This window comes from Electrona antarctica (assembly GCF_951216825.1).
Source record: "Electrona antarctica genome assembly, chromosome: 6".
Classification (NCBI taxonomy): domain Eukaryota; kingdom Metazoa; phylum Chordata; class Actinopteri; order Myctophiformes; family Myctophidae; genus Electrona; species Electrona antarctica.
The window spans coordinates 24,150,186-24,222,274 of NC_136811.1; the positions used below are offsets into that span (position 1 = coordinate 24,150,186).

A 72,089-nucleotide genomic window follows, 5' to 3' on the forward strand; every position below is an offset into this window, starting at 1 on the left:
GGTGAGAGTTTGGCAGTGTGCCACGGGTTCGACTCCCGATCCCGACGGGCTTTACTGCATGTCACCCATAGAGTATATAAAAGGATAGAGACTGAACTGGCGCGAAGCTCCGCCCCCCCAGCTATTCATGTCAGTGGAAGTTGCTCAGTGGCGTTTTGAAGCACCCGGAAGACTGCCGGAAGTACCGTCTCCCGGTCATGAATCCACGTGTCCGCCTGTAGTCCCTCCTCCTACCACTAGGGCCGAGTGCTTCAACGTTGAATAGCCTCACTGGCCCCTTGATGTCACCTCCCCCATCTCTCTCCCCATTTCCTGTCAGCCTACTGTCGGTCACTCTATATAAAATAAAGGCAAAAGCCACAAAAAAAATCTTCCTGCGGCCCACTTTTGTAAATACCATATCAGATTCAATAAAATTGTCTTGTCCGGTTTGTGCGGCAATTTAAAGTCATAGTGAGAAAGTCTTTAGTCCCGGACTGTGTTAGTGTCAGAAGGCATTTCCAAAAGACCACAAACGGTCCAGGCTTGGCAATAGAACCACAGCAGATTCAATGGAGTGGTAAAGCATACAGGTTTATATTCAAAATTCCCCCTATCCACCATCATCCATGCATGCAACCTCACTAACAAACCTCCACCCCACCCCCACTCTTCTGACCTCCATCCCCAACTCTTCCGGCTGATTACTCGTAATGTAATTTTAATTAAAAACGGTGGTGTCAAAGGGTTTAGCCTGCCTGAGAAGCGGGTGCAGATTGTGGCGCAGTGGCAGACCCCTTCATTTGGTTGAAAGGAAATGCATCCTGACACCACTCGGGTGGCACCAACAAGAGCAGAGCCAAGATAAACAAAAAGACAAAATCATTTATGGAGAAGGGGATTTACCCAATGGCAATGTGATTTCAAATATAATTTATTTGATCTAATTAATATGTTTTTCACCTTAGATTTTCTACATTTGTCTACATTTCTACATTTTCTACATTTGTCAGAAGACCTAAGAGAATCTGGCATGAAAGAATTATGTCTAAAATTAAACATAAATAGCTACCTTTGTGACCAATTATTGTTAGATGCAATTACAGAGGACATGGGGTAATGCCTCAATAGAGAAAATGTGTAATGTGAAAAGGATGGAAATGGAAGAGATTATTGTTATTATTATTGTTAATATAATATATTATTATATTGCTTGCTCTGGGTGGATCTTTGTTGGTTGTAAAGTGTCTTGAGACAACTTGTTGTGATTTGACACTTTAATAAAATTGAATTGAATTGAATTGAATTGTATTTGGCCACCACTAAAGACAGCAGGAGCAGTATGTTTTCTTATGTTGATCTTAAATCAGTCCGAAATCTGCGTCACCATAACACACTCACACACACACATGCACGCAGTACAAAAAGGAAACACTATAACACACTCACACACACACATGCACGCAGTACAAAAAGAAAACACTATAACACACTCACACACACACATGCACGCAGTACAAAAAGAAAAGTAAAAAGCTACACAATTACTCTTCATTCTCCTGTCAAAATGCTTGTCATGCTCCTGTCATCATCATGCATTTTGATAGAAGAATTGCTGCTGCCAAATTTGATGGCAGCGGTGACCTGTGGAAGGCGCCCCACAGCAGGGCTCAACAGTTGAGGTCCGCCGGTAGGTTTGTAATCCCATCACCCGAGCCGTTGGATTATTTGCTTTCCATCGACCCTGAAATGGCTCCCCACCACTCCGGCTTTACCACACTCTAAGATCTCATCTCCACAACCCATCTGCTGTAGTCACCGCCGCACGACGTCTTGGAAACCACAGACTGTAAGAATGGAGTCGTGGGGATTGAGGCAAATAAGTCAAACTAAACTAAAGCTGCAAGCTTTGGCATCCTCTTCAACAAAACCACTGTCAGCATCTATTTCTGCAATTAGCGTAATAATAAATGTATGTGATACAGTGATTAGCCAAAATATGCTTTTGTAAACATAATATGCATGTAATTGTAAATTAAGATGAATGATTCGAAGGTCAAATCGGAAATCATTTTGTCGTTTCATTTTGCCAATAATTCTAACATAATTATTATCTGGTCAGCTTTTGCTCATTTCCCTCATTTCACCATTACACAAGGGTTAATAAACCAGAACATTGTACAACCTATATCCCTATTCATCAGGCTCAGAGGGCCAATAAAATATCAGAGGCCATTACATATCATTTGATCAAAGCACACAAAACCATAGTTATCAATAATCTTGTGTTATCCTTTTATCATACCCTTTGACTGTACTACCTGGCTCATGGCTGTACTGTTAACAATCGTGTTAATAATGTATTCAATCAATCAATGTTTCTGCGGAAAGCAAACACATGAAAACAACAACAACCCAATGGCTGGCTTTCCAGAGGCGTCTATAGTGTCAGTGACCCTTTAACACTCTCTGACAGTGGCCTTGTTGTGTTCTCGTCAGTGGACAGTTGGAGTGACCATGGGTTGGCCCCAGGCACTGAGGCATGGTGTAAGAGGGTTTAACTTTGCTAACCTCCCTTCTGCCAGGTTCATGAAGCCCTGCTGCTCGGGTAATATTGGATCGGTGGGTGAGAACCCATGCCGCTGCCATATCAGTCAGCATGCCAACCTGGTCTTGTAATAAAGAAGCATCCACAAGAGGTACACAGTAAAATCTGGAGTGTTAATTGAGTCTCAAAATAGACCCATAAGCGCAATTCATTTTACACTGTATTAGGGTGCATGTTAGTCTGGTTTACAGAACCTAAAGGTTACATATTATCAATTTTATGGAGAAGAATTCATGCAATTCTGCATCTTAGTGAAGCCAGTACATTTTTCTACTGGGCTTGTCATTTTAAATGAATTCTATTATTATGAAGTATGTGTTTGAAACCATGTTTTGAGTTATAGCTGCTGCGCAGGTTGGCTCTGTCATGACAAATGGGAACAATGATCTGGAAATCTGATTTCTTTAAACTAAAGTCTCCCTCGCATGCCTACTGTCAATACAAGAGGAGTGTGCTTGTTTGGAAGCCGTGTACATGATCAAGTCTCTGTCTGATGCGAGCACAACAATTTGTGTGGAATTTACATTCACGTGTATTCGTGTGCAGGTGATAAACTGTGGTCTCACCGTCTCTCGTCAGTTGTGAGAACCTTTTCCTGCTTGTGGTAAGCACCAATTGTTTTTCTTACTGCCTTTTGCGATGAAAAGGACTTGCTAAACCTTGAGACTGTGGTGCTCCACAGCGGAGACTCGGAACGCCGTCATGTTGAGGGCCAGAGAGCTGTGAGAGTTAGCAGACAGATGTTGCATTTATTTTCTTCCTTGCCTGCTGGTAGCGGTGTGTGTGTGTGTGTGTGTGTGTGTGTGTGTGTGTGTGTGTGTGTGTGTGTGTGTGTGTGTGTGTGCGTGCGTGCGTGTGTGTGTGTGCGTGCGTGCGTGTTTGTGTGTGCATTGACAGGGCAAGTGGCATTGGGGAGTGTACATGAATCTCATGCTTGTACCTGCCGGTGTTACTGAGCAGGTGTATATGTAACTACTTCACATGGGATCCAGACAGCATGCTTGTCTACCTCATAGCTGATTGTGGTCACTGGTCAAAGTTGCAGGCTGCGACCTAGTACACGCTTAAAGTACAGTGTGGTTAGATCTTATTTAAACCCAGACAAGACTGAGCTTCTCTTCTTCCCAGCTACAGTAAGTCCTGCCCTATGCGGGAGCTAACTATTTCTGTGTAGACAACGCCCTGGTAACGTCTGTCCCAACAGCCAGGAACCTTGGTGTTGTCCTGGTCACAGTGGTCAGTCAGCTCTCATTCAAAACACACATCACAGCTGTCACTCGATCCTGTAGGTTTACACTCTAGTCTATAACATACGACGAATTAGACAGTTCCTCACCCAGGAGTCAGCCCAGCTCCTAATCCAGACAACAGTCTTATCAAAACTTGACTATTGTAACTCCCTCCTTACTGGCCTGGCATGTGCACTTAAGCCTCTCCAACTGATCCACAATGCCGCAGCTCGCTTGGTCTTCAACCAGCCAACATTCTCACACGTCTCCCCCCTTCTCCGCTCCCTCCATTGGCTCCCGGTTGCTGCCCGCCTCTGAAAACCCACCTTTTCAGACTCCATCATGGCCCGTAGAACTTGCCCTAGCCCCTTAGATAGCACTTTATGTAGACTTAGAGAGCATCTTATAGCATGTTACGTAGACAGCCCTAGAATTGCATTTCATGTAGTCTGACTGTATAGTTCATATGTATAGTTTCATTTATAGATATTCCACTGTTACGTTCTTAGCTTACGCAACTACTTGTTATGTAGGCCTATGTGATATGTAAATCGCTCTGGATTAAGAGTGTCTGCTAAATTCCTAAATTGTAAATTGTAGTGTAACCTTTTTGTTTTATTATTCTGGCGGAAACGTACCTTTTATGTTATCACTATCACATTTCCAGGTGACCGTATGTGTATCTTTAAAGTGCACCAGACACCAGTTGTGGTTACCGTATGTGTAATGATGTCTTCCCTTTGTATTTAGGGTTTCTTCTTGGAGGCTGAAACTTGACAGTCAAACGTGCCAATGAAAAAAACAGTGATCATCCCCTCCCCTAACCTCTCCCCCTTTATCATACAACACAACAACAGCTGTGGGTGTGGCTTCAGTTCAGGTGGATTGATTGATTGATTTAAAAATGTATTAACAGTTTGCAGAATTACAGTACATTTCAAGCACAAACTCAATACAAAGGCTGTTAACTGTGAGTGGACGACCCAATTAAGCATTACACTTGTTTCCAATAGGGTCCACCATGTTCAAATCATCAAAAACATTTAGAGACGTTGTCGTATCTGGTGGAACCACATTTCATTAATATCGCTTAATAATGTTAAACTAGACATAGACTAAATTCACATCTACATTTGTAGGCATGGGGCTCTGGCCCCATGGCTGTGACTTGTAGGCTACTCTCTCTGCAATAAATCTGGACTACGAAACCTCCATTTGCCTGTCTGCCTCCGACTTTATTCTGAGTACTTTTGCCTAAGTATTTAAGTCAAGTTTGTTCATGGGCTTTATAGAGAGGAAAACCACTCTCTGTTTAGGTTCAGATACTTCAACGTACAAATAGACACTTCTATATAGACAAAGGACAAAACAGGAATTCATCATAAAGGAGGTAAAAAGGGAAAAGAAACATATACAGTGAGGGAAAAAAAGGGGTGGGCGGTGGGGGGGATTCACGTTCAGCTCCGTTAATTTGTTTGTTTTCCTTGGAGGAGCTGCGTTGGGTCCCCAAGTCGGCTCCGTGGCCGTACCTTGAGTTGGCTGTGTGGCCGTGACCATCTCTTGTGTTGTCCTTGTGTTGGGTCCCCAAGTCGGCTCCGTGGCCGTACCTTGAGTTGGCTGTGTGGCCGTGACCGTCTCTTGTGTTGACCTTGCGTTGGGTCCCCAAGTCGGCTCAGTGGCCATACCTTGAGTTGGCTGTGTGGCCGCGACCGTCTCTTGTGTTGTCCTTGCGTCCGTGTTTGAGGGATTCCGATTTTACAGGGGCCAGTTTTGAATTGCAGCCGTCCGTAGGTGCCCTTTGAGAGCGGTTTTGAAGGAGTCAAGGGATTCGAATGTCTTAATGACTGTTGGTAGGGCGTTCCACATTTTGGTGGCATAGGAGCGAAAATAATTTAGTCCCTTGTTTGTGCCGAATCTGGGTTGTACATGGTTCGTTGCACTCCCTCTGGTGTTGTGGGTGTGGACTTCGTTAACATTAAGGATCACCACTAGTGGTGGATATTGCTTGCAATCTCACGATAGATAGGCCTATGTATCGCGATACAGAGGCCACGACCGATTCACCTATCGCCCGGATGTTTGATCGATATATTGACATCGATTAATTGAATGCACCACTAATCACCACCCACCACCACCCACCACCAGGCAAACGAACTGAACTGGTGGGCGTGTCCACATAAAAACTACATTTTAACAAATACTGTACACTTTTTACACTCCTTTATAATAATAATACCATGATGATCATGTTTTAGGGTGGGAAAAAAATCACTGCAATCTTTACGCCAGTTGAAGTAAATAGGTCAATTGGCTTAATACAAATGGCTTGTGAAAGTAGGCTACGCTATGATTGAGGTTTGGCGCTCCGGTATGCTCCGGTTCGGTATCTCTCTGGGTGTGTTTTGCCTGGGATATGTAGTTTTCTATGAGTCCTCAGTTACGTCAGCGGAAGTGTTTTGAATGCAGCTCTGAGGATTCACGGTCACATTGGTTTTGGTTCCGTTTGTTTTTTAATGTTTTGCTTGTTATAATGGAGGCACCTAAAGCAGGTAATGATATCTATTCACTCTATATTAAATGCTTGGTATGTATTACACTGAACGCTTCCTTGACAACGTCATTAAAGCAACAACGTCACTGAAAATAGCCCTTGCGCTAACTGACAAACAGCTTTAGCGCACGGAGCAAGTGTGTAGATTCCCAGCCAGGCTAAGCTAACTACGGTAGCGTTATCTATTTAGCTGATAACGGACGAGTTTGACTTGCGCCCGTTAGGTTCCATCGTGTCAATAATATTGATAGTTGAATGGTCGGTCATGACTCTATGGGTCATCCAAGCTGATGATGATGTAGCCCCAGTATTAGCCCCTCTTGGAACCCTCGAAAAAGGTTTCTGACATTTGGATGTTTACCTTTTACAAACATCCAAATGTCAGAAACCTTTTACGAGGGTTCCGAGAGGGGCTACCCCAGTATGTCCCCTCAGCAGAGGGCACATATGGGGCTAATGTGATGATGATGATGATGGCGGCGGTCTGTTTTCTTGTTTTCAGAAGAGATGCACCTAAGACATGTGGAGACAGATGTCCTGATTCCCAAAATGATGAGGGAGAAAGCCAAGGAACTATGTGTTATAAACGTTGAAGGTGTGTGTGAGTCTGAGAGACTTTATGTTGTCAGTAAAATAGTTTCGCCATGGCAGCTTAGTGAAGTATTGCGGATAGAGCTGGGTTATATATTATGAACACACACACACACACCAGTTGTGTAATGGTGTTTTTTTCCCCAGTAGCCAGTACCACGATTTTATTTGCTTTGATTAGGCTGTTGTAGACATGTAGCTGAGTGGAAGGGCAATGAATAAATATCAATTGAAAGCAGAATCACATAATAGGCTATCCAAAAAATATTTTGTCAATATCGCTCAAACAACCGTGTGTGTGTGTGTGTGTGTGTGTGTGTGTGTGTGTGTGTGTGTGTGTGTGTGTGTGTGTGTGTGTGTGTGTGTGTGTGTGTGTGTGTGTGTGTGTGTGTGTGTGTGTGTGTGTGTGTGTGTGTGTGTGTGTGTGTGTGTGTGTGTGTCGCACGACATTTCGTGTTTTTGTACTTGGTTGACAAATTCCCTGGATTTAAAATGAGCCAAATCCGGGAAAACCATGAAACCCTATACTAGTACATCTATACGTCTGTAATCCACATAACTCGAGAACTGTTCGCCGCACTGACTTAAAATTTGACACAACGGACATGCCTGACAAAGAATATAATATGTAATATGTCCATATACGGGCATATAAGGGACACATACATAATAACTGGGTGGGGCATGCATTTGACACAAACAAACAAAAAATGAATAAACAGAACATTAAAAAATAAATACAAAACTTTACACTGATTGACCCAAACTTGACCAACTACAGGAGACGGCCACACAGCAGGGTCCGACATTATCGTTTGCCCTACTGGGAAAATACTTCTCCAATCTGGGCAAATACCAAATACTATTCCAATCGGTTTAATTTCTACTTAACCTGGGGCTACCGTTGTCAGGCAGCGGTGCATATCTGTCTGTGTCCATTTTATGCCCACAAGAACAGTGCCCGTAGGGGGGTGATCAAGTGTGATCAATTGGCTAATAAAGGGCGAGGTCGTGCATCATTGTGGTGGTGTGTCAAATGCATGCCCCTTTTACACAATATTCTAATTCATTGAGATGGAGCTGTATATATGGAACATGTATCTGGTTGTGGAAATGAGGCGATCCTATGTAACTATGACATGCATGTTGGCATTGATGTGACGATCACAAAATACATCACTACATGAAAGAGAGACTGTTAACCTCTAAATTTGATGCCACTGAAGAGCAGACTGATGTGAGCATGCGTGTGAGAGTTACAGCGGTAAGCTGCAGGCATGCAAAGCGCCATCTGCTGCAACTATGATACACAGGGCTTATGAAACATTGAAGTTGTAGCAGTAACGAGACAATTTCACCAGTATCACCAGTATCACAGGAAAATATATAATTGACAAATTATGATATGTTGTGCTTTTTATGTCAGATGGCATGGAGCGTATAGTTGCAACAGTTTTAAAAAAACAAAGATTTCCGCTGTTCTCGGTTCTTTGTTTAATTAAATAAGTAATTGATAGAATAATCGCTAAGAAAATAATCGATAGTTGCAGCCCTTACCAATGTTAAAATTGTATTTAGGCCAGCATGCCATTTATGAAATAAAACTTTCAAAAGTTGGCAGTGAAAACAAACCCATGGGTCCCTGTGAGGTTAAGGTTTTGGGCTAGGGTGTCGGACTAATGCCTGTCGGACTCTTAGTACGTCGGAAACAAACGCATGCACCCCCTAATGATATGTGCCCAGAAAGACCATGCTTTGCAGCCTCTATTACCGGTAGTACCCAGGGACAGAGTTGTGGGAATTGGTGATTAGATTAGTCACACTGCTTTGCTTCAACAAATTGCTTTTGCTGAGGTTTTTGACATCTGCATCCTGATGAAAGTGTCTGTGTGATAACCATACAGATGATGATGATAAAGGTAATTATGATGGTTGGTTGGTTGTTTACAGAGGATTTGTGAGGGCGTTGCGGTGTTTGGATGGAGAAGGCTGAGGGGGACCTGGTGGATAATTAAGGCCTTGAGAAAAGGCTTGCTAACTGGGTGAAGACTCCAAAGCCTTCAACACCTCTTTTACACTCGGAACCTAGCACCTTTCATCTTCAGTGCACCGCTAACCAGGACAGTGCTTAGTGATACATGCTTTCAGTGAAGCTGTTAGCCTTTCCTTATATTAAACATAATGGAGAATTACCACATTTAGCCCACTCTTTTTTGCCTTGGTTGACACAGTGACACCAGAATAACATGCCATGGTCTGAGCCATCTCAGCAATGTCGCGAATACTGCATCTTAGCAATTGCGTAAAAAATCTCTGACTAGAACCCATTAACCAGATGAGATGATTTGGGAAACTTTATGGATCTCGCAGTTAGTATAAGTGGCACATAGAGTTGTGAGATGTTTTTTGGAAAACAATCATTTAATGTAAAAATCATCAATTCATGTTCAATCGATTCACAATTTCACAAATAATTAATGCTGGTGAAAGTTAGGAGTTCTTACTGTATGTGTGATATGAAATGTAAGCTTACCATAATTACAACAAACATTATTTCTTCAGTCATTTTTAAGGGGTTTAGTGGAAACTCCATTCACTTTCAGTTAAGAACCGCAGAGGGGAGGTGTGTATCCAGCTGACGCTCGTTAATGTTATTTGGCAAATTGGCAAGGCAATTAAGTTACGTTTCTGCATCAAATAGAACTACACCTAATCTAAAGATACCACCAAAGACAATTGTTTTTACAAGCGACCCTCTTTGGTATGATATATATTTTTTTTTGAGCTGTTGGAAATAACTAGGTTACACTTGGTAGATAAAGTCCAGATGAAAACAATAATATATTTATCTGTAGACTTGAAGGATATATATAAATAGATCATTTAAAGGTTGAGGTGAGCTTGCTTGTGGTAATTACTTTGTTTCTACTTATTCTATTCTCTGTGTCCCTCTCCTCTTCCCTCATGCCAGCCTTCAACCATTGCTGTAAGGACAACGGTTTCTTCATGGTGTTTAAGTGTCGGGAAGAGAATGCTGCTTTGAAGGAGTGCATAACAACATAGTGGGTGTTTTACAGTTTTCCCTGCAACACTTAAACACGTATCATTGCTGTCCGGCAGAAACTAGAGTTCTCAACAGGCCCGAAAATTAAGTCCCGGCCCTACCTGGGCCCTCATCAAACCCTGTACACTCAAGACACTGCCCCCGCTGCCACCCTTAGATCTCCATACACGGAGCTCACCTGTTCTGACATTCCATATGTTGATCTGACCTCATCATATTTAAACTTTTTATGTTTATTTGTAAATTCATACCAATAGTATTGTGAGACCCCTTTTCGTTATTTTGAAAACTGTTTGAAAGTGAAAGTGGTTGGACATGTATTATTGCTTTCCAGCAGAAACCTTGTTTTTTTTGGAAGTGAAAGTCTGTCTGTGGCTTTCATAAATATTTAACTCATTTACTGCCCAGAGTTTCTCTAGAACAGTCTGCAGCAGCCCTTGCCAGCGTTTTTGCTAATCTTTCAAGACCCACAGAATATTTTGTTCTATGGCTATGTAAACACTAAATATCTCAAAAGAAAGAAGAGTCTACTTTCATCGGGGGGAAAAAGTGTGTTACCACAATGTTCCGTTCTTTAGTTATTGGCAGTTGAATATAGCTTGTTTTCAGCAAAAACGCTGTTTGGGAACAGAATGCGGAGAAAAAATTACTTTTATAAATCCTATAATACTATATTAAAACGTCTTGAATTTGTTTTGATCACGTTTTTTCCTCTGATCCGGAAGTAGTAGCTTAACTCACATTTGCGGAAGAATCTCTTATCGTAAACACTGAAAACACCAAATGACGTACAGTATATATACCATACTTCAATAGCTACACTGCCATTGACATATGGTATATGTCAATGGCACTCAATATTAAGCAATGAAAAGTATTAAAGTTAGGGTAAGTGATTTTCTATAGTTAAAATAAGTGTTAAAAAGCTGAATATAATATATTGTGCGGGTACTGTATGTCCACCATAGAGCGTCGCAGTCCCACCCCCGACAAGAGGCCCGGAAGAGAATTCCCCATACATTTTTCCCATAGATGTTTCAAAAGGTATTTATTTTAAGCCTCGGACAAAGCCAACTCTTGTTGTCACAAATCATGACAATAAGCACAATGTTTTGGGCCGATCAAATAATTAGAAGAAAAAAAGGGCAGGGTACAACACTTTTGTTTTTCTTCTGTCTAATTATTTGATCGGCATAAAACATTGTGTTTATTGTCATGATTTGTCACAACAAGAGTTGGCTTTGAACGAGGCTTAAATGTCTTTAAATAAATACATTTTGAAACGTCTGGGAAAATGTAATGGGGAATTCTCTTCCGGGCCTCTCGTCGTCATGAAAGGGGGTGGGACTGCAACGCTCTATTGTCACAGGGCAGCTGCTGTTGTCTTCATCCGACTTTTTACCAGAACATGTATTTTCTGTTTATTAAAGAGCTGGAGAGACAGGGAAACTCCTGTTACTGAACAAACACTCTATAGCAATGATAACTATCAGAATATAGTGATTTAACCTTTTTTAAATATATTTTGGCTTTCACCTTTTTTTTCCCTTTTTTTTTTGATAGAGGAATAGATGAAAGTAGGCTGACAGGAAATGGGGAGAGAGGTGGGGAGGGGGGTGACACACAGTAAAGGCCATCGGGATTGGGAGTCAAACCTGCAGCACACTTCCAGACTCGATTACCAGCCAAGGTGCCCAGACAGCTACGCCAGCTACCCAGGCCGTGATTTAACCTTTTAACGAAAAACTTTTTGTTTAAACCAAAAAATATCGCTTACCCAGCCCTACCTTTTTAACAAGAGCTAAAATAAGAATTATATTGGATACATTTGGAACACATTTCCTGAAAAGTCACAGTTTTGGACATAAGGCTTCTACTCAACAGCAACAAATCATTAGTATGACTTGCTTTAGTCATACTTCCTGCAGATATATGAATGTATAAAAATAAATCATTGAGAAGGTTTTTCTTACAGTATTAATGTCTTTGAATCTGACTTGTTTTATTTGTTACACTGTGGTCTGTGTCTGCCTTTTGTGCATTCCATCTTTTTGATACTTAGTCTTTACTGTTATAGTGTTGATTATTTTACAATCTTTCTCACTACCTCTACTAGTGGTGCTATTACTACTACTGCTAATAAAAGCACTGTTAATAATTTAGTTGATTTACTCTTTCACTAGCTACAGAGACCCTGCCTTCTTCGAGGAGTGCAAGCAAGAATACATCCAAGAGAAGTTGGAGTTTCTAAGGACAGGAGTTCCAACCAAGAACAGGAAACAGAAACTCCCAACCAGCATGTAAACAAAACAGAAATAAAAGCTATAAAGGAACAACATCCCTTATTTTAAATGAATGCCTGGTGGTAGGCTGTATCAGAACCAACGCCAAAACTAGTCCTGTTTGCCCTGGATATGGCTGATCTGTTAGTTTGGTGCGTTTAAAACCACCATGGTATCTGCTTTGGACTGGATTGTGTGGACTGGTATTTCCCAATTTTGGTGGTCTAGGTCTATGACGCTGGCATTAGAACGATATAACGTTTCTGTCAATTCAGTAATAGTAGCGATATACCCAGTCAACTACCACCAGATTCAATCTTGTAAGATCTACCCAAGCATTAAGGGTCAATGGACCAGATAGGAGCTTTTGTGTCATTGGCTATTTGCTGACCTTATAATGGTGTGTATATTGTACATACATTTTGGCTGATTGGATTGTTTAAACAAAAGTGTGTAAACTGAGTTTGATGGAACTTTCTTGTTCATAAAATGCATTTAGCTGGGAAATCAAAAATAGCCTGTGTTTTAAGTAACCTTTGGCCACAATTTAGGTCAGCCAGTCACTGAAAATTGTGAATAACACACTTTATAGTATAAGGTTTTAGGTGGAAGATGACAGCCTAGTACACATACTGTACCAAATGCAATTCTTTTTTATATGATTTTGAGAGGAATTCAATTTTTCGAAATCCATTGAATAAACATTTTACCTGAAAAGTGCATTCATCAGATATGTAAAAAGTCTGAAATTGCTGTAACTGAATTCTCATTAAACATAATATAATTAATCTGTTTTTGTTACATGTGAACAGTATATATTAACCAATGAATATACAGGGATTGAAAAAACTTATGGGGGACGACGACTTTGTTAAAAGTTCTAATGCCCATATAATGAAATGCATAAGGGTGTGGTATGGGACCGGGTCTCCTGTTTAACCTATGCAAAATGAATAATTAACAGCACTACGTTATTCTATATTCACATTAATCATCTTTGCAAGTCCAAATTCTATGCTTGCCATACTCTTCTTGCACTATTATACTTGAACTGCACGGTCTGCACCTTCATAAATCTGTTCGTATCGTTGCTGTCCGGAAGAAACCACGTAACTCTTGATTTTATTTTTGGCATAAATCAGTGCTATTGCAACTGTGTGTTTGTTAAAATAATTATTGAACCAATGAAAAGTGCTCTAAGTGCGTTGACAAAAACCTCCTAACTCCACTTGAACTGAATTTTATTTTCATTTCCTGAAAAATGAACATTTTGGAGTTAGGTGGTTTCTTCCAGACAGCAGAGATATATGGAACATAGGCTACTGTGAAGTCCACTTCATTTTGCTACTACAGGGAAAACATGATGATGCTCTTATTTGTTTGCTCTTTAAACTAAACTAAACAAAATACATACATACATGGATGCACCTGGGACGTATCCTCAGTGATGTATCCTAAGGTCATCGGGGTTTCGGGTCTCGCAACATCACACCCCTCGCTCAGGTGACCCAGCCGGGGTGATCAAGTCCCGACTTACGTCCCAGTAGCTACCCTCGATCAGTCCCATTAGGGAAAAACCAGGGCCACTCAATCCGTTCTTCCTGAACTACTCTGCCGGGACTGGGAGGTACCATCCTGGCGCGTGGAAGGACTAGGCTCTGTGGGTTGACTCCTGTCCGGGCCCCTCCTACGTCTCACCATGTCCACTCCTGCTCTCACCAGGTCAGGCCCTGTGCGTTGCACCAGACTCCCAGCACCAGGCACTTTATTCAGGAATAGTGGATTCTCGAGCAAACAATCTGAACTACATATTTTTGTAAGTGAGATTGCCACATTGAGCTTGTATACTGTTTTTGCTATTTGTCGTAAGACAACGTATGTAGGGCTTACTTGGTTAATCAGAGAGCTGGTTTCAACTACAGACTAGGTGGATATGTTACGTTAGATGAGTGATTTGATCATTTCACCAAATTGAATTGCAAGTATATTAGGCATATTATGAGCCATGGAACAATACCATACAGTCACATTCATTCTTTCATTTAATTTAAGTCATATTTACAAACAGTCTGAAGTGCAGTAATTCTAAAATATAATCCATATCTACTGTACATTGCATTTTGGTTTGCAAATCGTTCACAGAATTATGAAACTGCTGCTGTAAAATAACATTTCTTAGAAATTAAGAAACAATAGATCACAATTGCTATGGAACAGACTGAAAGAAAAATGGAAGAAAGAGAAAGAAATCTAATGACTATGGATGGCCCTTTGTGCACCAATTTGACAAGTCATAAATCACATTACACTGCAGGTTATAATTCACTTATCGTATGTAATTTCCCCGCCACAGCAAATAATTCTTTAACACATAAAAAAGTCTTAAGAGGGTAGAGGGAAGGCCAAAACCAATGGTTTGGAGTGCAAAACTCAGCCTGACAATACTTAAAGCCCGCCATATACATTTATACAGATATGCACAGTCTTGTACTGTATACTTCATTCTGTGTGCCCCTGATTCACACCTTATGAAAGCTTCACAAGGTTTCCACACGCTGTTCTGATTACGAAGACTGAATGATAATCCCATTGTCATGAGCACCTTATTTTTAACCTGTTTCAACTGCCCTCATCACACAGCTGAACTCCTACTCACAGATAAAACATTTCAGCACAGTACAGATAGTTGCTATTATTCAGAACCTGCACCCACAATAAAGGTGTCAATGCAGGGGAGTGTATGGTACCTAGTCAGTAAATCCTCAAAATAAATGTACATACCGGGTACCCCTAAATACTCTGACTCCTGGCACAAGCCAAAGAGATTGCTGTTGCACATTATAGGAAACAATTGACTCAGAGACTACTTTGAAATCACTCTTACAAGTCATTCAACACTTCCAACAGACTGCAGATACCAAGGTTGACAATCTCAGTGAAACAAAGATTGTTGGTTCAGCCGTCAACCACACTGTCAGTCGCAGAGGTACCCACATCATAGAAACTCCAACCAAGAGCCCTAGGTTCCCCTGGTTTAGGGCCAGGTTAGGGTTAGGTTTGGGTACTCTCCCAGCCTGCCATCTCTGTGTCCCTTTGTGGTTAAAGAAAAGATGCTACACATATTCATTTGACAAAAGGGCCGAGTATGTGTTAATAGGCAGGTTTAAAGAGAGGCTTGCTTGAGTTGTAGAATTGTATCATGATTGAAATAGTAAACAGTTGAGCCTTTTCTTTTTTATATTTGGTGCTAGTGAGGCTAGAGTTTCATTCCAAAAGCTGTACATCTTTTTTTTTTTAAACTATTAACTGCTATTTAGAACTGTTCTCAAACATATAAATGCATTGCAATGCATTAACACTTATCAAAGCAATGGTATTCCAAGATAGCTAATGACTTAGTATTTCATACTTTCACTGCAATGCCAGCAATCGACTCGGCAGAGAAATTGAAACAAATGTACTATTCCAATTGCTGGACGTACTTTATTGGAATGAAACTCTTCAGTTTATTCTACTGGTTTAACTGTACTGTTGTCTGTAGCCATCATAGTACAAAAAACAAACACATTGAGTCTGCATACCTAGACATAGCCTTCACACTATCATGAAACAACCACCAGCACTATATATACCTTTTATACGTTACAACAATCACATGTAAAGAGACTTTACATTGCAGGGGGTACAGCTTTATAAAATCTAGTACTATGCATCCAGCTGTGGAATTGGATCAGTGTGGCCACAGTGAATGTAAAAGTAGGCCCTCGAAGCCCTATAGGATTATGAGCTGATGATGCAGGCAAGCAGAAGATGCTTTTTATTCCGCACACGTCAATTGGCACACACAGACACGCTCTGCTTGCATACATGCTTTTGCACACTCATGCATTTATGTACTTGCATACATATCTCTCTCTCACTCACTCACTCACTCACACACTCACACTCACACTCACACACACACACACACACACACACAGGCCGGATGGTAACCGCAACAAACACACACACGGCTCAGGGGTAGAGTGGCCGGATGGTAACCGTAAGGTCGCCAGTTTGAACCCGGGCTCCCCCAGAGTTAGTGTCGAAGTGTCCTTGAGCAAGACTGAACCCCTAATTGCTCCTGATGTGCTGGTTGGTGCCTTGCATGGTTTCCGCCGCCATCGGTGTGTGAATGGGTGAATGTAATGCACAATCTAAAGTACATTACACACACACACACACACACACACACACACACACACACACACACACACACACACACACACACACACACACACACACACACACACACACACACACACACACACACACACACACACACACACACACACACACACACACACACACACACACACACACACACACACACACACACACACACACACACACACACACACACCCATCTGCTAAAGGCCTCTCAACAACTTTCCCTCTATTAAGTTCAGATATGTTCTCCACCAAGTGTCAGATATGTTCTACAGAGGGGCCACATTAATAATGAGTGTCCAAGGGCTATACTTAGAAAAGTCTCCCATCTGGCCCTGTGGTTAGTTCCCATGGTCAGTAGGTCCAGTTCAGTCCAGAAGAGTGGTCTTATCAACTTAAGGCAGGTTGGGTGGTAGCTATGTGGCAGGGTTGGAGACTCCATTCATTTGTTTACCCAGACATTCACATATTTGTTAATCAAAGTCTTCTTCAGTAGGGCTTGGCCCACTTGGTATTGGGGGGGCTCTTGGGGCTACAGTTCCCGACTGGTGAGGAGGAGGAGTTGGAGGTGGCAGAGGCAGCTAAGTTAGGGGGGCTACTGGGATGTCCCTCCCAGAACATGGCATCACTGGGCTTGGGGGGGCTGGGGAAGGACCAAGAGCTATCATCCAGGGAGGCCTGGTTGATCGGAGGGGGAGGTAGGAGGTTCCCACCCATGGCCCCAGCGGGGCAGTGTTGGGTGGACCAGGGGCCGTTGTTCCAACAGTCTTCCCTCAGTCCATCTAGCAGTGGGGGTCCTGATGGGGCCCCGACAGGGGGGCAGGGGCGACCGGAGCTGGAGGGGACTGGGGGGGCACTAGGGGGGCGAGACATGCGGAGTGCTGGATGGTTGTTGTTCTTCTCCACATCGTCCAGGCACTGGACAGGAACTGTGGAAGCAGCTAGAGAGAGAGGAAGTTGGAAATAAGGGACGATGGAAGGACAGATAAAAAGGGGGATGGAGGGAGAGATCAGGGGACAGAGAAAAACACCAAGGTCTGTAATGTAATATCAATTATTTTGTTATGATTCTAACATATAATTCACGGAATGTCTGAAACACTGTCGCTGCTCCTCTCTGGCTGCACCAATCTCTCAGAATTTTCACACAGGCATTGATCATTACATTATAGAGGTCTTAACAAGGCCCTTTTTTCAATTTAACAGATTTAACGATGTTAATTACATTTATTAGTGAATTAATGAATGAGAAAACTCACACAACTCACTCACAACACTTGGAGGGGACAGGGAGGTTCATAATAATTATTAAAATAATGTAATAAATAATTACATCAGTCGGCCTCATGGTGGTGCTATAACAGCCCACTTTACATTTGACCTTATAACTCTTGAACAGTAGTCTGTAAAATATTTCTTTCTTCAAAACACACTTTTTGCTCTTCCACCAACAGATTTTGTCCAAATCTCACAAAAATTTGTACACATTATCTCTGGACCTATCCGATTAAGGCGGAGTCAGGTTAGATTAAAACACCACAGGCAGAATTTTGATAGTCCGTATCGTTCGGCCGTAATCGGCTTAAGTTAGTGGAACGGAATGTCCAATCCACCCCAAATTTTAATCACATGTCAAGGGTGAAATTCCATTTTCATCCATAGGGAGCGCCACAAATGTGAAAAATGTAAAAGTTCGTTGCAAAAACATGATTTGGGGGGAATAAATCCCATCCTAATTACTTACACATGACCACAGGGGTGACTTGACATTGTAATTGGCTAGCTAAATCAGTGGGAGGGGCCTATATTTCTGAAAGCATCTGTGCCTTCGCCAACCCCACTTTGCAATTTCCCCAGAATTGCACCTTTCCTGTACTACTTGCCCGACGGGCTGTACATAATTTGGTGTTCATATATTCGAACGGGTAAGGACTAGTTAGAAATTATACTATTTTTTGGATAATTTTGAATAATGGATGAATAATGGATTTCTTTTTTTAAATCAAGAAACACAAAGACATTCTATTTTTTAATATATAGTTTACTAAATTGATTATTGTGATTAAACACTTAAAGCAGCACTATGTAGATATCAGTGCATGGCCAATTTGGACACAAATGACATGGCAGCGAATGTCTTTGACTTTTACCCAAGATTCTCTGCAAGCATGTCCGGTAAGGAAGTGCTGTAATTGATTCTTTATGACATGGCATTTATGGAGGGATGATTGTAATTGTTTAAGTTGATTGTTATTGCTTAAACATGCAACTTTTATGGGCTGAGCACCTGTGCTCAGCTACTTCCCTGGGTAAAGGGAAGTAGCTATTATAGTTGATAAAAAAAATAAAAAATAAAATAAAAAATAAAATAAAGTTCCATAGTGCTGCTTTAAGCCCTGTTGTATTATTGTTTTATATCTGTCATGCAGTGTTACAAAGACATAGGGAACATAGTCAATATAGTATAAGCAAATTTGTAGATCTGCTATTTTCACTATTTTTGTAAATCAATGATTTTATTCAAATTGATTAAATCTATTAGTTTTATTAATGATTGCACCCCTATATCAACCAATATTTGTCAGATGTTAGAAAGTTTGTAACATTCATTGAAAATGAAAGGAAGCAATGTTGTATAACTGCCACTAATATAAAATACCTTTATGGATATGTGGCTGGAATGGTTTCTGCAAAGAGAGGATATGTGATATAATTGTTAAATGTTAATTTGACCGTGAGTGTGAAAATGGATCTATGCAGAAAAGACAGAAAGAAAAAAGATTGAATAGTCTTGCTATCTAATCTATTAAATAATTCAAATACTTTTCACAGAAGTTCATTTGATAAAGGAATCTGATTTCTCCTGATCGTATCCTACAGATATGGAAATTATGTATCCGCATTCCACAAGGTGCAATAGTGCAGAGTATGTGAGCAATGTTGCTTGCAATATGAAGGTTTACTCTTATTAGGGTCATTGCGACCAACTCACACTCAATCAACATTTTACAAAATGGTTACATTTTCTAAATATTTCATTACAATTTTAAACATTAAAATGTTCACATTAAACTCCTTACAAAACAAGCAGTGTGGTAGAATAAACTAAAATACAGTAGTTTGAGATCTCTGGATGGTGTAAATGTCAAGGCCACCAAATATAAAGGATACCAAGCAACAATTGTGAAATTGATGGTCCACGCAGTTAACTTATCAAGCTATATACAAGTCAAAGTCACTATCGTAATCATGAACACACCACGGCTTTGCCATCAAATCATCATCTTGAGCGGATAATAAAGTTTAAATGAGAGTTCCTCCTTCGCCTTTCTTCCCTCCAGTCATCCATCCATTCAAACCTCCCTCCCTGTTCTTCTCATCCCTGAGAGGGTCTCATGAGGCCCGGATTTGAATAAAAGTGATTCCAAAGGAGGGACCTTAGAAGAATACAGATGCACAATATCTTTGAATAAATACATAACCATCCCTCTTCCCCTCTCTCTCTCCCTCTCGCTCTCCCCCCTACGTTTCAGGATTACCTCTTTATTTGGTGGAATAAATAAGCCTATATTTATTTTCTTGACATATTTCCTTTTAATTTGCCCATCCCCATCTCTTCTTCTGTCACACAAAGGGAGCAGTCAGACAACAAAGGGAATGTCTTCTCAGAGGGACAGACCTGGAGGGAGCAAACCAGTTCATAATACCCTTAGCACGTCTATAGTCTTCTCACAAGCATAAGCTGCGGGAAAAATATATTAGTGGTGCTGGTAGAGTATAATACAGAGAAGCACACAGACAACTAATTTCAGGGGAAAACTGTTTGTTAGATGTCAAATTCCAGTGATTACACATAATTTAACAAGCACATTCTGAGGGACGCTAGCCCCTCCTATGCCCAGCTTTGTGTTTGTGTGTACCCCATTAACGATTATTTGATTGTCTGAGGGCTTAAAAAGTGAGGATAAACAGAAAAGTCGGATTGGATTTTCTTATAGGACAATAAAACCTACCTAATTTTTCTATCAGAATCCAATTTTTTTGACTAGGGATTTGTTAAACTGCAAACAGCTTTTAGGCCCTTTTTAAACTATCTATGACACATGGTCACCAGCGTCTACTCTAAATTGCATGGCACAAGTGCATTTGGGTGTGTCAGTCCAACTCCGCTTTTCTCTAGTTAAACTGTGCATAACCTGGGCGCAATGCACAGTGCTAGACGCAACGGGTTGTATTTAGTATCTTAATTAATTACAGGAGGCTTTTGAGCATAACATGAATAAACCAATCACGATGTCATCTCTCATTGTCTTTAAGAGCCAGGTGGGTCTGCACCACATTTCTTTTTTTTCTTTTTTCTTTTTAAATTTTTATCCCTCAATTTTGTAACCCATTTTTTCACCCCTGTGCCAATTATCTAATGTGATCCTGGGCTCTCTACACACCCTCCGCCAACCTAGTCCCCATGTATGGGGGACATGGGGAGAGCAACTGAGTGTCCAAGTTGCTCCTTTACACGTGACAGGGGGGAGTTTCCCTGGTTGGACGTAGCGCGTGGAAGGAACACGTTTTTCCAACCAGTTCCTTTCCCCTCCATCGGGCGCCCCGGCTGGCCAGGGGGAGGCAGTTTGTTTAGAGACCAGGATTACTGCATGTTTTTGTGAGGGTACCTACCCTAGGGGACACGGGGAGAACATGCACCACATTTCTATGCAAATTGCAGACTTGGCAGGTTGGAGGAGAAGCAAGCGTTTTTCTGCTGAGGCAACAGATCTGCTCGTGCACTTGTCCACATCTTCTGGCATCACCAGAATTCCCGCAGCAATGCTGAAAGCCATATCATGATGCCAGAGAAATAAAGACTTTGGTGTGCGAATCGCACACACCAAAAACATGCAAACCAGAGATGGACCACAATTAGTGGCTAGTGGCATTTTTCGGCATGAGTTCAGAATCATGCCTTCCTACGTCCTGTAATGTGTCCTCATTTGTACGTCCAAGAGACATCTTGACATAATCCACATTTCATAATCGACAAAAATCGATTAGTCTGATCAACCGCTTAACCCTGTTGTTTTGAACAACTAAACCCTGTATTATACTTTGTTGTACAATGGTGGAATACAAAATTAGTGAAAATAGACGATCTACAATCTATATATTGCTGCCGGGAGGAAACCACCTAACTGCATTTTTGAGGTTTTATATTTTGTTGCATAAATCAGTGCAACCAAATGTGTTGGTTAAAAAATATTGAACCAATGAAAAGTAGTAAAAAGCACGTCAGACAAAACCTTTTAACTCCATTGGACCCTCAAACTGTCTGCTAAAGCAACTAACTCCACTCCATTTGTTTGGCCCAAAGAATTGTGTTTATTGTCATGATTTGTCAGGAGCCGAGTTGGCTTTGTCCGAGGCTTAAAGGTCTTTAAATACTTTCTGAAACGTCTATAGAAAAATGAATGGGAAATTCTCTTCCGGTGCCTTCCTCGTTCTGAAAGGGGGCGGGACTGTGACGCTGTATTTGGAGCCCCAAAGTGGATATTGATGACCAGAAATTAAGTGTACTTATTGAAATAAACAGTAGGCCTATCTCTTTCTGGTATCGCCGATCTCCTCACCTCCATGGTGCTGAAAGAGGTTTAATAATGCATTAATTATTTCTGAACCTCAGTGATGAATATCTCAGTAATGTCATCTGCCGTATTGAACCAGTGATGTGTTGAACCTGACGCCCTGTAAATGTGGATGGTACAGACTGTACCCTTCCCGGCGCCTATAGTATGTATACGAAACCTCTGTTGGTCGGAAACTAGTAATAACACTTGGGCGCAATGACAAGGTTTGTACTGTGTGAGATGTAAGTACACATTTAAACAGAGGAGAGAAACTGTGTGTGTGTGTATGTGTGCGCATATGTCCAGGAGGCCTCACCTTGTCTGTTGTCATTGAGCAGTGGTTTTAGTTTCCTGATCACGCCTGTTTGGTACTTCAGCTCAGAGTGGAGACGTGTAATCTCAGAGCACAGAGCTTCATATATCTGCTGCATGTTGCTCTCCCTGCAAATTCCCGCAAAATCCCTGCAAGTCCATTCGCATAATTCATGATTCATTTTAACAGATGCTGTAGTAAAATGTTGGCATAAACTTTAAGAATGAGAATAAATGTGTGGAGAATTCCAAATGTTACAAATCAAATGATGAATCTTGTTTATTGAGTAGCGCTTTGATTATCATTATTTTTTAATGAACGTTGTATTTACCACTATAATAAAACTGAACAATATGCAGTAATTAAGTGCAATTCACAAAATGCTGGTATCCTAGTAATGTTTAATCCACCAGCACTGAAAAACTGGCCTTTCCACTCCTTTGTTACATTAGAAATCTCAGCCACACTTTACCTCAATGTCAGAGAGTGGTTTAAAAACAAACAAAAAAGGATGAAGGAGAGATAATATCTTTCACATATTTGTATTGGGCAATATTGGCTGTATACTGAATTTAGTTGGTATATAACCCCCTCTAGTGTCCAAAGGAGTCAACTACACTATGTGATGTCAACGTGATGGGACATGTTGTGAGCTTGTAGATCAGCTATTTCCACTATTTGTTTATTTTAAAGTAGATCTACTAAGTTATTAAATATGTCAGTAATTTCTTTAAGTTACAAGTTGTTTGTCATATCTGCCCTGTGTAACTACAAAGACTAAAAGCCAAACAGAAATGTAATTTTTATTCACATGTTCCAGTGTTCAATGACACACAATTAAATCGTTAATCGCAATAATTTGTGTAACAATTAAATGTCATAATCATGACAGGCCTAACTTCTACTACTGGTAATACATTTTAATTGTAACACACTTTATATTTGTCACAAATCTCAAAGTATATCCTACTTAATACAAAATGAAAAAACAAAACAAAACAAAACTAGATAAAGTGCCCCTCTGGGCACACGTCTCCACCAGGGCAGGTCAGGTTGTGGCCTCCTGGTGGTGCTATAATAGGCCAATGTGAAAAGGGTGCCATTTCTTCTTATGCCATGGATGGCAATTGGATGATTTGAGGCATTTTGTTCCAAAAATGTGTTTTGCAAAAATCGTCCTCAATCAGCGGAGAACATTTAGCGACGGACCAGATGCTACATACATGTAGCAGCCTAAAATAAATGATCCTCTCATTTCTTATAAAATAAAAGTGAGAATGAAATTAAACTGCACGTTATATGGATTATTACAATGCTACTGCAATTACAGTGCAGTAGTACATCGTTTAGTTAGTCATTAGTCATTACATGGAATGTAAATTAATTAGAAGAACACCTAGTATTGGCAGCAACCCGAATTCTGTAATATTATAGTACTGTACCTGGTGTCGTGGTTCCGATCCAAATCTTCTCCGTTGAGACCTTGGGGTTCCTAAAACAAAACAAAGTGTCAAAAAGAAGTACAGTCTAGTGAGGTTTAACACAATCAGCGCCGGGATTTCTTTCAAAATAGAAGCTCGGGGGGGCAGCTTTTACTCTGAAAGCCGGGGGCTTCCGTTCCATAGAAAAAACGGGAGGCATAATGTTGCTTGCTTACCTCGCTATGATTATGATCGAGTCTCTCTAGAAGCGTTAATATTCCGGCCGAGAGGCATGTTGAAGTCAGAAATGCTCCCTAGATTACGCGTGGCGAGCCTTTCTTTCTGAGCGCTAAACAGGGGAGTGAACGGGAGCGCTCATGCATGAAAATCAAGGAGTACATTGCAGAAGGATAGGCCAACCCTATTTTTCGTTTGATATCAATGAAAAAGCGCTAGGACGTGTGTACACGTTGTCATAATCCACCGGTTGGATTAGCTATGACGTTTCCACACGTACAGTATGGTCTGAATGTGTTAAAGTGCAGAAAGTGCTTTTCTTTTGTTAGTAATCAATCATTGCTATATTGTTCAGTTAGGTCTTTGGTAAACAGAAATTTGCATTTTCAGGTCCTTTTTATCCAATCAGGAGAGAGAACTCAACTCATACAGGATCCTGGATAAACAAGTGAAATTGAAAGTAGGAACTGGAACTCCTAATATTGAAGCTACTCTCTCTTGGTTGGGTCAAATCAGCAACTCACCTGAAAATGTATTTTCTCTTTATTAATGAGCTGCAGAGACCCCCAGATTACTGTAGTACTGTAGACCAGCTGACATTCATAAAATGTTTGCGGACCAGTATGGTGGTGGTGGTGGTGGTGGGGGGGGGGGGGGGGGGGGGGGGGGTCGTTTCATGAGTAAATGAGATGCTGAGCACATTCTCAGACACCAGGTTCACAGCTCACAGGCAGTAAACTCACAGCAAAGAGAGCGGAAGGGAGCAGAGTGGGAGAAGGAGAACAGCAGAATTGTCAAATAAATCGCCCGTCATTCATATTTATTCCCTGACCTTAAAATATAGAACAAAGTGTGTCCCGTATATCAGTTCATTATGGGACACGTCTTTTAGTTTACAGATACGGGACGATTCCGTATTTTACGGGACGGGTGGTAACCCTGCTGCTTGGAAAATGCTGGTGATGCAAGGTTATAGATTCACAACTGACTTCTCGTGTACCAGTGGTACATGTCCCGCAGAACGGCAAACCTCTGATCTATAGAAATGATTACCATCTCAATATGCTATAGAACTAAACAAAACTATGAGCATGTAGATCTACTATTTTTAAAAATCGTGAAAATGTGGCACAAATCTTTGAATATATATTCTTTCAGAGTTTTCAGATGGGGTTCGGCGGCCAAATAGAGATAATTCTCGGGTCCTTCACATGAGAAAGGTTGAGAACCACTGACAAGAAACATGAGTTTTTCAGAAAACTGATAGGATTTAGAAGACATTTTTAGAATCGTCCTCAGGTCTAAATGGGTTAAACACTTGCTCTACTTTTACTGTGTACACTGTACAGGTGCTGTTTTGTTCTCTTACCCCAAGTCTTTCCATCAGTCTGCCATTTTGCAGTGTTAACCTATCCAGTTCCTCCTTCAACGTGCGGATCTTTAGTTCAGAGTTGACCCTGTCTACCTCCAAGTAGTCTGGGGGGCTGTTGAGACTCTTCATCACTAGACATACATGGACAAAAGTAAAACATGTGATGAAAAGACGATAAATATAAACCTTTTCTGAATTGTATATTGTAAGTAATAATAAAAGGCTTTCACTTCAGAGCATTAACACTTAAATCCATCCATCTTTACCTTGTCTATGTGTTCGTGGGGAAATGAGTTAGCAGATGATTATTGGTCAATATTTCTAAAATACACATTATCCTACGACTAAAGGAATTGCAATATAATGCTAGATGCTCTTTCATTTACATGGTGTGTAGATTCAGGTGCCTGGTAGCACAGCCACCTGAACCACAGCCAGTTAAGGTGCCCACACCATGCTTCTACTGAGCACAAGAACCTGGGTTCGGACTTCGAATCCGATCCTTTCCTGTTTCCCATGACTCTCCTCTCTTTCTGTGGTTAGTTTCCTGTCTCTCTACACTGACCTATCTGAAATAAAGCATAAAATGCCCCAAATAAATCTTAAGATTTAAGTGCAGTGCAACTATCAGAGGCTCATTATTCCTGCACCTTGGCTGCTGTGGCTATCTGATCACCAAGAGCGATCAGATATTTCAGTATGGTTTTCCATTTCTGCAGTATTATTATAAGTCTTAATGAACCACTTCACACATTTTTGGTCATCGTCTTCATAACTGGTCCTCACTAATACTCATTATAAGATAGCACAATTTCCGTCTACTCACTCTGCATCGCATTGGTGGGCTATAGACTATAGACTAATTAGAAACTAGTATAGCAATTCACATTTTTCTTTAATTTAAAAAGTATGACATTTTGTTTGAAATCACCAAACCTGCCTCTGAGTAGCATCATCGTTAAGCAGGTTTCTGAATTACGCCAGGGCTCCACCGGGCGCGTTGCGTCTCCGTCGCGTGCGTCAAAAAACGCACCGGTTCAATTTTAATGTACGCGTCACGCGTCACGCAACGCGGGCAGTGGAGCCACCCTTCATTGATTCAAAAGGGAACATTCCCTGACGGTGACGGAGACGCGACGCTGACGCGACGCTGACGCGCCCGGTGGAGCCCTGGTGTTACTGTCCACAGCCCTTCTCTGAGACACAGAGAGAATAGACAGAAATGTTGCCATCTTATAATGAGCATTAGTGAGGACCAATTATATGAAGACAGGTTGACAATGAGTGAAGTGGTCCTTTAAATGCACATATTAAATTTAATAAAATAAAAATAAAAGCAGTAATGCTTGTTAGAGCAAACAATAATTACACACGAGAAAATAAATGCGATGGAGTCCTGTGTGCTGTACCTCTACCTTGACTGGTCTCCATCTCTGTCCTCAGCTGAAGCACCTCCAACTCTTTGGCCTGTAGCTGCTCTGTCAGCACCTTCTCACTCTCATTCTTCTCTTTTTTCTGACAAAGACAGAAGGAAGACAGAGAAGGAGAAAGTTGGACATTAATATCCAGTATTAATATACGTGTTAATAAATACAGTAGTACTATTCACAAGTGAGCATTTGCTATGTATCAGTGGTAGACTATCTTCAGACCTACTTATATTTAAAAGTAACTTTTGTATATATCATATAATTATATAATAATTATATAATTTATACCTAGGGGTGAAAGTAGGCCAGTACTAAAAGATCCAGGGCCCTATTTGTGTCAGTGCTAAACCCCTTTGCCTGTTTTACTATTTTGAAAAAACATTTTTGAATAGTTCAAATAGCCGATCTGCAAGCTCACAACATGTTGATGTAGTTCGGCTAGTATTTTAATACGTTTTTCAAAATAGTAAAAAAGAAAAAAAGACGTTTAGGGATAAGGGGTTTAGCACTGATGAAAATAGGGCCCTCAGTGCATAACTCGAAGAGGGGACAGCATCTGCCTGCCAAACTCACAAACAACCAATCATGATGCCATGTCCAACAAGAAAACACATCTGCTAATGTTAGGTCAATATTAAGGATCAAACAAGATACAGTATGCAACTGCACAGTGCATGGAAGAGTTTGATTCAGTGTTCCTGTACTTCATGATCAAATCACAGAGTTTACTGATTTACTCTTTTTCCTTGTATTTACTTATTTACACTGGACAAGTGATAATGGTATTACACCAAAATTCCAAACATTTTGTTAGTGGCTGACACATTACAAGAATAGTTCAAATAGTTTTTCATAACTTGTTTTAGGAACAAAAGCTAGAAAAGTGTTTCTAAATTCTACACCGTACAGACGCAAATATGTATCATGATTCATGAAGCTGGTGGCAGGAGGAGAACACTATGAAACCTTGAAGGTTATTTGTGTTAGGACCGGCAAGAATTTCAAACCACTTTCACCCCTGTTTATACATTATTAGTATATTTTATACTTTTTCTCTCATCTGCTGTATATTTTCTTCTTTGTATGGGAGCAATACAATGTTAAATTCCATATGAAAACATCAACGGCCCATAAACTATAAAGTAGGATAGAGATATGACAAATGTCATTTATCTAAATGTAACATTGAAGAAAGTGGACAAATTAAATGTAGTATTGTAATGTTTTTGTTTTTAGGTTTGGACTCTCTAAATGCGACTGACCTTGGTTTTGGATTTATAAGTAATGTCTTGCTTGCTTGCTTAGGCTGAGAAATGACAATGGGTGAAGTATAACTATATCAATAAACGTACCAGTTTGTTGAGTTCAATCTGTAGGTCCTCCTTTTCTATATAGATACCTCTGTAAGCACTGAAGGCCTTGTTTACATACTGGGGACCCTCTGATGGAGGAGCCTCTGGCCTAAAGAGCTAGAACAGATCATAGGGAAAAAAGGGAAAATGAATAAGGCGAGAGAAAGAGAGAAGACGGTAGTAGAGGAGACACATTAGTCTTCTTCATAACTTCAGTGGTAGGAAACTGATCTCGATCTCTTACAGATCATTTCTAACTATACATTGTCCTCTATGTAATGTCTATCTAATGATGCTCTATTTATATATATATATTTTTTTATCATCATTTATTTTTTATTTTTTCTCTTTTCTGACATAGACACAAGGACAAGACAACAGACTTACATACAAGACAGTGTACGTATAAAATACTACCAACAATGTATGTAAAAACAACAACAATGAAAACAAAGAAAATAAAAACACTTAAATCCATCCATCTTTACCTTTATTTATATTTCACTCATCTATTTGACCTTACTAGTCTCCTACCATCTCTTTCTAAGTACATGCCTTGCTCTGTAGCCGTTATATCTATATAAACAGTTTTATGACACTTCAGATTTCTCAATCTTGTCTCTTTCTCTCTTAACCGGTTGGTTCCCAATAGGAACCGGTTAATTATGAATTGCATGGGCAAAACTATCCCTATATTAAATTCTTTATAGGATCAATAAATTAATATATAAGATAACCCTTCCACAGTAGTAGCTTTTTCATATTTTCCTATATAATGCCTCATTTGCATATTTGAAATTTGTAATACAATAAATCATAAGCTTTGTGTAAGTAATCAACTGGGGAAGTTTCATGGTGATAATCTAATATAGGTATGGTTTTGCACACTAAATTCATAATTAACGTTCCAATTTTGGAGCTCTGGCTCATGATGGAAAAGGGATCTCAGTGTTTACCTTATCCTCCAACTGTTTGACTCTCTTCCTCAGTAGAGCATTCTCCCGTTCTGTGTCTCTTAGCCTCTTCTTGATGTCCTCGTAGGCCGTGACCAAGGCAAAGTGTGATGCCACAGACTCATCGCCTGCACATACCGATACAGGGCTCTCACCACTTGCGCCATAAGCTGTCTCGTGTTTCAGGATGCAGATGTCATCATCCACCGCCAGGGGCTCCATGCCTAGTGCACAGACTAACACATCAGCTTACATAGCATCACCCCACTGGACAGTTAAAAGAAAGCCTTAATTTATACCACTGCAAAAAGATAACCAACCTTATCTGCCAATGTTTTTGGCAGATAAGGATGTTGGGTGGCATCTTCCTGCCCTCCCATGAAATGCAGAGTAGAAGACCAGCCTCTCTGTTGCGGAAAAATAAATAATGTTTTTTTTACCTACTCTCCAATACAAAGGCAGCTTGTGTTATTAGAAAGCCTACTTTCCTTAGTGGACGCACTCTAAGCCACGTGTATAAAATGCACTTTTTGTCCAGAAAGGGATTTTTTTCCCCACAGGATAAAATACTTTGTTACTACAACACAAGCCGCCTTTGTATTGGTGAGTAGGTAAAACGTTCATATTTCCGCAACAAAGGAGAGGCTGGTCTGCATTTCATGCGAGTCCATAAAGTGGGACAGCTACATTGCCACCAAGAGTTCAAACTAAAGCACCAAAACATGTACAAAGGCATCATTGTTAGGTTCTCTCAGGGGGCTACAAGAACAGGATGAGCAATTGATTGGTGGACTCATACAGATAGCGACCACTATGACTATTCACTTTCCTTCTCTCATGATAATTTTTTTTTCATTGTCAAATACACTGACCTACACTTACAATGGCAGGCCCAATTGCCTTGTAGGCCAGGGTATTGGCATTAAATTAAATGAAATGTGTGTCAACAAACTGATGTCAGCCGTGTATGCAGCATAAACTGTTTTAAGTCCGCAGACTCTCTAAATGCAGAATCATTCTGAGTGGGTGTTTGAACTTTGAACCTCGACAGAAGTACTGTCTGTCACGAAATCGAAAGTGAAACATGTTGCATGGAACGAGTCGCTTTCGTTCTGTCTTGATCGCAAATGAAGGAGCGAGCAATTCTCAATTCTATAGATATTAATATCCAGTGAAGTGGTTACGTGAAGCATGACAACAAGCTCGTACAATTCAAAGGACGAACCGTGGAAAAAATAAACAAGTTATCTGTAGAACCAACGATGTAAACAAACAACGAACACTGCTCTGTTTGAAAGCTAATATTATGGCATTCACGGCACCTTGGACAGTCCAACGTAAAACGTATCCATCTACGTCCAAGGCTGCAGAACATTGAACGTATTGCAATATGAATAACCAACAAGGTATACGTATTACGAACATCCGTATCTGCCTGGTGACAAGGGTCGATGTGACATGATAACATTTAGCTAATGCTAACGGCTGCTATTGGCCATTTAACGCTAGGTCTACGCTACTGCGACCTATCATTGTACATCGACAGCCACTAACCTTGTTAGATGCTGCCTTTAATTATATCACGTCCTGTTTGCGTCGGACATGTGGGTAATCTTGATTCAGAGAGTCTAGAAACAAAATAGTTGTGTTGTTGTTGTGTCAAAGGAAAACAAAGAAACGTAGCAGCCAGCCAGGGTCTCTGAGCTGACAGGTGAGAATAGAGAAAACAAAAACTTCCGGGAGTCACTTGACTTTCAAACACGTTTCAAAATAAAAGCATAGGAGCCTTCTTAGCTACAGTACATGGCTCTGTGGTGGTCGTAGGAAAAACATAATTACAACAATCAAAGTTTAAAATGAATGTACGGTATTATTTTTAATTAAGTGGATGAAGGCTACAGACAACATGAAGTGAAATGCATTATGTTGATTTTGTGATTTTGGTTCAATTAGATTAGGTTAATTTCCAGAGAGAATGGGTTTGGTTTCTATTTGTGTAGCATTATTCTGTGTCTGTCTGTCTGTCTGTCTGTCTGTCTGTCTGGCTATTATAGTGAATGAGATCTATGTGTATATAGTATAATAATAGAAAATAACAATGACAAGAGAAACAATCAAACTGAGGTACTGTATGCATGAAATGCATACGGTATTGAATAAATGGCTCAGTAGTTGCTTGATGGATCAAACCTTAAAAATAACTCCAATATAGAATCAAATCTGTATAACAATGCTGTAGGCCTATAAAAACAACAGATTACTTGAGGTCATGAGATACCACCTCCCCCTACGGATACCACAGGGGGGCCGCCAAATCTTTGAGTGATTGTCTTGCTTTTTTAATTTTTACCAGCTGCCCTCCCACTCTGGGAGTTTTGGTGTAGAGCACATCAAAGCCTTCTACAAAAACCTAGGTATTTGTAAAGATGATTTTAAACTGGAAATGGTAACAACTGAGGTAGGTAAAAGACTGAGTGCCCTTCAACCCCACAAGGCTACTGGCCATGAAAATATTCCCTCCAAATTTCTCAGAGACTCAGCCATTTCTATAGCTCCAATCATCACCCACATAATAAACCTCTCCATCAAACAGGGACAGGTCCCCCAAGATTTCAAACTGGCCAAAGTAACCCCTGTGCACAAGAAAGGGAGCAAATTAGACCCCAGCAACTACCGCCCTATTTCTATTCTTAGCTCCATCTCGAAAGTGATGGAAAAAATAGTCTATGAACAGGTTGAAAAGGAACTTGCCACAAAAAGTACGAATTCCAATCTGGCTTCAGATCATCCCACTCCACTGACACCTCCTCTATTTGAGCGACCACATCAAACACGGGGTGGATGCTAGCAAATACTGCAGCATAGTCATGTTGGACCTCCAAAAGGCTTTTGACACAGTGAACCACTGGTTAACAAGCTAAAATCAATTGGTTTTGATAGCACATCAGTGAGCTGGATGCAATCCTACCTGGAGGGGAGAGAACAGATGGTGGAGGTGAACGGAACACCCCCCCCTACTACCTGGCCTCACTCCCCGAACCCACCTCACCCCTGCCCACTTTGACAGGCTTAGGGTTGACGACAGAGTACAGCATCTTGTAATGGGTCTGGTCCACAAGATTCGATACACCACCAAGATACCCATGTCCAAATAGTTCCTTAATGTCAACGAAGTCCACACCCACAACACAGAGTTCAACAAACCATGGGCTACCCAGATTCGGCACAAACAAGGGACTAAATTAATTTCGCCCCTATGCCACCACAATGTGGAACGCCCTACCAACAGTCATGCAAATCCCTTGACTCCTTCAAAACTGCTCTCAAAGGGCGCCTACGGACGGCTGCAATTCGAAACTGGCCCCCGTAAAATCCGAATCCACCCACCCCTTTTTCCCCTCACTGTATATGTTTTTTGCCCTTTTTACCTCTTCTATGATGATTTCCTGTTTTGGCTATATAGAAGTGTATATTTGTACGTCTCTAAATGTTATGATGAATTGAACATGGTGGACCCTATTGTAAACAATTAAGTGTAATGCTTATGCTATGGTGTCATCCACAGTTAACAGTCTTGTATTTAGTTGTGCTTGAAATGTACTGTAATTCAGTCCAAACTGTTAATAAATTCCTCAATCAATCAATCAATCAATCAAAAGTGGTTCGGTGTAGAGGGGAAAAGAGCCAAAGGTCAAGTTTATAATGTATTGACGATTTAAGTGGTTAAATGTCTGGAGAAAAAAAACACACATTTAACATGAGTCCAATTATGTAGTAGGGGTCCCTGCTTAATCTTCTCTCTCTCAGCTAAGGGGTCCTTGGCCCGGAAAACGTTGAAGACCCCTGTTTTAGAGACTCACTCAGATGATTTGAGTGATGATCCAAATCCAATGTAAACAATATTAGTGTTAATGGAGGTGAAGGTTGTATGTTCCTTTTATTTTCACTAGATGGCAACACTACACAACTGGAGCAATATCAAACTATAAATTGAAACTGATGATCTTTGTGGGGTTTTCTGACTGGGGAGACCCCAGTAGAGCTGGACAGTTGGACTCTGTTACTGAACTAACACCTTAAAAAACCCCTTTAAGTATAACCAGTTATAACCATTTCATATTTACAGACAGACAGACAGACAGACAGATATATCTAGATAAATACTATCTGCTACTTCTCTACTGAGTCAACGCTTACGTTGACGATAATGTCTCGTCATCATTGATGAGCAGCAGTATCTAGGCTTATCTCTTGTTGTTGATTATGTTGTTGTTGTTGTTGTTTTAAAAACATTAGGCCTACTTAAGAGTGTAAGGGGATTGATTTTCTACTACAGTCAGTCATACAGTAGAAAGTAGAAACATTACTGTCAAGGGAATTTATTGAACGACAGTCATACAGAATTAAAAAAATACCTGCTGACAGCACGCATCATTGACACGAATTGGACCATACACTGGTGGTAAGGACGCGCTGTGATCAAAATTGAATTGAATTGATTGGCGAGTAGTTGCTGTGGGCGTGGAAAAGGTAAGCATGATTGTCATTGACTGCTAGCATGTCATTGATTGCTAACATGAGCATCTCGTTTCCTCTAATCTTGTTATAATTTGCCTACAATCAAACAAAAAACGTTATATTTCCCAATCAACCGTGCACCAGCCAGGTTAGTGGCTTTACCCAAATCATTCTGGTGTCTAATGTGTGGTGTGTGTGTGTGTGTGTATCACAGTGTGTGTGTGTGTGTGTGTGTGAGAGAGAGAGCGAGAGAGAGAGAGAGAGTGTGTGTGTGTGTGTGTGTGTGTGTACGTACGTGTGCGTGTGTGCGTCAATTTAACAAAGGTGCAGAGGATCAGAAATCAGCAGAGAGAGAGCGACTGTATGCCAAATGTAAATGGACTCGAGCCCAGACTTTTTTTCTTCTTCCTGGAAATAAAAACGTCTGGGTTTTCGAGGCTAGATAATAGCGGCTGAGAATGATGAAAAGAGCATATCCCCTCAGGTCAAAAGGCAAGGTGCACGTTGGGATCCTGGCGACAGACAGGCCTGGGCCACATCCACGTGTCACAGCCGCCACCACCTCCAACACCATGAAGGGCTCGAACCTTTTTCAGGAGAAAACAACGTGGGTTCAGTGTGAGTTAACGACCTGCTTGAAATGGAGGCTGGTAAGTTTACTGATCACAATGATAGTTAGGTTTTTTTTACACAATGGATCAAGCACGCTGGGCCAGTCGGGCTACTAGGTTGTGTGATCTCAGAAAATAGCAGATCTGCAAACTGTGCACATGCAAGGCCTGACAATCATCAACATGTGAGTGAGATCTGGTATTTTCTGCATAACATAAAGCAAAGTAGCCTACACAGTTTATAGTCCACCATAATTGTGACCTCACATTACATCATCAGGGATCTCCCTGATGTATTGATCCCTGATGTCATCAATATTAAGCCCATAGATCCCTGATGTCATCAATATTGGCCAGCAACTCTACATCTGACCTCAAACCTCAAACCCTTAGATCTCCATATATGGAGCTGACCTGTTCTGACATTCCATATGTTGATCGTTCCCCATCCAGTCTTCCTCTTCGATGTCTCCCTAGCTTTTGACTAGTGATAACTCTCCATTTAAATTAGACGGGTCACAGTCACAGGCCTGCCCCAAAGTTATTAGTGCAGCTGCGCCCGGCAAAAACTAGAGTTCTCAACAGGCCGAAAATTAAGTGCGTGTTCCGATGTGTATGTGTCTCTCTCACACAGACACACACAGGTATAGACAATTAACTCATAAACTCAAAAAGTTAGGAAACGTAACTTTGGTCCATTATTTCTCCGCTTTAATAATACCAATTGGTATTGTATTTTACAGTCATGCAATCATATATGAATAGCAGCAAAATGGGTCAAAAATAATGTATGCCTTGCATCTAAATATGAAACTGTGCCTCACAAATTACAGTTAATAACCAAATGACGTTTTCTTTTAATTGTCACATTAACATTCCTGTTTTCTTTACCACTTCATGTAAGGTGGAATGTTCTCGTGTGAAGCTGGACTTAAAACAGCCCTGGTTTTGCCACATGAACCCAGATCCAGCCTATCAATCCTGCAGCGTAGCCCAGGACCACATCCCTGAGCATGTGGAGTTTGTCTACTCCCCAATGCCTGTTGGAACCCTGGTACTGGCTGAATCAAGCAGCTGGCCAAAGTATGTATGATATTGAGCGTTATTTAACTTATATATGTCCCAATTGTTCAGACCAGCTTAATTTTGATAATAAGCATAAGCCATTACAATAAAATGTTACAGTATATCTCTGCTGTTGGGCAGAAACCAGCTATCATAATCTCAAATGTTCATTTTCCAGGATTTTTTTTTTTAGCACACAGTTTGAGGGTCCAATGGAGTTAGCTGGTTTTGCCAGAAGAACCTTTTAATACTTTTCATTGGTTCACTATTTGTTTAACTAACACACAGGTAAAGGGTGTTCAATACATTAGAATAGAAAAATGGAGTTAGCTGGTTTCTGCCAGACAGCGACAATATGTTGATCGGGTATAGGGAGACCTGCTCACTGTTGAACATACAATTACATCCAGTACGTTTTTTTTAATGGCTATTCTAACCTATGATGATTGGTGCCCAATGCTCAATTGCAGAAAGTGAATAAAGATTGAGAAATGTCAGTCATTCGACTGTCAGAGTCAATACTAGCCCATTTAGACCTGAAGCTGATTCTATAAATGCTTTCTGAATCAGTAGTTCTCACACTTTCACATTTTTTCAAAAATAGCAGAGCTTGTATATCAGCTAACTTTGAATAGCCAACGCTGCATGCTTTCCCGGTTTTATTGGGGAATGAGGAGAGCAATATTGATACCACTGCCAGTTGTAACCAGGTACTCATTAATCAACATTATTATCTCACTAACATCTATTATATGTCAAATACATAAGTAGAAATACAGTCACTAGAAAAATGCCACCTACAGAAAATACTATATATTTGTCAATCTGGATCAGTATGTATGTATCAGTACATGCCCATGTTCCTGGCAGTCTAATGTCGCTCTCTGTGGAAACCTTACAGTGTGTCAAAAATTGTTACTCATGACACAAACAGCAGTTTAATCACACAAAATAAATCCTGGTGTGTAAGGAACTTGTCAATTGTCAATTGTCCAGGATTAAATAATTTCTTAAGTATAACCATGAAATATGTTCCTGCATACAGGTGGCCTGCCATTGTGAGCCCAGACCCAGACTCAGGACGATGTGTGACTTTGCGCAATGACGGCAGAGTGAAGACATACCATGTTGAGTTCCTAGGAAAACCTCACACCAGATGCTGGTCCTCATTTAGACAAGTGGAGCCTTACCACCCCTTCAACTTTAAGGTATTGTTAAAACTCTGTTATTGGTTGGCTTTATGTTTGTTTATACCTCAGATTCCGTTAATTTTTTCCATTGCTTGGTATTAACTGAAGTGAGATTTCCAGAAGATCTGGCATAATCATCGGCTATGTATGAAAGTTTGTGCAGCATCCACACAAAGTGGATGCGTACACTTTTTTCTGTGTTTCTCAACACTCAATGGCATCTCAAGGTCAATGCTTTGGGTATCCTCCTTTTAGGATCACCTAAGGGTAGTCTGGGTCATGTGAAGACGGAATTGGACGTGATTGAGAACAAGCTGATGTTCCCATTAAAAATATTGAAAACATGGTAAAAACAAGTTAAAACATTAAATATAAGCCATGCTGTCAGAAGCAGGCTTTAGTTCAATGAGGTGTACCTGAGAAAGGCACTAGTCAAGTGAGTGCCCACACAGAGTGATGCAAAGCCCGCTTTGGTGTGAGCATCCAATTTGCATACCGATAGGATTGGAATCGGTTATGATCCGTCCTCATTATTTATGTGAAAGTCTGTGTTAGCATTGAACGCAAGAGGTGTGCCTGACTAAGTGTGAACATAATGTGTTGGGAGTGAGAATGCTTTTCTCTGTACATCTGTTTTTTCCAGATTAGTTATTGTATATTTATTATTGTGGTTAAAACATTGAGAGCTTCTGCTCTGCTATCTGCAGAGCAGAAAGCCCTAAATGCATGCACAGCTGTCTGTCTGTCTGTCTGTCTGTCTGTCTGTCTGTCTGTCTGTCTGTCTCTCTTTCTCTCTCTTTCTCTCTCTCTCTCTCTCTCTCTTTTGGGGGGCTGGGTACCTCAAAATTACACCTAAAATAAAACACCCCCAATATTTTGCTGTAAAGCTGGCAACTGCATTAGTGCACTATTATTGGCTTTACTCTTTCGTTATTGCTCATCTCTCTTACTGTGATTTTACAGAGCACATTGTGAAATATTTTGCTGAAAAAACTGCATTAGTGCACTACTGGCTACTAGTGGCTGCATCCATTCAGCGACTAGTCTGTCTGCCTGCCTGCCTCTCTCTTTTGGGGGGGCTGGGTACCCCAAAATTACAGCAAAATTAAAACACCCCAATTTTTTCCGGCCGTGTGGCTTTGCCGCGCGACCGAAACGCACCGCGCAACCCAGGGGGGCCCTGAAACTTTGTCTAGCCCGGGGGCCCTTGAAAGGGTAAATCCAGCCCTGCCTCTGAGTGCGACTAGTCTTTGTTTGATGATCTCTGACTGGGACCAGAAGGAAAACAACTAGCATAAACACAGCAGTTTTTACAAAATCTCATTGCTTATACATCTTTCTTTGAGATTTACATCAGACAATAAAAAATCCGATCTTTTCTCCCTGATTCCGATCTCTTGAAAACCATGTGATCGGAGGCGATTTCTGATCACCCGATCCGATCGGGACAACCCTAGTATGGATTATTATGAGCTGTCTGGCATCCATACAGCAGTGCTCTCTCCACTGGGCCTACAGCGCATGGCTGATGTCATGCAAACAGTTGTCAGTGGCATCATCACCAACATCCAGGGAGACTGCGATCCCCAGAAGATTTTTTCTGAGAAATGTATTTGGCCATTCATCCATGGTGATTTGCACCAGCAAGGAATGGGTGCATTGAACCGAAGAGAAATTTTAATTTCACGTAAATATAACATACAAAATTCTTATCTGAGCTTGAATAGAATACCCAAACATTTTGCTATGAAATTGGAGTCACAACACCGAATGTAAGAACAGAAAAACATGTTATTTATAATCACATAATCGCTCTGCAGAGGAACGCACCTTCTCACGTCACGTTTTCTTTGCATATAGAAAAAAATAATTATTATTTCTAAATAATTGCGTGTGCGCGTGTGCGCGTGTGCGCGTGTGCGTGTGTGTGTGTGTGTGTGTGTGTGTGTGTGTGTGTGTGTGTGTGTGTGTGTGTGTGTGTGCGTGTGCGCGTGCGTGTGTGCGTGCGTGCGTGCGTGCGCGCGACCCCTGGTCTAAACTGTTGATGATCCTTCCTACTGGCCCACTGTGAAGGAGGTGCAGTTGGCCAAGGGATCAGCAAGGTCCTATGCTCTGGCGTTTGAGGAGGCTACCATGCTCGTTCACATGGACTGTAAGGACAGACTCCAGACGTGTCACTTCCTACCAGATGAATGTAAGTCCTTCAATAGCTTGTGATCTGTTCTATACACAACACAAGTAATGTAACTTTTTGAACGTGTGACACTCATCCATTTTTCATCAGTGATTGAGAAAGGTGATGTCATTAATACGCTGAAAATATGATAAACAAGTGAAAACATTAAATATAAGGCAGCCACACTTTCAGAAGTGGGATTGTGTCCAATCCAATAAGTGAGATGCTATAATATTCTCTTCATACATTTAGAAAAAATTGAGTTCTACAAGCTCACACCTCATCGCATTGGAGCTTGTACTGTTATTTCAGCAATTTAAAACAAAATTAAAGTATTTTATGTTTCTTGTTTACAGAGCCTAAAAGAGAAAGCAGAAATGCAATTTAGATTTGTGTTTCAATGCCAAAATCTATTAAATGTCAATTATTTTAACAGTTAATATCAGTTAATTGTCATGTGACAGCCCTAGTCATAATAACTGTATGTGTGCAGTGTTATCTGAAGATCAGACGCTGATGACAGAGATAGAACACCTGATGAAGCAGTTTAAGCGAGGGCCCTCCAGCCATGCATGCAGATGTGGGGTGAGTTTCCTCTGAGCCTGACCATATTCACATGGCCATTTTGCAGAATGGCCACCACCATGTGAATATGGTCAATCCACTCGACTGTTAGGTTACGAATCGTAACCTAACAGTAACTTACGATACAGCAAACATTGCTACGGACCCACATTGTGACTCTATGCCTCATTTATTTAGAAGTTTAGAGTTGTGTCTTATTTATATAATTGCGAAGGCATGAATATCAAAGATATAATAGTTATGTTGCAAAAAACGGCTCTGGTGGATTTCTACCCTTAATAACAATTCTTCAAAGTTGTCATTGCTGTACAGTATATAAATAATAATTTAACCAATGACCATAGAAAGGACCAAATGTGTTGACCTAGCCTGGAAAACAGACAAATCTGTCACAGGGGGGGAAAATCCCTGGGTAGATTGGTGTGGCACTCCTCAGTTTGAATTACATTTAGCTTACCCCTCGTGGGTGATCAATCAGAGCCCACTATTCAAAGTGAGACCTTTTTGCTGTGATGATGGAGTCTATTTGTAATCACTCCTTGGAAATACATCTTCCACGCCAACGTTCCCAACTAATATCTATGCAGTGAAGTCTGGCCATGCCAGGCTAATCTCTCTCTCTCTCTCTCTCTCTCTCATACAGTTAATTAACCTGACCTTTCAACTAAACTACATCATGCACTGAATGTCCTATAACTTAGATATGAGAATGTGTATAGACCATATTATGACATCGCCTTATACAGTGCACAGTACAATCCAATGTCTGGTCACAATGCAGGGGGCACAGCTGAAGAGTGATGGTGATAGCGACCTAGAGGAAGTTGGAGATATGATGAACGTTGAGAGCTTCATATTTGTGAGCTCACCAACCAAGCAGGGCCTCAAGCAGATGCTCAGCTCCCACTCTAAAGATGTCACGATCATTGACGGCGTCAGATTTGAGAGCTTTGAGGGGGAGAACCTGATGAATGTCAGCTCCTAGACTAGTGCAGGAAGAGGAAGCAGTACAGCTAACTGACGTCTGTCTGCAAATCATAGCATAAAGCTAATGTGATAGTATTTTTGTGAAAAGTATTTTGTTTTCTTGTCAGAATTAAAGTTCGTGTGACGGAACCCTAATAGTGTTTAGAGAAGTTGGAATGGTTCTTGTGGAAATATACCAGTGAAAGATTATAATATATAATATATATTTTGTTTTTGAAATAGTTATACCGTATGACTTATACATTACAATTATATAATTTACAAGAATATAATTTACAATTTTTTCATAGTTTGTCAGGTTCAAATTGTCACATTGACATTTAAATAAAATAAAATAAAATGCATGCTTTTTGCGTAATGTTCTCTCTTTTTTTAAAGGATAATGATGTTTGTGTTTGCGTCATGCTTTTAATTGTTGAGTAGCAAATCCTATTTAATCCAGCTGGGCCAAATTTGCAATCGGAGGAGAGTATTACAAATAGAACAGTTGCTTAATGACATGCATGCCACAGTCTTCATGTGTGTAGGCCATTAACAGAGTGATAAAATCCCTGGACTGTCTGTCCCACTCCAGCCCACTGTTGAGGTTAGCTCAGGACATGTCTGTGTATTTCTATTTGATTACACAGCTGCTACTGCTAGTATAGTATACCATTCACTGAGTAATGATGCTCATAGCACTTCCTGAGCGTTGGGGGCACGTAAATGTGCTTAAGCTTTGACCTGATTGTGTCAAAAGGGTCACAACTACTGTAGCTTTATAAAATGACCCTCATACTAATGTTAAAAGCCCACTTTGTTCAGCTATGGCCTTTTTTTTTTATCACGTGAACCCATCTAAATACAATGATTAGCTTCAATGACTTATTTTTTCATAATAGAACCTGAAGAGGACTTGTAACCAATTGCCATTTACATTTGAACAAAATTAAATAGGCCTGGAAAGCCCTGTTAGAGTGAAATGGAGAGAATCGACTAGTTAAGTGGTTCTCAAAGTGGGGTCCAAGGGCTCTCAGGGTTCTAAATTGACCCTTACATGTCAGATTTAAAAAGTTTGAACTGGACTAGTTAAAAAGCCTGTGTTGGTGTGGCCCCACCTGTTTGCCCAGTGGAACGTGGAAAATACCGGTAGGTCATTGTTTATACTGACTGTGTACAAACAAGATCTGACATGTCTGACTATCAATGTAGCCAATTAACAAGCTCCCGATTAGAATGTCAGTGGCATGATTAAAGCCAGAAGTTTGGAAAGCATTGACAGGGTAAATAGACTGATATAATGTATGCAAATCAGGTCATTATTATGCATGTGTTAGTTCAGCGCCTAAATGAAGTGCTTGTTTGGAGCATCCGAGATGTGTATGCAAGCATGAGTTCTATGACAACATATTACAGAAATAATAGTTACTTGAAAAATTAATTAGTTTTACACGGGGACCCATTTGGCTGGCAGCTATAGTATTTGCTTGGATGCAGAGACAGTTTGAATCAAATTATTTATTAACCTTTCAAGACCGAAGCGCACCAAGATACACAGGCCCCCTGAATAATTATATTTGTAGTAAAAGCAAAACACCCCATTGGAGAAGAGGGGATAATACGCACGCACGCACGCACGCACACACACACACACACACACACACAAACTTGCATCCTGTAATCAGGCCAGTTCCTGTTGTAGTAGAAGCTGTTTAGCAGATGTTGAATTAGTAATGACAGAAGTTGTAGATCGCCTATGCTGATTGTCATGTTACGTTCTTAAGTGGAACATGAATTATTCATCTGATATAGCCCATCGTTGCTGTTGCGCAGAAACCTTGTATGTCCAAGACCATTACTTGTCACGTTGTGAGCTTGTAGATGCTCTTTGTGCATGACACTGTCATAAGACAAAGTGTAAATTTCATTTATGAAAAAAAAATCACACCCGTGTGAACTGAGTGGTGTAAGGTCTTATATAGACTGATCAACTGTGGTCTGACGTAATGTCATCACACCCGTGTGAACTGGGTGACCGTAGCAACCATGCTCATTTTTTGGTACGAACAGGCAGACAGACAGACAGACAGACAGACAGACACGTAAACTAACAAAGCCAGTCGTAGGAGTGGTTTACACCACTCAATAAAAGGTGAAATATAGCCTGACAGCGACGTCATGTAATTAGATGGTGAAGTGAACACACTATTGACCACATGACGCATATCGTCTGGTGTGAACATTCTGCAAATAGATTTGGTATAGCGGGGAAAAGGAGCAGACCAAGTATAGATTCCTGCGGGATGCCTGTAAACTAAGTATATAGGGTTTAAGTGGTTAATCAGTTGGCTGTTCTTTAACCATTTTTGACAAAGACTGGTGAGGAGTTGAAACTGGTGGCACAGATCTCTCTGCTGGTTCTGAATGTTTGCACTGCAGTTTGGATCGATATAATGTAGGTGGTCAACATGTTATTTATTTTATTTTGTTGTATCATTGGTTACTTCTTGAACTAAATGTAGCCAAGTTAAATGTTTGTATATTCTACCAGAAGGGGGCAGTGTTATCCCCTCTCAGATGGCACTGAATCATCCTTTAAAAGGTATTATGAATCCCTGCACATCACTCAATACAAAAGAGTGGAGAGGGTACACTTGTTAAATGTATTTTGTATGATGTGTGAAAATATCTTTAGATTGGTAAGAAATCTGCAGAATATACCCAGCTTTAGGAGAAGCCATTACCGACAGCTTTGTGTCCTACCCGAATCGAGCCCGACCTTAATTATTAATACATGCGTCCGACCCGGGCCGACACAGACACCCCCCCCCCCCTTCATTTTTCTTTGAGGAAGGCACTTTAATTATTACACTGACTGTACAAGCATGTTATTGTTATAATGTACAGCTTGCCTTGCCTGACCGTTAAGTTTAGACATTATGCCACACTGTCTTGTAATGAAAGGGGAACATTTTATATCTACTACTACACTGATTTATAAATAGTATAACAGCGCATCACGCGCGCACAACACACACACACGACACACACACAAACACTTGTGCAGTCTTACCAGCATTGATGATTGATTTGACATTGGCATTTAATCCACACAGCGGGCAGTTTAGGCTACTTTGGGACTGTTGGTGCAAAGTTGCAAACTCTTAATAAAGTAGGCTATTCAATCAAACAATCAGCACTATTCAATATTATTGGTAGCCAATTTGCCGTGGTCCGCGGGCATGGATCGAGTTATTTACTCATACTCAACTGTTCACTGTTTAACCGCTATTAATCCAACCATCGCGGTTTACATGTTTTGATTGTTTTCATGGAGGAAGTGGATCGCATCCACCGTGGGTGAGTTTAACCTTAGGCTAATGCCGTCCTCCTCTCTTCAATGGTTCTTCCAGCTATGCCCCATATGTGACCTCAGTCCCTACGCTCATTCTGTAGTTCCTACAGAATTAGCGTATGGACTCAGGTCACATGGGCTACGTTCGCCGCTGTTGCTGCTTGCAACAACAAGCGTTGCTGCTGCTTTCAGTGCGTTGTCACGCTGCACCACGCATCCTGGTTAACCAGGAAATACACAGAGACAGACTAGTCGGATCGTTTTTATTATTATTTACACTTTATTTTCTATACATCAACAACATGGCTGGCCCGAACCGAATCCTGACCATCAATTATCCTAATGCGTCCGAGCGGGTTGCGGTCGGGTATCCCAGCTCTAATGTATAATATTGCTGTCCGGAGGAAACCTAATTTTTTAGGTTTTTGATTTTTTTTCTCCATAAATCAGTGCTATTGAACACCCTTACGTCTGTGTGTTGTGTGTTGAGAAACCTATGATCTGAATAGTCATTCTTATACAGTAGGATATTCTCTCATTGGACTTCTAGCTGCCAGTGAAAGTGGCGTCTATTCCGTACATCAAAATAATTAAAATAGCTGATCAGAAATAGCTGATCTACAAGATCACAGAGGTCCTCATTCACAAAGGAGAAATACGCCACAGTGTAACGGATGCGTGAACATGATGCGTATAGATATCGGAAAATCCGTCCGATCAAGCTACGGTTAAGTCCCGTGTTATTCAGGGAACCAGGTGTAATCACTTCATTTGTGCGGATCGGCGAGTGTATCCTTTCCGCATTTTTTCCAAGCGATTCGCCTGGTGTCGCCTGGTTTGATGGAACATCCACGACCATATAAGGCAACAGGAAATATCGAAATACGTCATCATAGACTGCACGGAGGATTCCCAAGTTTTAAATTCCGCGATGAGCTTGTAGAGCAGTTAATTTTGACAGGCGGGTCTCTGCACGGACAGATCTTCAAGCAAACAGCGCAAGTTATATGTATATAATTATAAACGAAACTTGCTTGGCACGCATTGTTAAATGTTAAATGTCAGAACGTTAATAAGTTAACTGATGTTACAGTTACTTTCACATAATGAGAAAGAAGTTAATTTGTACTGTTCACCACACGACCAAATGCTATATTAAAACTCGGCAATGATAAAAGGCCCTATTGATTAGTCTACTGCCCTGCCCTGTCGGATTTGGAAAGCAAATATATGGACATGCATGGACACGGGACATAATTATTTTCTTTCTTTTTTTTCTTGTGGGATTTGGACTAAAGGCTATATTTCATCCGATCCAACTACGTTGTATGTTTCCTCAGCTGCAGGTAAGAGTTGGCTATTCTGTGTAGCGTCCGCATGTGATCAATATACATTATTATAAATTAATACCACGACGCAAATGGAGGCAGATAGGTGCTTGCAGCAAAGGCATTTAGGCCTACGTGAAACTTGAATTGACTGAGTCTCTGTCAACATGCTGATCAGCGAGTTACAGTGGTAATAATAATCATCATCAACAGCCTTTCTTGTCTGTCTGTCCGTCATGTTTGTGAACAAGCACGAGTAGAGGTGAGCTGGCTTAGTCCGCGAGAGCCGCGAGAGCCGATCTACAAGCTCACAGCGCGTTGCACTGCAAGTAGAAGGCTGCCGAGTGAGCAGCCCCAATCGCGCATGCTAGAAATATCCTAATAAATAAATAAAAAGGTGTCCGTCTCGGGGGAAGTTTCTGTATGGGACTCTAGGCTAACTTGCCTCTAGAATGCATGCATATAGGCATACAAGTGATACTTGGCTTTTATATAGGCTATAACTTTTTTATGTGCTGACCAATGTTGGGGACACATGCCTACATATTTTATCTGAGGTTTGGGGACTTTTAATTGATTCAGCATGAAGACTAAAGCCTTCTTAATAAATCTACGCAAGCCGTACACGACCATGAGAGCTGGCGCAGCTTTTTGCGGAATTTCCGACCAACCAACGTCGGCGTCAAGTTCACGTTCAAGTTCATGAATTCCCATGTAATGTGGGAATCCACGTAAATGCCTGTCCGCTCACGCTCCGCTCACGACGTTACGTCACTTTATGAGCGTAAACGCCGTTGTGAATGAGGACCCTTAGGGCCCGATTATGCAGGTGCAATCAAATTACATATCATATTACAGTTTTTAAGAGGTGGAGGCGTGGGCAATGTCATATTACAATTATGGGCATGGTAAGAAGCGCTTTCGACCCCCCGTGGTGTGAGCAAAACGGCCTTGAATTAGTCATGGGAGTGTTTCAGGGAGTTTTAAGGCTTACCCAATCAACATGTCCGTACTATTCTCTTTACGAGTCAGCTGATGTCCTCATACGGAATGCGCCCTTTTCTGCAAGTGGTATTACATCTCTGCAGGCTGGCACCATAGACATGACATGACTTTGTCACATTTGGGTTAATTATTCCTATTGCACTGCATGCTGTCACCTTTATGCCTCAAAAGAACAGATCCACAAGCTGTCACAGCCATGATGTGCATAGCTTGTAGGCCTATGTCTCTATTTTGTTAAGTAACTTGCAGTGTTAATTGGAAAGTCATTACAGCGGCGCAGCCATATGCTAAGGGAGGGAGATATACGCACATCATCACTTCATTTGTTTCTGTTCTAAGCATGAAAAACAGCTGTAAAAATCTTTATTCTAGTTCATTTGATTCATAAATTAATAACTAAGCCTTTGAAATGGAACCTACCTATACCTTTCAGAACGGAATGGAACTGCGAGTAGATACGCAGCATTGGCTGGCAAATTGGCAATCCATGCGTAATGTTCCCAGAATCGTCTAACCCCCGAACATACAAGTTAGTTTGATATTGTTTAATTCGATAAAAATAGAACCATGTACCATACAGCGAATGAAAGCAAGATTCCTAAGGAATATGGGGATTTTTACATTTAAAAAAACGGTTGAGAAATGAGAGAACCATGAGTGTTTATAATATCAAATATTATAATAATAATATGAAAGACAAACAGGCTGTGAAGAGCTCACCATCCCGACAAGGAGGAAATATAGCCTATAGTGCATGCACGTATATGCACTGTTGCACACACGCTCTTTATTTGTTTCTATGAAAAACACCAGTAAAATAACGTTTATTTTATTTTATTTCATTCGAGTCACGACGAAGGAATCAGTTGAAATGCCATACGTGCGCCATGCGTATTGCTGCCGCCCCGATGTTATGGTCTTCGCTCGTAGCATTTTATTGAAGAAGAATTGAGTCGGGTGTGATACAGTGTATGAAAGCAAAATTCCCAAGGATTATGGAGATGTTTTAATTTTTTTAAAGGGTTGAGAAATGAGCAATATATGACCCTTTACAATCTCAACGTTTGAACAGAAAGCCGCTCCTCTGTTGCAACAGGAGACGAGCTGTTGCCATGTCTCATAGAAACAAGTAAATAGGTCTATAAACATACTCCCAAAAGAATCGCATATAACAGGGGTCTGCAACCTATTTTAAATGAAGTGCCATGTTTTTATTTTCTAGATAGTGAGTCTGCCATTATCAAGATTCATTTTAATGACACCACATTAAAATTTCCAGCATATTTTGATTGTCCACAAATATAAAGTTCTTCCTTCTTTTTACATATTTTCTTGCACATTGTTACAATGATCATTATAAATATATATCCCCCTGCAGTCAGAGTTCATAGTTTTAATGAATGAATGTGATTCATTGTGAGCTGGTAGATCTGCTATTTTCAAAAGTAATCTTTGAAAAAAGTGACAATTGTGGAATATTTTTGAAACATTGTATTGAAACATTTAAAAACACAAATCTGTCATGGGGGTCACTGGCTTAGTTGGGCAAATGCATTCATCTGGGGGTCCTTGACATGGGAATGTCGCTGTGTGAGGATCACTGTTTTAAACAACATTTGGAGAAAAGCCCAAATAAGCACTTTAGAAACAAGAAAAGCAACCACAACTACCAATATTTACAAGCAACTTTACAGAAAAAGAAGCCGCTTATAATAAACAGCAAACAGACATGGCAACACTCCAGCAGTGAGCCGCTCCACTCCAGAGCCACATCAAGTGTAAAATCAAACAGTGCTTTTTGCATTTAAGAGGTGGTCAGACCCAGGTGGAATCGGTATGCGCTGAGTGTTTTTAGGTCAAGGGGCTTAATAGCAAATAGTGCAAAGTGAAAATAATTAACATATGGACACTCCCCCAATGCTAAAATATTCAGGAACGTGGTATTCCATATGAGTGAGCGTTCACCACGGCTTCCATAATACGAAAAGGCGCAGAGCGAGGCCAAAATCTGTATTACCGCATGGGTTTTTTGACCCTCTTAATCGGGCTCTTAGAGTGTTGTGAGCTTGTAGATGTAGTGGTTAAACTGCTCCTAATTTGGTGGGGACATCCTGGACTTCACTGTGAGAACTGGAGAGGAAGTGGCCTACTTGAGACAAGAGACGGTAGGTCAGATCCAAGTCTCCCGTAAGGGTTTTGGTATGACAGAGGGCATCTATTGCCCCTGTAGACTGGGGATAAGCCTCACTGCAGCAGGGCACCCTACACACTGCTTTTGTTTCCACTGAGCCAATTAGAGAGTGAGATAGCATCTGTTCTGAAGGGAGGACAATGGCTTTCTCAAAATGTGTGTCTGTACGTGAGTTGTGCAGGCACACACACACACACGCACGCGCGTGCGTGCGTGCGCGTGAAAATACAGACACTTACTTGTCTGTATTTATATCAGTATTTATGTATGTGGAATAATATTTTAAATAAGAATTGACAATGGAGACTGAGAAACAAGAACCACTTCTGTCTAGCAAGGATGGCAGATGGCATATGGCTTCATCTGCTCTGATTCAGCCGAATACACACACACACACACACACACACACACACACACACACACACACACACACACACACACACACACACAGAGCAACTGAGTAAAGGAGCATATCGTCGCTGTCAGGCAGAAACCTTGTATCTCCAGACAATATATCAACTTTCTTGAACATTTAATAAATGTAAGCATTACTTTGTTGTCATACTAAAGTGTCACACAAAAGTAGCAAAATTAGCAGAGCTACAAGCTCACAACACGTCACTTTGCGGCATGTGAGCTCGTAGATCTGCTATTTTAGCTGTAAAATCTGCTATTTTAGCTGTAAAGTAGTGAAAGAGAGTGTTGCTACGTCTGTCTCTGGTTATTGAAGTATTGAACCAATGAAAAGTATTAAGAGCTTGTTAGCCTTGGTATCCAGGCTTTTATTTTTGTTCGCTACGGCTAAAAAAAAAAGCATGCTGGCTGGGCCAGGCTAAGAGCTGGTGACTAAATAAAAACTACATTGGATCTATTGTTGATTTCGTCGTTTGTTGGCTACCTTTTTTCACTGGGGCAAATCGAATAAAAATGAAATAAAAACTAAGCTATGACAACTAAAACTATGACTAAATATATTATCAATTATTTCAACAAATAAAAACTAAAATGTTGGTACTAGTGGACAAGAGAACTAAAATAGAAGTAATGTTTGGTTGTAGTTTGGTTGCACTCTGAAAATAGCCGATCTACAAACTCACAACAGCTTGCTACAATTTTATTTTTTATCCTTTATTTACCCAGGGAAGTAGCTGAGCACAGGTGCTCATTTTCAGCAACGCCCTGCACATAGAAACACACATGCACACACACACACACACACACACACACACACACACACACATTAAAACCTTTGGCTCCATTGGAACACAGGTCCCCCCCCCCCCCCCCCCCCCCCCATGATCCGTAAAGTTACAGTTCTGGCTGGACATACGAGGTTTCCACCAGACATGCTGCGACGATATACAAATTCGAGCAGCACTTCCAGGATTCCTACTTGCAGACACAGGCAGCAGCGGCTGTAATTAAAAAGTCACTGCTGTTGAGTGGCAGTCTCACATATGCCCCGTCACACTGTTTGTGTGAAACTTTTTGGACAGGCAGTGAGTTGCACTGCGGCTGATGGTCTCGGCTGGCTGTACACTCCGTCTCTCCGTGGGACCTGAAGGTCATGTCCCCCTACCTGCTGTTGTCTTAAGAGCTGGGAACACTTTGATGACTCCTCCTTTCAAGAAGAGGAGGAAGGAGAGGTGTGTGTGTGTGTGTGTGTGTGTGTGTGTGTGTGTGTGTGTGTGTGTGTGTGTGTGTGTGTGTGTGTGTGTGTGTGTGTGTGTGTGTGTGTGTGTGTGTGTGTGTGTGTGTGTGTGTGTGTGTGTGTGTGTGTGTGTGTGTGTGTGTGTGTGTGAGAGAGCGCGTGCGTGTGTGCGTGCGAGTGTGCGCGCGAGTGTGTGTGCGCGAGTGTGCGTATCCAGGCACATGTACATGAGTTATTGCATGCATGGATATATGCACGCTTTTTGTGAATGTGTGTATATGTGTGCATGTTTGTGTGCATCCAATAGTGTGTGTGTGTGTGTGTGTGTACGTGTACATGTACGTCTGCGTGCGTGCGTTTCTAGCTAGCATCCCTGGCTTGGCCAGCCGGTTCCACCATATGGCCACATTTATCATGTATAGCACTATTCATTAAGCCTGCCCTGGCTGGTTGCAGGAACACTGCTGGGGGTCTGCTCCTCACCTCAGAAGTACTACGGCTGCCATCCACACACAGTCTGTTGAAAATGCATTGATAATATACACTTATTACAGATATGTACAGTAGCTAGCTATATATAAATATCCACAGGGAACTCCTCAGTGTTAACTCTTGAGAGTCTACAAATGTAACCAAATACCAACATTTTTGGTTACATTTTAGACTCAGGATTCTACTGTGTACAGTATTAATTCATATACATTTAATGATGTTTGGGAGACAAGAAACACTTTACTAGGGTTTTTATGTGGGTAATATGTGTTTTTAGATATTTTAGTATTTGTCCTTGATTTCATGGACACTGGGCTCACTTACTTCTTGGACTACATGTTGTCTCAGTAAGAAAGCCCTCTATCCACAAGGAGAAGCCGTGCACCAAAGCATTATGGGAATTGTAGTCCAGGAAGGAAGTGAGCCCAGTGTCCATGACATCATGGACACTTTGAAATACTAAAATATCTAAAAACACATATTACTCACATAAAACCCCCAGGAAAGTGTTTCTTGTCTCCCAATCATTAAAATAAGATCTGGTTGCAAAAGGGGTGAAGTGTCCCTTTAATGTGGCAGCGCTGTTGCGGACTTCAAACCTGCTGTCGACTTTAATTACAAAGTGGGCTGTTCCTCAGGGATGTGGTGCTCGGTGGGTCAGATATTGGGAAGTGTGAGGCCAGATGTTGTTGCAGTGTCATGGTGAGGCGCCAAGAGACACATACAAAGAGAAAAAGCACGACGTGACTTATTTCTTAACATCCTCCTTGTTTGTTTCTTGAGAAAAGAGGCCTTTGTTTCTCTTTCCCTCTGCTCTTACGCTCTCGTCTTTTCCTCATCCTGTGTATCTTTCTGTCTGTCTTTATTGCTTTCTCTCTCTCTCTCTCTCTCTCTCTCTCTCTCTCTCTCTCTCGCTCTCTCTGTTCCCAGTGTGACAGTCTGACAGTAGTGGGGAGATGCTGTCTTCCTGTGTGGGGAGGATGTCAGCACGAGTGATATGTCTGTCTATGCACTACTGATTGCTCTGTGCATGTGTGTGCATGTGTATGTGGGTTTTTAATTCATGCACATTAACTGAATGTGCCAATGTGCAGCTGCATAAATTAAGTGTCCGTTGTGTGTGTGTGTGTGTGTGTGTGTGTGTGTGTGTGTGTGTGTGTGTGTGTGTGTGTGTGTGTGTGTGTACATAGACACACATCACATGTACATAGACATGCACTGTGTGCTTGTGCTTTGTATGTGTTTGCGTGCGGCCTCTTGGTACTGTCAATCTTCATCTGCCTCACTGTATATCACGGCCTTCAGAGTCCTTGAGGGTGGAGTCTTGTCATTGCTTTGTTTTCCTCTCTCCATCGTGCTCAAGCCCAGCCAATATAGCCGGACCCAGGGGTCCATACTTAAGTTGGCCCCCTCCTTTTTTCTTTTTTTTAACCTCTACACCATCTCTTCACCAAAAGTAGCTAATCTACGACGCGTTATGATATTGTACATCTGCTATTTTTGCAGAATGTTCACCTATTATCACAGGCTCAGAATGGAAACGCTAGCGCTCATGTGGTTAATAAAGTTTATGGTTTGAGCAGAATATTATCTTTTTTCTTTTGCTTAGTTGTACTGTAGTGTAGGCGTGACGTGAAATGGGTCTAAGTCAAGACATCTTGTCCAATTTTTGTGTTCAGAAGGTAAGTTAGCTGCATTCCAAATGTTAAGTATTAAAGGACGCAGGCATATATTTGATATAAATAGTCTATAGAGGGTGTAGCTGTAGTGGCTCACAGGAAGGCTGAGGCAGCAATAAATCGCATGCTAGAACAGAGATTGGAGTTAAGTGCCGTACTCAAGGGCATTTCAGAAAAGTAGGTGACCCTTAAAGGCTATCTCAGACCGTGCATTCTGTTCTGCTCTTAACCTGCTTTTAGCTTTTTCCAGGAACATCACTCATAAATAGGATGTGTTCCTCAGATGATGACCAACCAATCAATAGTGGCATTTTGTTAGACGCTATCATACAGCGCTCAGGGGCTGTGCTGTACTGTCTTGAGGCTACATCCTGTCTTTTACAACATGTAACACATCATTTATATTATCGTTGGAGAGTGGGCACTGGGTAGAGGGACCGTCTGGGAATCAGAAGGTTTACCCCCCCAGTCCACCCAGTCCCTGAGCAAGGCACTTGACGGCTGACGCCTGTGTGTTATTATTTAGTCACAAGCTCTTGTTAATACTTTCCAGTGGTTAATATTTATATAAAATCAGCAGATCTACGTGTTGCATCACAATGAGTGTTTGCTACTCTTATGTGATACTGTGTGTATGATGACGTATTACATTCATTTTAGAAAAATCATCAAACGTTGGAATAAGGAGATACAAGGTTTCTGCCCGATAGCAACGATATCAAATTTGGGGTCCTTGAAATGGAAAAGAACCACTGCCCTAGAGGCCATGATGTGGCATGACCTGGTACCAGAGGAATGAGAGGATGTTTGGTTCCAGATAAGGATGAGGTGGAAAGCTTGACCTTGGCACAATATAAAAGGCAGGCTTGGTCAGACATGACCTTTGATCACAAAAGAAGCCCTTATGAGTGCATGGAGGGAAAACCCTTAAAAGAGATGCTCTTGCATCCTGAAAAGGTAAACCAATTATGATTACACGATGTGGGCTTGCACGTGTGTGTGTGTGTGTGTGTGTGTGTGTGTGTGTGTGTGTGTGTGTGTGTGTGTGTGTGTGTGTGTGTGTGTGTGTGTGTGTGTGTGTGTGTGTGTGTGTGTGTGTGTGTGTGTGTGTGTGTGTGTGTGTGTGTGTGTGAAGAGAATGAGTGAAGGGGGTTTCAGCTGTGGTGGAATTTCCCTGCTCTCTGTCTCTATCAGTGGAATTACCCCTCAGGATACACACACACACACACACACACACGGACAGACATGGACAGACACCAAGAAAGGGAGAAAGTGTTACACAAGAAGACAACCTTTGTCTAATATTGTCACTTACTGTAAGTCAAAGCTATGCAGAGGACAAATGACATGCTCATATATTACAGTAAGGTGATATTAAAATGACGACTGTAGGCCTAACATTTATAAATACAGTACATCTGCAAGTACTGTTTATATTAAAAAACTTTCCCACAGTCTATTGTTATTGCCATAAATGGGATGTGAAATGCAGTTGGTATTTTTTATAGCTAACATTGTCTGTTTGCATGTGTGCGTGTCTGCATGTCGACTTTGTGTCCAGCCACCAAGTAATCTTATTTTGACAAGGTTTAATATAGCTGCAATTACAGACCGATAAAAACAAAACAATATAACAAAGAAAACTAAAGGTCATACATAACCAGGGTTATGTAAACAAACATTAACGAGCAATACGCTTATTTTAATATGACTCACAGGGCTGTATTTTGCGTGTCTTAAAGGACCACTTCACCACTTTTCAACTTCTCTTCCTATAATTGGTCCTAACTAATGTTCATGATAAAATTCCACCATTTTTTTCTACTCAGTCTGTGTCTCATAGGAAGGCTGTGGGCAGTTCAGAAACCCGTCCACCAGTGACATCATCGATGGTGAATCCAAGCTAATAGAAACGGCAGGCTTTATTTTCCTGAAAAGTTTCAATGCAAAAGTTGAAGCCATCGTTGAAGCCGCACGATAATAAAAATCTAAATATATTTTAAAACAAATCTTGTTTAAAATAAAATCTGCCTAATGATGATGTCACTGGTGGACGGGTGTCCGAACTGCCCAAAGCCCTCCTATGAGACACAGACTGAGTAGGAACTAGAAAAAGTGCCCTTCTGGGCACAGGTCTCCACCAGGAGGATAGGAGTGTGTGTGATGTTTGGAAAAATGTTTAGGAGTAATATAAACATGTTTATTTGGGTTTTGTGTGTGTGTGTGTGTGTGTGTGTGTGTGTGTGTGTGTGTGTGTGTGTGTGTGTGTGTGTGTGTGTGTGTGTGTGTGTGTGTGTGTGTGTGTGTGTGTGTGTGTGTGTGTGTGTGACACGACTTGGCCTGTTGTAGCGCCACCATGAGGCTGATTTGAAAACTGTCAAGTGGCATTTCTTCCTCAGCCTAGTAGTGGGAATAGGCATGCACAGTTTCACCGCAATCGGACGCTGCGTTGAGGAGTTGTGGCGATTTGTACAAAATGGGTATAAAACGGGCTACTCCTGAAAACTTTAGAAGCCAATCGTAGCCAATCAGGATGGATAATTATGAGAAATCAAACAAATCACATGATCACATGACTATGGAGAGCATGTGTACCGATTTGCGTGAAATCTGGATAAAATGTGAAGGAGTAATATTAGAAAATGTGTTTTACATATGTCGGCCTCCTGGTGGCGCTATAAAGAGCAGATGTGAAAAATTCCAGGCAAAGGTTTTTCCTTGGCCTCTAGGGAGTGTGCATACATGGTTTTACACAGATCGGTGCAGTTATAGGTAAAAACACAAATCGGCCAGTTATAGCGCCACCATGAGGCTGAGTTGAAAATATTCAAGTGGCATTTCTTCCTCGGCCTAGTGGGAATGTGCGTGCAAAATTTCACGGAAATCACACGATGTGTTCATGATTTGCAGCATTTTGTTTGAAACGGAGCACTCCTGCGAACTTTGGAAGCCAATCGTAGCCAATCAGGATGGAGTCTGAAAAATCTGAAAGACCCGTTTCGTTGAATGGCTCTAGAGAGACTGTGTACCAATTTGCGTAATGTTTGGACAAAATCTGTAGGTGTACTGTCAAAACATTTGTTTTGCACAAAGCGGTCTCCTGGTGGCGCTATAACAGGCCAATGTGAAAACTTTGGAGCAGAGGTTCAGCTCTGGCATCCATGGAGTGTGTCTGCAGAGTATGGCTGCGATCAAGCCAACGGTGCCAGAGATTAGCTGTTCACAGACGGACGGACGGACGGACACACGGACGGACGGACGGACACACGGACGGACGGACGGAGTGCAAAACATACTCTCTCCCCATGCCTTCGGCCTGGTGGAGACAAAGATGGTGGTGTTTTATCATGAACATTAGTGAGGGCCAATTATATGAAGAGATGTTGACAAGTGGTGAAGTGGTCCTTTAAGTACCAGGTCGTATTACTTAACTTAAGACCTGGAGGCGTGATCAATGCCATTTGGCTATTCTGAGTGGCCAAAGAGCATTGACCACGCCTCCAGGTCTTAAGTCAAGTAATAAGACCTGGTACTTAAGACACGCAAAATACAGCCCACACTCTCCAAGGGTTTGGGCTTTTTGCGTCATGACGTAGTGCGTGACTCCTCCCCTCCGGGGTACTAGTGCGTGCACTCGGTCACTGAGCGCCATTTGGTGACATTTTTCTTCTGCTGTAGTAAGCGGCCACCGTAGTATTGCTCGCTAATGTTCGATCGGGTATGATGCCCTATCGTACCCCACACTGGGCTGCCCAGAGGATATGCCACTTAGCAGGTTCCAGCACAGACCCCCGTAAAGAAATCCCTTGAACCTGATCCTACGTAAAGGGTGCCACTGCCTCCTGGGCGCGTGCATCCTGTCCAGCCGTTTCCTCGCCAACTTGGCCCTAGGCCAGACCAACGCAGTGGCACTAGTCATGGCAGGTATGTGACCCGGTAGCATCCCCGTAGGTCAGCATCTACCGATTTCGACGGGTCTGGGTGCTCGAATACCCAATAACCGCAACGGAGATCCCTCTGCATCCGCGGAGGGATCGTGTCATGACCAGTGGACATGCCCGAACAGACCAGATGGATGGTGGGCGAACGGAGTGATACGAGGCCTGCCGGTCATTGTCGTCCCTTCTGTGCCCCCTCGGGGGACAGGTTTTCATGCCAGGCACCGGGGACCCTGAACTTAAGCAGGGGCCCTGAGTAACCCTGACAAGAGGGATGCCCAATGCGTCCCTTCCTCATTTGCAAGGAGCTGGCAACCGAAGTTGCCTCATAAGCTCTGACCTGATCATACTGGTCTCAACACCCTAACTGACTTATCCTTGAGGACAAGGACTAGGGGGCCTGAGGGCGGTTCCCACGCTCCTCAGCAACTTGCAGGACTGTATGAGCCGCCAAGGGCCAAGGGCGACAACCAGTTCGCCGCTAAACAAACATCCTGTACTGATATGCCTTTGTATAGAGCCCAGGATGCTGCCACAATGCGGGTAGAGTAAGCCCTCAACCCCACAGGTGGTAGAGTATCTCTGCTGGAGTAAGCCATCTGAATGGCCTCCACAATCCATCGGGACAGCCTGACCTTAGTCACTGGCTTCCCCATGACTCTAGTACCCCATGTTAAAACAAATTACTTCCTTTCCTGAAGGAAACCGTTCTGGCCATGTACACCCGTATTGCCCTGACCGGGCACAAGGTGTGTAACCTCTCATCCTCAGCTGACGCGAAAGGAGGGGGGTGGAAGGACCTCAGGTCCACTGGCACAATAATGGCATTGGAGTTCTTAGGGACAAACGCTGGGTTAGGCTTAACCGTCACCCTAGCCTTCCATGCTATGTCGTACACCTTGATGGTGGACGGCGCTCTGGTCCCCTGAATTGTGGCAACCACATTCGCGGGTGGGCTTATGTCATGAAGGTTCATCCTCTCACGGGCCAGACCCAGAGGTTCAGTGCCCTCGGGTCTGGGTGGAATATCTTGAAACCTGCCTGTGTGAGCTGGTCGATGGGAGGGAACGCGTAAAGCAGCCCATGTGGCCACTCGTGGACCAGGGCGTCTAGGCCTGAGATCTTGCAATCCTCGCCTCACGGTCCAAGTAGTTTGAAAACTCTTGTCCTTTTGAGACTGTTTGAGTAACTGCAATCTGTCTTCAGTGATCAAGCTTGGAGTTGTTCTCTCTATAGCAGAATAAAAACAGAAAGGCGCCCAGTGACCGAGTGCGCGCACTAGTACCCCAGAGGGGAGGAGTCACGCACTACGTCATGACGCAAAAAGCCCAGACTCTTGGACAGTATGTGAGTTTATGGAAAGTTCTGTCTAATAGCCTATGTCTTAAGAAGCCATATAAGCGTATTGTGAAGCGTAATGTAGTTGTTTTTTTGTTTTTGTCTCCACCAGGCCGAAGGCATGGGGAGAGAGTATGTTTTGCACTCCGTCTGTCCGTCCGTGTGTGTGTGTGTCCGTCCGTCCGTCCGTCCGTCCTTCCGTCTGTGAACAGCTAATCTCCGGCACCGTTAACCCGGTCGATGCCAAATTTTGCACACACACTCCCTGGATGCCAACGATGAACCTCTGCCCCAAAATTTCCAGAACGGCCTGTTATAGCGCCACCAGGAGGCCGCTTTGTGCAAAACACGTTTTTGGACAGTACACCTACAGATTTTGTCCAAACATCACGCAAATTGGTACACAGTCTCTCTAGAGCCATTCAACGAAAAGTGTCTTTCAGATTTCTCAGACTCCATCCTGATTGGCTAAGATTGGCTTCCAAAGTTTGCAGGAGTGCTCAGTTTCAAACAAAATGCTGCAAATCATGAACACATCGTGTGATTTCCGTAAAATTGTGCACTCACATTCCCACTAGGCCGAGGAAGAAATGCCACATAAACATTTTCAACTCAGCCTCATGGTGGCGCTATAACTGGCCGAAAAGTGTTTTTACCTCTAACTGCACGGATCTGTGGATAACTTTGTATGCCAACTCCCTAGAGGCCAAGGAAAAACCTTTGCCTAGAATTGTTCACATCTGCTCTTTATAGCGCCACCAGGAGGCCGACATATGTAAAACACATTTTCTAATATTACTCCTTCAGATTTTATCCAAATTTCACGCAAATCGGTACACATGCTCTCCATAGTCATGTGATCAAGACAGGTTTGTTTGATTTCTCATAATCCACCCTCATTGGCTACAATTGGCTTAGCCTGCTTTGTACAAATCGCCACAACTACTCAACGCAGCGTCCGATTGTGGTGAAACTGTGCATGCATATTCCCACTAGGCTTTGGAAGAAATGCCACTTGACAGTTTTCAAATAAGCCTCATGGTGGCGCTACAACAGGCCAAGCCGCGTCACACACACACACACACACACACACACACACACACATTTATATTGCTCCTAAACATTTTGCCAAACATCACACACACACTCCTATCGTCCTGGTGGAGACCTGTGCCCAGAAGGGCACTTTTTCTAGTTTTCTAGTCTTTGTTTTTATTTAAAAAAAAATCTTTCCACCAAATAATGAATGAATGAACAGAAATCAACAGAAAGAACATAACATAATTTTATCCTCCTCTGCTTTCCCTATGAAAGCCATAAAACTGTGTCAACTTGACATAGGTAAACAAGTCTTCATTTTAATTCACCATCAAAATGTTTATACTTTTCCTAATCCAAAGAGTATTTTGTACATTTGTGTTTGTACAGTATGCAGTACATACTGTTTTAATGTTATCAGACAGTAAATGCACCTGGCCTAAATACAGGCATAAGATGTTCACACAATCGTCTCCTAGTACAGTAAAGATATCATAAAAACAACGTAGGTTCAGTTTATGTTCTTAAACGGGCCTCCTATGCTGATTCTGGGGCATTGAATGCACTGTTCCATGTTTGAACATGTTTCCTATACCAGGCCCTAATCAAAGCCAGGTTGAGCCGCCATGCTGGCCCCTACACAAAGACTGCAGAGTGGAGTATGATGTTATTTTACAGGCTGAGCTAATTGTCTCTGGGGCTCAGCTCTCTCTCTGGTTGCAGTCGGACACAGCTCTGTTACATGATGCAGCCTTGGGGCCCTGGGAGGACTCCTAATGAAGAGTTATGAGGAGTTGGATGCCTCGTGGCTGTGGCAGAGCGAGATGGAGCTCAGAGAAGGGGAGGAAGAGGCGGAATAGCAGAGCGGAGTGATGGAGGGAAGGAAGGGTGGAGAGAGGGATGAAGGGAAGAGTGGGGAGAGATGGATGGTGGGCGAACGGAAGAGATGGATAGGAGTGATGGAGGAGATAGGGCAGGCTGTGGTTGAGCTGGAATGGAGAGGAAGAAAGAGAAGAGTGAGAGGGTGGTTATGAGAAGAAAGATCCAACACCCTTGGGGACCCCTATGAGCCAAATGCCTGTATCCGCAACACACACATATTGGGATGTATTTACCCTGTGGACAGGAAGAGATGTGATACTTTGGATGAGTGCAGTGAATATTGTAGATCTTATCGAGGTTCAAACTTTTACAGTTCCTCTCGGGAGAGATGGCTGGTTTTTAGTAATCGGAACATAACTGCAGAATTTGCATTTTTATTTAGCGCTGTGGGCTTTAGCCTGCTGACCAGAATTACATTTTTACTGTCCTCGGAGTGCTAACATGAATTATCATCAAATAGGAGGAGTAGGGTGTTTATGTCGTTTCTTCCTCAAGGCCTCTCTCTCTGCATCAATGAGTCTGATTCTCAGTTCATCTATCTTTCCTCCATATCTCTCTTTCTGGCACTATCTCTGCCATGTTTCCACTCGTATCGTATGGTACATTTTTTGGTGTCTCTTATGCTCTCTCTATCTATCTCTCTCTGTCTTTTCCCTCTCCCTTTGTTTTTGTCATGGCCTATAATGGGCTTTTGAAATTGGCTTATAACATAATAGCCTATTACAAAAATATTCTAAAAGCCCTGTTAGGGTGCTGTGGTGTGTTCTCTCTGGCTTAGGCGGGCTATTGTTAACATATTTTTTGCCTAAGGGTGGCGCTAAAGGAAAGGACAAAATCAGTGAGTGCACCTTGCAATACACCTATTAGATTATGAGATATCTCGTGTGCAAAGTTATTAGTTAGAAGAAAGGTCATGGGTCACTCGAATGGTTAGAGTTCATCCCCTGGGGACTCCCCAGATGAACTCAGTGGAAAGCATGAATATGCTCAACAAGTTTCATGGCAATCTGCCCATTAGTAGGCCTGTCACAATTATTACAAAATTGCCTGATTGCGATTATTTGAGCTGACCACAATTAGTTTGCATAATTGTTTCCATTCATCTCTAAAAAAAAAGATCTGGATGAAACTAACAGAAATGTGATATTCCCATAATTATTATTATTAAAATGTCTTTCCCATGCTCTTTTAATTATGTCATCTTGTGGAAAATCTGTGGAGAATTAGCACCACCAAGGTGTTTAATTGCTAATATTTCACAGACCACATTTTGGTGAGAATTTATCATGGATTTATTTGCAAAGCCAAATACCACAGCACCGCTCTGGGCACATTTTAGTTTTTAGCCAAATGAAATAGGAGAGCCCCTTGGAGGAGTACACTTTATTTTGATCATTGGTACCAGTCATTGCCAGTAATTTCTTTGTATATTTCAGTAATAGGCTTTGGATGTTTAAGTTGTTATTTATGTCATATTACCTCATTTAGGCAAAGACAAAAAAAAACTTTAAGGGGATAATTTCTCGTATCACAAAGGGTGGGAAGTACATAATGTGTAAAACTGTGCGTTTAATGTACATATGGTAGAACACTGCAGCTCCATAATACTGTTGCTGTAGCTCAGGAGGTAGAGCAGGTCGGCCAATGATCCATGGGTCAGCGGTTCGAATCCCGGCTCCTCCTGTCTACATGTCGAAGTGTCCTTGGGCAAGACACTGAACCCCCAATTGCTCCCGATGTGCTGGTTGGTACCTTGCATGGCATCCGCCGCAATCGGTGTGTGAATGGGTGAATGTAATGCCTTGGATAAAGGCGCTATATAAATGCACCATTTACCATTTACCAGCACATTTCATTGAGGCTGCTCATACAATTTTTGCTCTCCGTTGCATAAAGAAATACCTGTTCCTTGAAGAGGGCGGCATTCATATAGTTTGCTTTTTAACTGCCATGTCCATTAATGACCCCAATAGCCTTACTGTTGATTTTCAGACGTAACAAGGACCAACAGGCCAGGGTAGACTGGAAACAAAAGCCTGGGAATTTAAATGACAGCAGCTTTATCATATTTGTTACCGGTATATAAACATGAAAAGTCCCATGCACATCAACCAGCTGATCAGGCAATGTATCACATTAATGCACATTAAAGGGCCCCAGCGTGATAGTCTATGCATGGGACTACATATTCTATTTCTAAGTCATACAGTTGTGTAATGCACGTACGTTTTACACCAACATTGTGATCTGTTGGAATCTGTGACTCCAGCACTTACTGTTTTAATTTGCATAATTTGTAATTGTTTGTAAATTTGCATTTGAATAATCTGATCCAGTGCCCATACAATTGTAATCATTCTGTTCCAGGGACGAACCATCTGGACAGGGTTTCTGCTCCTTAGCTGAAATTGTCACCACTTTTAGTGTAATTAGCGACCGGAAATATACTGAGACTGTACAAATATAACCGCATGGACCTGTATTGTAGAACATTATACTCCTGATCGCAATACTTGGAGGTAGGCTACATAATATCCTTTACAGACAAGACAAGCTGTCAGCGACGGCCACAGAGTGCCTGCCTGTCAGCTGTCCTGTGGTTGGAGGTGTCAGTGTCAGGTAGGATTAGTTGACAATGTCAGCAAAGTTATTTGAGGACAACTCTCCCACCGGATCAAAAACCGTTAGGAGAAGGCGTGCTTAACTCAGATGGAGTCTTAAGGAGTAGTCTCTTACGATGCATGGCTGGGTGCATATTTCTGAAGATATACAGAAAAAGCAATATCTGCACTCTCTTGAGTAGTTTCTTATAAACTTGTTTTATTTTGAGCAAACACACTGCATCAGTCTACCTACCTATAGAGAAACGGACACGTTTCAGCACGTCTGCCTTCCTCAGTTTTGGTAGTAGTAGTCCATAGTAATAGTTCCATAACGTTCCATAAAGTTATTTGAAGCAGACGGTGAACCAGATTCGACACTCTTTATTGTAATTTGTACATCATTGCAATTACCTCTCTTCGTCAGGAGAAGGAAAAACCAGACTGTTGCCTCCCACCATTTTTAAATGCTTCCGGTCATACTGTACAGTCTGGGACACGGAAGCTCTGATCATGAGTAAAATATAAAGCAGATGTGAAACCTTGTTTCATCTTTACAGTCGCTCAAATGTATCCTATAAATCGCAATCATCTAAGCATGATGTCGCTGTCGGGGGGGATACCACTTAACTCCATTTTGAGGTTTTAGATCATTTTTCATAAATCAACGCTATTATACACCCTTTACATCTGTGTGCTGTTTCAAAAATATTGAACCAATGAAAAGTATTACCATTGCAGCCCCGAGCTGTCTGTCAAAACGCTTCTCTTGCTAATACTACTAAAAATGCAACTCTGTCTCCGCGACTCCCTCTTTGCAGAAGTTATTGTAATATTTAAAGTACTGCTTATTATTGTAGGCCTATATAGCCTACTGTAAGCAGTGTCATGAAGCACCAGGGCATTCTTTCACACGTCGCAATGCAGTGAGCTTGGAGATCCATTGTCAGCTGTGGCAGCGGTGGCCGAACGGTTTGCGGAGCCGTCTTGATACCGGAAGGTCGCCAGTTCGTATCCCCGGACCGGCACGTTAAAATTACCACCGCTGAAGTGCCCTTGAGCAAGGCATTGAACCACTACCATGAAATGTTCTATGAGCAGGGTCTGGTTGTAAACAAGTATCTGATGCTTAGTCCAGTTACCCTGGGTAAATATAGTAACTTTGCTTTGCTTTGCTTTGCTTAGCTCTTCTTATCAATGACGGAAAATGACTGAGAGAACCTCCTAATTCCACTTGAGCTGGATTCGGGTAAAGTGGTGATAATATAATGACACATTCAAGTAACTGACCATATACAACATCAGAATACCAACTTCGATGAGACAGTATTGCTTTGTTTTAAAAATATAAGGTTTTCTTACAACGTCAAACTCACCAACATTGCAACTGTAGGAAAAGCTTAAATTATCCTCTTTCTATCTGCAAAGTGTTTGTTTCATGAATATCCACTGTAGACATGTTATGAGCTACTTCCTGTCAAGAAATTGACAGGAAGTAGCCCATGCGTACCATCCGTTTTGAATTTGCACATAATGCAGGAGGCAGCAGGAGGTTGCTTTACTGATAACGAGCGCTTTCAAACTCTGATACTTTTTAAGGAAGGAGGAGAGACCTGCACACCGCCACTTGCTGGTTCTAGAGGTTTATTTTGATAAGAGTCGTAGCAACGTTTCGGCCTTTCGGCCTTCTTCAGGCATCAGAAGAAGGCCGAAAGGCCGAAGCGTTGCTCTGCTAAGGAAGTAGCTCATAACATGTCTACGGTGGATTTCTATGAAACAAACACTTTGCAGATAGAAAGAGGATACTTCAAGCTTTTCGTACAGCTTCAATGTTGGTGAGTTTGACGTTAATTGTTAGATAGGACTTTTCTGTTTGGATGAATGGGCTGTCAATGGGAAGTTGCACCTAGTTAGCACCTTGCTGGCAAGATGGCCGCAGTCTGCATAAGGTCAATAGCATGCTGCCTGCCTATCAGATAAGGACATTTAAAAAATGAAATGCAAAGATATTTTTGTGAGTGCGCATATCCTCTATATTATAAAGGATATGCGTATGCATAAAGTGAGTATCAAATTGAGTGGCAAAGTGAGTTTAACGTAATTTAATGCTATCAGATAGGACTTTCCTGTTTGGATGTATGGGCTGTCATGGCTAGAAAGTAGTTTTTTGCCACTCAGTAGGCGTTCCTGCATAACATTCAGAAATTGTGAAATAGTTGTCTGACTACATGAGACTACAAACTAACGTAAAAAGTAGTTATACACCGATAGCCACTTTTACTTAAAGGACCACTTCACCACTTTTCAACCTATCTTCATATAATAGGTCCTCACTAATAATCATGAAAAAATGGCACGATTTTTTTCTACTCAGTCTGTGTCTCATAGGACGGCTGTGGGCAGTTTAGAAACCGTCAAGAGTGACATCGTCATTAGGCAGAGTTTTTTTTAAACAAGATTTTTTTACAAAAATATTTAGATTTTCATTATCGTGAGAACGATGGCTTCCATTTTTGCATTGCAACTTTTCAGGACTAGAAAGCCTGCAGTTTTTATTAGCTTGTATTCCCCATCGATGATGTCACTGGAAGACGGTTTTCTGAACTGCCCACAGCCCTCCTATGAGACACAGACCGAGTAGAAAAGAATTGCATCATTTCTTCAGGTCGACGCGGAGGTCGACGCGGACCCCCGCGGAGGTCCGCGAAAGTCTGCGTGGGGGTCCGCGCCTCCACGGTAGTCTGTGTGGTCTGTGCGGTAGCATCATGATGCCATCACCCATGCATCACAACTAAAACAAACTAGGACTAGCTTTGACGGTTGCCACATTTCGTGACTGAGAGAGAAACAAGCAACCAGGTCTATGAAAATGTTAACAGGCCAGATCAAGTCAGAAAATCCGAAAAAGTCAGAAATTAAGTCTCTTCTTTGCAATGCGGGGAAACTGAAAAGATAAATAAATAGAATTGATTTTGAAACCTAGATTTTGAAAGTCCTAATGCCTTAATGTTATTTATTTATTCGCCATATTCGGTACATATTTTGAGTATTTTAAGCAAAGGGATAATTATCTTTTGGTTGGTAGATCACCTTGAGCTGGCAATTTTAAAACCTCAAGTCAAAAAAGTGTGGGCACCCCTGGTCTACAGAGACCTATGGGAACAAGGTAGCTGGTAAACACAACTCTCAAAGTTGTTTATACAGGTGTTAAGTGGTCAAATAAATACTACTTAGTGCATCTGCATAATTGCCAATGCCAATGTTCTCCAAAAAGCAAAATGATGGCCGATATATCGGTCGTCTGGTTCTATAGTCTAACCGAGGCCATCTTTTCTATTGTCCGCTTTGTATTGAGATCACATACATATGAAAACACCCCACCTCCCAAGTGGCTTAAGTCATTCTACTATATGGATAACGGGACGGCTTCAAGTGTTTTGATTTCAGATGGGGTCTGCCGGGTCACACCCTAGGAGGGTTGAGAGAAGCTCCCTCTGTCCTTTTACAGAGGAGGGTCCTTTCTTTATTGTCCTCGCTTCTTTCGCCTGTCGCTCTAGTTTCTAAATGTCAGCCAGCCTGAGAGAGCTGGCTGACGGGAGATGAGGGAGAAAGAAAGAAAGAAGAAGAGAGCAATCTTCTGTCTGCTGGGGAAAAGCCATTCTTACATTATGACACTTCTCCCATGCAATATTATGTGCTATTGAAAAGCAAGTTGACATTTTGCAATAATACTCCATATAAGTCCACAGTTTAGTGTGATGAAACAATATTCATGAAAACGTGATGCCTGGCATTTATTGATGATTGTGGGTAGATTGTCTGTCAAATGATTCACAGGTTACGTAGGAATCATATTTGTGAAGAAATATACCTTGACAAAGCACAGAAAAATGTAATAAACTATTATAATGCCCTATATAAGCACATTTCGTGACACAAAATAGGCTACGAAGTGAAGCATATTTGAAGAATTTTAAGAGATATTTTATGCAAACTCACCTTGCGTTTTAACAGTGGGCGACTCGGCGACTCGGGCGATAACAATCCCCCAGTGGATGTTCCTGCTGTCATTTGTGATTTGACAGCAACACATGAATTTGAGTGGCTATCGCCAGACGATGTCGTCCAAAGATAAAATATTTTCATGGTTTCCGGCGACGTTCCTCCCCCCTTGTGTGTGTGTGTGTGTGGGCGGGGGGGGGGGGGGGAGGGGGGGTCGTTTGGGATTACATACCAGAAATGTAGTTGAGGTAGGACTCATCTTTATAGTCCAAACGTCCCACAAAAGTTAGTTGTGGGTGACAAGGTCAAGCCCTGAGAGAAGAACTTTGGAAACCCTTGCCCTGCAACTTGTAATTACATACAGGTGTGTGTGTGTGTGCGTGTGTGCGTGTGTGCATGTGTGCGTGCGTGCGTGCGTGCGTGCGAAAGAGAGATAGAGAGAATCATAGAGCACCAACAATACAGTGATTGCGGAAATTAGAAAGGCTTCTAGAGAACATCAGGGGAGATCATCAATCCAAAACATTAGTCCTCTCCCTCCGCTTGCCCTCCTTGCTTATTTCTCCTCCAGTTTCCTCCTTTACCCCCCCCCCCCCCCCCCCCCAACGCACACACACACACACACACACACACACACACACACACACACACACACACACACACACTCTCACAAACAACCTCACTCATAAAGAGGAGGAACGTGTGTTATTTCCTTTCATGTCCCCAGTGTGGTGACAAGTCCCCATGAAGGAGAGTAGATTAGCACCATTCTCATCCAGATAATTGTAACAGCTGCAGTGATGGGGCTTGCTGCGGAGTCTGCAGACTGCATCTAAATCCCTCTTGTCTCTAGAGGGACTCTTGGCTGTTGCTCGCATTTCTGTCTCCTCAGATCAGCCCAGCTGGAGAAGCATTAAACAGGCACCTTTTATTCAGGGCCTCCGTTGATGTCCTAGCTATATGCACACTGCTAGCGCTTCAACGTCAACCACGTATTGAGTGACTGTCAGTGGACCAGAGGTGGTTCTTCTGAGGGGACTTCGAGGGGAATTACATTTTGACAGGAAAAAAATACCCGGCTCTTGTGATTTGAAAGCTGACTATTGAACTATTGTGTGTGTGTGTGTGTGTGTGTGTGTGTGTGTGTGTGTGTGTGTGTGTGTGTGTGTGTGTGTGTGTGTGTGTGTGTGTGTGTGTGTGTGTGTGTGTGTGTGTGTGTGTGTGTGTGTGTGTGTGTGTGAGAGAGAGAGAGAGAGAGGGGTTATACAGTATGTAATGGATCCAGTTGTCACTATAAGTACAGAATACCTTGAAAAGTGGTCACCTGAAAAATGAAAATGTTCTGTTCATAATGAATAGAGATGTTTTGATTGATTCCTTAGTTGTCAGAGTTTGAGTTATTTAGGTTAATTAGGATAAAGGTCAGTGTTAGACATGTGATGGTGAGGGTTAGGGTGAGGAATGATCAATGAATAGAACTTCCTCAGAAACATATGCTGTAAACACAAATGTGTGTGTGTGTGTGTGTGTGTGTGTGTGTGTGTGTGTGTGTGTGTGTGTGTGTGTGTGTGTGTGTGTGTGTGTGTGTGTGTGTGTGTGTGTGTGTGTGTGTGTGTGTGTGTGTGTGTGTGTGTGTGTGTGTGTGTGTGCGTGTGTGTGTGCGCGTGCGCGTGCGTGTGTGGTGATTGTACTCATGTGAATGCCTGTGGTTGGGATGTATTCAATTATCAGTGAGTCATTTCCAGGGGATCGTTGCGGAAATATCTCTTTCTCATCCTCTTATTATTATGTCTACATATTTTGTAAATGCTTCAGTCTTGATTCATTTGTGTGTAAAATGGAAAACCTGAGTAAAGGTTCCAAGAACCACATGAACGCTTTGTCATGCCATGTTGTTCTTTTAATCTGGAACATGTACAGTAGTACATACAGTACATACAGGTGTTTATGTTTAGGGAAGAGGGAAGAGGGCACAATATTAATCACATTCCTCAGCTGTGTAAATTATGCTTCTTGGCAACATATTTTCAACTGAAAGTGAAGATATGATAGATGTTAGCACATTATCTGAATGAGGATTATACAGCACATTACAATTGTGTGTGTGGTTGAAATTCAATGGCATCTCCATTAAATGGGGATATTTTGAGACCTACCTAACCCTGCCCCCAGAGGTTATGTCCCAGAACTAATTCCTTGGTCCAAAAACCGTTGGAAGTTTCAGGGTATCCAACTTTAGATACAAACATAGTTAATGCATTGCTTCAGAATCTACAATATAGCTGCATGTTGTGAAATAGTGTCGAAAATGCATGCTTTGATTTAGGTTCATGAGATTAAACATGACTTTCATAACTAACACTTATAGGTTAATTCACATTGCGTAGCATTCTTATTGATCATAATAATATGTTTTTACCACTATATGGCACCAACATCTTGGTCACTACAGTTGCAACACATAAGCCAACATCACTTTCATGCTTGGCCAAACTGCTGGACTGACAAAGCACATGCTAAACACACTCCAGCTTATTCAGAATGTCACAGCCAATTAACTAAAACCAAAAGGTTTGAACTCATCACTCCTATTTTGACCGCTCTTCACTGGCTCCCAGTAAAACCAAAATATGTTTTTGAGTGGTGTAAACCACTCCTACAACTGGCTTTTGTGTGCAGAAAAAAATGAGCATGGTTGCTATGTTCAAAATAATTTCTGACGTAATTAAATCACACCCGGGTGAACTGGATGACCGTAGCAACCATGCTCATTTTTTCTGCACAAAAAAAGCCAGTTGTGAAATCACATCCGGGTGTGATTTCATTACGTCAGATCAGAGCTGATCATGCTATATAAAACCTTACACCACTCAGTTCACACGGGTGTGATTTTTATTGTTTGTAAAGCTGAATGGCTTAACTCCTCTGTTGACATGTTCACTGAATACACACCAGACAGATCCCTGAGATCAGGAGTGGGCAACACTAAGCACAGGGGCCAACATTTGCACAGGCGAACCAGTTGCACACTGGAGATAATTACTTTTTTAATATATACCTATAACATTTTTGGTAACCCTTCATTTTACGGTACGGTAATTACCAGGTAACTACCAGGTAATTACCTGGTAATAATAGGTAAGTACCTGGTATTACCTGGTAACAACCAGGTAGTAGTTATAAGTATTTGCCCATTAATTACCTGGTAATTACATGGTAACTTCCAGATACATTACTCAGTAATTACTATGTAATTACCAAGTATTACCCAGTATGTATAACTATTTACTGTATAATCTCCTGGTAATTATATAAAACTTACCAAGTATGTTCCTGACAATTACCAGGTATTTATACGTTTTTAGTATGTAATTACCAGCTAACTACCCGGTATTTACTCTGCAACCAGGCACGATACCCTGGTTGCAGGTACTATAGGTATGTAGGTACTATAGGTATACCAAGTATTTTCAACAACTACCAGGTATTTACTCTGCTACCAGGCAAGTTACCCAGTAGGTACTAGGTCATTACCAAGTATTTTCCTGACAACTACCAGGTAATAACATGGTAACTGTATTCACTGTGTTTACATGGGTACTACCCATGAAACACGTGGGTAGTAGCCTACCAGGAAATTACCAGTTGTACTAGGTAATTTCCTGACAACTACCATGTAATTACCTGATAGGTACCCAGTAAGGAAGGAGGAACTGTACTGTAAAAGGAAGCGTGCTCTATTTCCATGATATTACCATGTACCTACCTGGCAATTGTAGATTATAATCCTCCCCATTACCCATCAGGGTGTATTTTGAACTTTGAACTTTGAATTTTGAACTGGCAATAACTGTTAATTACCAGGTATTTACTGTGTAAATTAACAGGTAAAACCAAGCAAGTTACCGTGTAAGAAAGGTGTAATTGTACTGTGAAAGGAAGCGTGGTTTGTTACAGTGAAAGTACAGGGTAATATTATGGAAACAAACCACGCTTCCTTTCACAGTACAGTTCCACCTTTCTTACACGGTAACTTGCAAGGTTTTACCTGTTAATTTACACAGTAAATACCTGGTAATTAACAGTTATTGCCATGGGTAGTACCCATGTAAACGTATTTTTTGTATTTTGAACTTTGAACTTTGAATTTTGAACTGGCAATAACTGTTAATTACCAAGTATTTACTGTGTAAATTAACAGGTAAAACCTTGCAAGTTACCGTGTAAGAAAGGTGGAACTGTACTGTGAAAGGAAGCGTGGTTTGTTTCCATAATATTACCCTGTACTTTCACTTTCACTAAACCACGCTTCCTTTCACAGTACAATTCCACATTTCTTACACGGTAACTTGCTTGGTTTTACCTGTTAATTTTCACAGTAAATACCTGGTAATTAACAGTTATTGCCAGTTCAAAATTCAAAGTTCAAAGTTCAAAATACACCCTGATGGGTAATGGGGAGGATTATAATCTACAATTGCCAGGTAGGTACATGGTAATATCATGGAAATAGAGCACGCTTCCTTTTACAGTACAGTTCCGCCGTCCTTACTGGTTACCTATCAGGTAATTACATGGTAGTTGTCATGAAATGACCTAGTAACAACTGGTCATTTCCTGGTAGGCTACTACCCACGTGTTTCATGGGTAGTACCCATGTAAACACAGTGAATACAGTTACCATGTTATTACCTGGTAGTTGTCAGGAAAATACTTGGTAATGACCTAGTACCTACTGGGTAACTTGCCTGGTAGCAGAGTAAATACCTGGTAGTTGTTGAAAATACTTGGTATACCTATAGTACCTACATACCTATAGTACCTGCAACCAGGGTATCGTGCCTGGTTGCAGAGTAAATACTTATAAATACCGGGTAGTTAGCTGGTAATTACATACTAAAAACGTATAAATACCTGGTAATTGTCAGGAACATACTTGGTAATTACCTGGCAACCAGTGTGTCATTTACCATGGTAAGTTCCATATAATTACCAGGATATTATACAGTAAATAGTTATACATACTGGGTAATACTTGGTAATTACTGAGTAATTACTGAGTAATGTATCTGGAAGTTACCATGTAATTACCAGGTAATTAATGGGTAAATACTTATAACTACTACCTGGTTGTTACCAGGTAATACCAGGTACTTACCTATTATTACCAGGTAATTACCTGGTAGTTACCTGGTAATTACCGTACCGTAAAATGAAGGGTTACCAAATTTTTAATATAATTGAGTCAATTAAATTGAGTCCCCTATCTGTATGCAAATTACATCCTGCACATAATTCTTTTTTGTTATGTATAGCTGTTATATTTTATTTTTATGTGGTGTCATAATTATACTTATAATGTTGCTAAGGTACTATCAAGAAAATAAAATCATGGCACTTTTGCCACTTTTGCCAACCCCTGCCTTAGATCTGTGGTTTTGAAACTTGCACATGCACAACAACGGGCAAGATAAAATCTCAAGGCATAACTGTATTAATTACTTTAGTGAAAATCCGGCTTTGTCGTGGACATCGTGACGAGGGCGATGCGTTATGATGACATAACCGGAAATCGGCCTATCCACTGGCTTGCAAGGGCTTCTGGAAAAATTAGTTCAATGCAAGTGAACAGGGTTTCACCATGAGATCCTACAGCTATTACTGTTAGTTGTCCTTCCGCATCGCAACGGTGGATTCTTTTTCGGATAGGCAACAAGTCATGGGTCTATTTTCAGGGGGATTTTCATGGATCAAAGGCGCAAATACTTTGGCGTATGCTCCAAAGGTAATTTAAAAAAATCACATTTGTGTGAAGTGAGTGGCACTCTTATCATCTTACAACACCTCTATTAATCTAACTCTAATATATTAAAGTGTAAATCATGTTGCTATGATTAGGTGATGTAATGATGATGTAAAACAAACGGTGTCAAAACAAACATTAATTTCTATTTAATGTTTGTGTTAGGGACAAGATGTACATTTTCCCTTCATTGTCAATGGCGTTTTTAAAACAAACATTGAACTAAAAACAAACATTAATTTCTCTTCATTGTCAATAGCGTTTTTAAAACAAACATTGAACTAAACAAACATTAAGGAGGGGCTAGCACCCCTCAAAATACACCGTCAGCAACCAAGTTATATTAGACTATAACGCACGGAATGAGTTAATCATAGCCATGCAAAATATAACATCTATAACTTTTCAAATAATTTAAAGGTATAAAACTTGCCTCTGTATTGTGCAAGAAAGTGATAATTGTC

The 72,089-nt window shown here is 41.4% G+C and overlaps 3 protein-coding genes across 8 annotated transcripts; 2 read left to right on the top strand and 1 right to left on the bottom strand.

Annotated features, from left to right (window-relative positions):
- The first annotated feature begins 6,204 nt into the window (after nt 1-6,204).
- Nucleotides 6,205-13,095, top strand: LOC306924548 (COX assembly mitochondrial protein homolog). 2 transcript variants are annotated; one of them, XM_079503108.1, is made up of 4 exons: nt 6,205-6,368; nt 6,876-6,965; nt 9,933-10,023; nt 12,209-13,095. In XM_079503108.1, exons 1-4 carry the CDS (start codon nt 6,245-6,247, stop codon nt 12,327-12,329), a joined length of 426 nt encoding a protein of 141 aa, XP_079359234.1. In that variant the 5' UTR covers nt 6,205-6,244; the 3' UTR covers nt 12,330-13,095. The 2 variants fall into 2 exon arrangements, with proteins under 2 accessions (XP_079359234.1, XP_079359233.1); XM_079503107.1 differs by having other exon boundaries at nt 6,208-6,368; nt 6,873-6,965.
- Nucleotides 13,096-16,621: 3,526 nt separating this feature from the next.
- On the bottom strand, nt 16,622-30,964 carry azi2 (5-azacytidine induced 2). 4 transcript variants are annotated; one of them, XM_079504654.1, is made up of 8 exons: nt 30,767-30,964; nt 29,216-29,436; nt 28,260-28,376; nt 26,887-26,992; nt 25,475-25,608; nt 23,890-23,939; nt 22,451-22,596; nt 16,622-17,457 (listed from the first exon to the last, which is right to left on the bottom strand). In XM_079504654.1, exons 2-8 carry the CDS (start codon nt 29,432-29,434, stop codon nt 17,006-17,008), a joined length of 1,224 nt encoding a protein of 407 aa, XP_079360780.1. In that variant the 5' UTR covers nt 29,435-29,436; nt 30,767-30,964; the 3' UTR covers nt 16,622-17,005. The 4 variants fall into 4 exon arrangements, with proteins under 4 accessions (XP_079360780.1, XP_079360781.1, XP_079360778.1 ...); XM_079504655.1 differs by having other exon boundaries at nt 29,216-29,448; XM_079504652.1 differs by lacking the exon at nt 30,767-30,964 and adding an exon at nt 30,535-30,661.
- A 2,808-nt stretch (nt 30,965-33,772) lies between these two features.
- LOC306924804 (zinc finger CW-type PWWP domain protein 2 homolog) lies at nt 33,773-40,692 on the top strand. 2 transcript variants are annotated; one of them, XM_079503455.1, is made up of 7 exons: nt 33,773-33,878; nt 34,215-34,380; nt 35,246-35,424; nt 36,452-36,614; nt 38,670-38,790; nt 39,266-39,357; nt 40,139-40,692. In XM_079503455.1, the coding sequence occupies exons 2-7, from the start codon at nt 34,303-34,305 to the stop codon at nt 40,340-40,342; spliced, it is 837 nt and encodes a 278-aa protein (XP_079359581.1). In that variant the 5' UTR covers nt 33,773-33,878; nt 34,215-34,302; the 3' UTR covers nt 40,343-40,692. The 2 variants fall into 2 exon arrangements, with proteins under 2 accessions (XP_079359581.1, XP_079359580.1); XM_079503454.1 differs by lacking the exon at nt 33,773-33,878 and having other exon boundaries at nt 34,073-34,380.
- Nucleotides 40,693-72,089: the final 31,397 nt, after the last annotated feature.

Coding starts and splice junctions, on each gene's coding strand:
- LOC306924548 (XM_079503107.1), top strand. CDS start 6,245: ATGAGTCCTCAGTTACGTCAGCGGAAGTGTTTTGAATGCAGCTCTGAG. Junction 6,369..6,872: donor AATGGAGGCACCTAAAGCAG/GTAATGATATCT, acceptor TCTTGTTTTCAG/AAGAGATGCACCTAAGACAT. Junction 10,024..12,208: donor AAGGAGTGCATAACAACATA/GTGGGTGTTTTA, acceptor CTCTTTCACTAG/CTACAGAGACCCTGCCTTCT.
- azi2 (XM_079504652.1), bottom strand. CDS start 30,637: ATGTTCGTAATACGTATACCTTGTTGGTTATTCATATTGCAATACGTT. Junction 28,377..29,215: donor TCAAACAGTTGGAGGATAAG/GTAAACACTGAG, acceptor GATCTGTTCTAG/CTCTTTAGGCCAGAGGCTCC. Junction 23,940..25,474: donor GACTGATGGAAAGACTTGGG/GTAAGAGAACAA, acceptor GTTTTGTTTTAG/GAACCCCAAGGTCTCAACGG.
- LOC306924804 (XM_079503454.1), top strand. CDS start 34,189: ATGATGAAAAGAGCATATCCCCTCAGGTCAAAAGGCAAGGTGCACGTT. Junction 36,615..38,669: donor ACCACCCCTTCAACTTTAAG/GTATTGTTAAAA, acceptor CCCACTGTGAAG/GAGGTGCAGTTGGCCAAGGG. Junction 38,791..39,265: donor TCACTTCCTACCAGATGAAT/GTAAGTCCTTCA, acceptor GTATGTGTGCAG/TGTTATCTGAAGATCAGACG.